The 68441-nt window shown below is 32.4% G+C and overlaps 2 protein-coding genes across 2 annotated transcripts; one reads left to right on the top strand and one right to left on the bottom strand.

The window, feature by feature from the left end:
• The first annotated feature begins 7954 nt into the window (after positions 1–7954).
• Positions 7955–35483, top strand: LOC143226882 (protein farnesyltransferase subunit beta-like). The gene is given in 14 exon segments (XM_076458413.1): positions 7955–8112; positions 11827–11894; positions 12670–12745; positions 14395–14486; positions 15287–15336; positions 15608–15704; positions 18319–18346; positions 18349–18407; positions 22013–22099; positions 23033–23162; positions 23561–23693; positions 25070–25181; positions 26012–26126; positions 35226–35483. Coding segments are annotated over 14 exon segments (1296 nt in total). The 5' UTR covers positions 7955–7959; the 3' UTR covers positions 35322–35483.
• Positions 35484–37806: 2323 nt separating this feature from the next.
• Positions 37807–62156, bottom strand: LOC143226881 (galactosylgalactosylxylosylprotein 3-beta-glucuronosyltransferase 3-like). The gene is made up of 6 exons (XM_076458412.1): positions 62081–62156; positions 56115–56212; positions 55441–55817; positions 54916–55033; positions 47340–47524; positions 37807–38114 (listed from the first exon to the last, which is right to left on the bottom strand). Exons 2-6 carry the CDS (start codon positions 56173–56175, stop codon positions 37989–37991), a joined length of 867 nt encoding a protein of 288 aa, XP_076314527.1. The 5' UTR covers positions 56176–56212; positions 62081–62156; the 3' UTR covers positions 37807–37988.
• Between the last annotated feature and the right edge of the window lie 6285 nt (positions 62157–68441).

The following is a 68441-nucleotide window of genomic DNA, read 5'->3' as shown; positions in this document are numbered from 1 at the left end:
CACTTTTGCTGCCAATGGGGTATTCACCTTGATCCTGAATTCTATTGGTGAAGTTGTCCTGCCTGTGGTCCTTGAGACAAAGTTCTTAGGGCTTATCTTTGACCTTTATACCACACATCAAGCAGCTATGGGTCAAATGTACAAAAGCACTGAACATCCTCAGTGTCCTCTCTTCCACCACTTGGAGAGTGGATCGATGCTAAAGATATATTGTGCTCTTCTTCAAACAAAACTTGACCATAGATCACTGGTCTGTGGCTCTACCAGAACATCGGCCTTAAGGATGCTGGACCCTTTTTCATCAGGACTTCAGCTCTGCACCGGGGCTCTGCACTTCCCCAGTTCATAGCTTGTACATAGAGTCTCATGAACCTTCTTTGCATCTCTGCCATTTTCAACTATCTTTACTATATGCTTTGAAACTTCGCTCCATACCAAAGCATCCCACCTGGGGTTGTGTTTTCATTCCTCAGTGGGCCATACTTTTTCAGAACAGATGACGTGCCATTGCTCCTTTTGGCCTTTGTATTCAGGCGCATTAGATAAATTGGGTCTGTCCTTGCTGTATCCTCTGGTCAGCCCATCCCACAATGGCTTCTTACAGTCCCCAAATGGGACTTAACTGTCATCTGAGAAAAGCAGACACTCCTGATTGGAAATACTGTCTATTATTTGATGAACATCTTTTAAACTGTCCTTCCATTTCTATTTATACAGATGGTTCAAAATCAGGTGACTGTGTGGGCTCTGCCAAGCCTTGTTGTGGTTTGGTGGTTGTGCGCAGAATCCCCATTACAGCTTCTGTCTTCACTGCTGAACTGTATATCATTTCTCTTGACGTGGATCACACAGAAGCTAAGCAGTATTTAAACTGCACAATTTATATTGATTCGCTCAGTTCTCAATTGGCCCCTGAATCGCTTCACGTTAGTTCACATCCTGTTCTCACCAATATTCAAAACTGATTGGCCAATTTCTCTTTAAAATCCACTTCTATCCAGTTTTTCTGGATACCAGGCCACTTTGGTATTTGCAGGAACGGGCTTGCCAACACTGCAGCTAAATCTGTCTGCTCTGGCATTATCACTGCTGGTCCTGTATTCAAGGCTAAGCTCCATGCCATTTAACAGTAGACTTGGATTCAACAATGTGATAACATGCTTTTCCAAATAAAACCCTCTACTGGACTTTGGCCATCTTGCTTCTGTAAGGATTGGAAAGAAGTTGTTCTAACTAGACTACGCATTGGTCACACTTTAACTCATCATTTTCTTTTATCTGGAACTGATGCACCAGTGTGTAGTCTGTGTAACATGCATTGGTCACAGTATTCCACATTTTACTGTCTTGCGGTCGTTACGAAAGTCAACGATGTCACCATTTTAATCATGTTCTGTCCCAAGGCTTATCCATAATGTTAGACAGTGTTATTGGTGATAGTGACACTATCCACCTTGGAAATATTTTTAGTTTTCAAAGGTCATTAATCTTTTTAATGTTATTTAAGGTTTTTAATCTATACATTAGACATTTTTAAAAAACGCAGTTTATCTAGTTCGATTTGAAATTAGAAAATGGCCGTGACGGCAAATAACTCAAAACCAGGATTGGAAAGGCCAACTTCAGGTGACTGATGATGGTTTTTGAACTTACCTGTTAGTCTTCCTGGCAAGTTATGATTATTACATTTATGCTACAGAAAGTCCTTTACAACTTGTATCATTGTAGTTTTTCTCGTAACATTGTAGTCAAGATGTAAACATTGGTTTTATGATATTTATGTTTTTTTAAACTTTGTTTTGTTTTACCTTAATTTCCTTTTATTAATTTTACTAAATTTAATTTTAACTTTTTCTGGATGTTTGGCAGAGATAAGCCTAGCTGATTTGTGCTATAAAACATCAAATCAACCAACCAACTTTTTATAGTTTTTGACAATGTTCTGGAATAAAATGTAGGCAGTAAAATCATCTTAAAATATTAAGTGTTTGCTTGAGTTTACGAAAAGTCTGCATGCGTATTTAGTTGTTACCGTAATACAGGGTTTACATGAATGGTAGTATTTTGTAAGCAGATTGGAACAAACAGATATTGAAACTCTAGTATAACACTTTCATTTGCTCTTGTGATGCTACATCACATGTGAGACAAACCAGCAGTCTTTTCTCTGTCCACAGTGTTCATCATGTGGCCCTTCAGAAAAACGTCTAGAGGTGTGAGATCAGGATTCCTTGGGGGACACACAATTGGCTCATTTCTTCCAATGCATTAGTCAGAGAACCTGGCATTCTTGAACCATCTTAGTATGTTGTTGTCATGTAGCAGATCTTTGTTGTACTTTCTTCTAAGCTGTCATTGGCCTGACTTCAGCTTAGCTAACCATAGAATACACACTGCCTTTTTTTTAACAGAACTCTGGACACAAAACAGTACTTTTAACAAAACTGTATGGGCATATAAATAAGTGGATATGAATCTAATGTTGGGTATTGTAGTAGGAACATATGGCAATGTTAGAAAACCCACCATTTATTTGCGTCCACATTGTACACTAAGTTATTCTAAGGATAAGTAACTATCTGGTTTGTTTAATCAACTGGCTTTAAAGAGCACCAATAAGGTATTAAATTATCCTAAAGACATGTTCTTGAAGAGAATGACCATCTGGTTTGTTTAATCAACTGGTTTTAAACAATAAGGTATTAAATTATCCTAAAGACATGTTCTTGAAGAGAATGACCATCTGGTTTGTTTAATCAACTGGCTTTAAACAATAAGGTATTAAATTATCCTAAAGACGTGAACTTGAAGAGAATGACAATCTGGTTTGTTTAATTAACTGGATTTAAAAAGCACCAATAAGATATTAAATTATCCTAAAGATAAGTTCTTGAAGTAACTAACCATCTGGTTTGTTTAATTAATTAGCTTTAAAGAGCACCGATAATGTATTAAATTAACCTACAGACAAGTACTTTCGGGTGTACGTTATTTCTAGTTTATATTGAACTTTATTCCTTGTTACTGTGGGTTGCATTTTGAGTTTTTTTTTTGTTTTTTTTTAACGGATCAGAATGCTTCCATAAAGTTATCAGGTTTTAAAAGCAGAAAAAGGTGTCATAAATAAACTGTGTAAATTCTCAAACTGCCTAGTAATAAGTCTCAAGTAGAACCGATATAGGCTTAACTTGAAGCGATATAGGCTTACCTACTTCTTAAGCCATGTCCAGCTCTACAAATTTGTCACGTGTTCTAATCAACTGAAAACAACTAACATATTCGTAAATAAACAATCACAACCAAAATTTTAGTAATATTGAATAATTTAACAGTGATATCATAGTTGGAAATTCTGAGAATGTTGTTCAAAATGGAAAAGAAACTCATCAGAATATAGTGCTGATCATAGTTAGTGGCAGGGTTCTCTGTTAACAAACATTACAGTTTTCCATAAATTCAAATAAACATAATTTCGATATTACTCTGATGTATGGGTAAATTATAATGGTGAAAAATTTTCTCATGAGATGGCTAATTTTTTTTCAGAAAGTGTCAACGAGAACTTATATTTAGGAACATTTTAATTAACGACTGGAAGCTTGATCACAAATACTTCCAATAATTCAGTACATTACCTGGAAAGTCATAAAATTAATTTGAGACAACTTTACAACTACAGACTATAGATAAGGAGATGAAGTAACAGGAGGAGTAAAGTATTGTAACATGATGAACGTAACTCTTTATATGGGTGAGATTATTGTAGTAAAGTATTGTAACGTGATGAACGTAACTCTTTATATGGGTGAGATTATTGTAGTAAAGTATTGTAACATGATGAACGTTACTCTTTATATGGGTGAGATTATTGTAGTAAAGTATTGTAACGTGATGAACGTAACTCTTTATATGGTTGAGATTATTGTAGTAAAGTATTGTAACGTGATGAACGTAACTCTTTATATGGGTGAGATTATTGTAGTAAAGTATTGTTACGTGATGAACGTAACTCTTTATAAGGATGAGATTATTGTAGTAAAGTATTGTAACGTGATGAACGTAACTCTTTATATGGGTGAGATTATTGTAGTAAAGTATTGTAACGTGATGAACGTAACTCTTTATATGGATGAAATTATTGTACAGAATGGACCGTAAGTCCCTACCCATCCATTTTTCTTATATATCCAGTGTATCTGTGTGCTGTCCCTCATTCTCGCTGCATAATATTATGCGACGCCATGTTCTTCAAGTGTAAATAGTCTTACTTCGGCCATATATCTCTGAAAAAAAAAAGAAACAAAATTATAATACATGCGTAATTGAATATAACGTAAAAACATATGGATGGATATGGACTTACGGGCCACCCTGTAGTAAAGTATTGTAACGTGATAAACGTAACTCTTTATATGGGTGAGATTATTGTAGTAAAGTATTGTAACGTGATGAACGTAACTCTTTATATGGTTGAGATTATTGTAGTAAAGTATTGTAACGTGATGAACGTAACTCTTTATATGGTTGAGATTATTGTAGTAAAGTATTGTAACGTGATGAACGTAACTCTATATCGATGAGATTATTGGAGTAAAGTATTGTAACGTGATGAACATAACTCTTTATATAGGTGAAATTATTGTAGAAAAATGTATTGTAACATGATGAACGTTACTCTTTATAAGGATGAGATTATTGTAGTAAAGTATTGTAACGTCTAATGAACGTAAATCTTTATTTGGATGAGATTATTGTACTAAAGTATTGTAACATGATAAACGTAACTCTTTATATGGATGATATTATTGTATTAAAGTACTGTAACGTGATGAACGTAACTCTTTATTTGGATGAAATTTTTGTAGTAAAGTATTGTAACGTGATGAACGTAACTCTTTATATGGATTAGATTATTGTAGTAAAGTATTGTAACGTGATGAACTTAACTCTGTATTTGGATGAGATTATTGTAATAAAGTATTGTAACGTCTAATGAACGTAACTTTTTATTTGGATGAAATTATTGTAGTAAAGTATTGTAACGTGTTGAACGTAACTCTTTATATGGATTAGATTATTGTAGTAAAGTATTGTAACGCGATGAACGTAACTCTTTATTTGGATGAGATTATTGTAGTAAAGTATTGTAACGTGATAAACGTAACTCCTTATATTGATGAGATTATTGTAATAAAATATTGTAACGTGATAAACTTAACTCTGTATTTGGATGAGATTATTGTAATAAAGTATTGTAACGTCTAATGAATGTAATTCTTTATTTGGATGAGATTATTGTAGTCAAGTATTGTAACGTGATGAACATAACTCTTTATGGATGAGATTATTGTAGTAAAGTATTATAATGTCTTGTGTACGTTATTCTTAATTTGGATTAGATCGTTGTAGAAAAGTATTATAACGTGATGAACGTAACTCTTTATGGATGAGATTATTGTAGTAAAGTATTATAATGTCTTGTGTACGTTATTCTTAATTTGGATTAGATCGTTGTAGAAAAGATTGTAATGCCTAATGAACGTTACTCTTTATTCAATTTATTATAATTCATCTTTTTGTGAAACTTCATGATGGTTATATGCACCAAACAATGGGAATTTTCTATATCTTGTTCAATAACTCTGATAATCTTATTTAACAGTAAATGAACATTCGCATCTGGTTGTGTTCCAAAAGATTCATATTCATTACCGTGTTAAAATATCCAGAATGAAATTATTACATTTTTGGGAAAATGCAGTTGAAGAAAATGTATTAAACAATTCTAAATAATTGAAATATTTCAGTTACGGTTTGTTTTGAATTTCGCGCAAAGCTACTTGAGGGCTATCTGCGCTAGCCGTCCCTAATTTAGCAGTGTAAGACTAGAGGGAAGGCAGCTAGTCATCACCACTCACCGCCAACTCTTGGGCTACTCTTTTACCAACGAATAGTGGGATTGATCGTCACATTATAAACCCCCACGGCTGAAAGGGCGAGCATGTTTGGTGCGATCGGGGTTCGAACCCGTGACACTCGGATTACGAGTCGAACGCCTTAACACGCTTGGCCATGCCGGGCCCTTCAGTTACGGAAGAAAGAAGTTGTGGTAAGCTAAAACTGATAAAGTCATAATTAAGGTCTTTCACTACACAAAAAATATTAAATTCTTTGATAATTTCGTCAACAGAAGATGGCATTGTAAGAAATATAATATGGAAAATGCTATAAAAATTACATGTTAAAGTAGAGGAAAGAATATTTTAGTTGGAATAATGTACAGTTTTGAAGGTCTATGGTTGCATTTGTTGTACTTGCAGCAAATTCTTTGTATCTATTTTAGTTACTCATAATTATGAAAAAATACCAAAAGCTTAAAAGTTTTGAGTTTCTTTTAAGATAACGTACAGATGTCGCGGTTAATTTTTTCCTGTATTTGCAGTAGATTCTTTATTCATCTATTTGTAGTTTTTTATCATTATGAAAAATGATTAAAATGATAAATTGTCTTAAGGGACACTGACAAACGTGGAATTGTCTCTGCCAAGGGACTAACTTAAACAGATATCGCGAAAACACTCACTTTAAAATTCCATTTTCAGTTTGTTGGTGTGACTAAAAAGACAGTACAAACTGTCAAATACAAAGGTTTGGAATCTGTAGCAAATACGCTGAAGTTGCACATGAGATAGAATCTTACAACATGCCTATAACTTATAAAATACTGTCAGAAACTTACTCATGCTTATAACTTATACAGTAGTGTGACATTTAGTACAAATTTTGTTTGAAATTTCTGCACATGCATGAAATATTGTAAACATGCAAGTCACATTAGTAATTATTAAGTTAACTTTGTAATTCACTTTAATTTGATTGTTTGAATCTCCACACTTTTATGAGATTGGTTTGAGGTGTTTTTTGGACCATTTTCACCTTACTCAAACCAGAACCTAAAACTGGTCAACTTTCAGAAAGTTTGATAATCTCTGGGCAAGTATATACTTGCTAAGTTTCTTAACGAAACTGATTGAGACACGCTCTTACTATATGCAATGACGATGTATCATGCAACTAAACAACAATTGAGTGGTTTTCTTCAAATATTCTATTGTTTTGACGAGAAGCACGATCCCCTGTGGTCATAATGTGTGTCCCTTCTGCAAATTTTTAAGTATCATAGTGTCTACAAGAATATATAGAATATCTGGATCCTATTAGAATTAGCACAATAATTTATATGATAACAAACGGTTAACTCATCCCATAAGTCAAGAAGGATGTTGTAACAAAACATTAATGGAATGATAGTTCAAGTCTGGTGTCTAGGTGTAAAAATACCTCGATTTCTGTTGGGCTGATTCTGTATGTCTTCAACTTCTCAGTAAAGTTACTAACGAGTTACATCAGTTGTACATCATCAGAAACTAATGAGTTACATCAGTTGTACACCATCAGAAACTAATTAGTTACATCATTAGTACACCATCAGAAATTATTAGTAACAAGATTAGCACACCATCAGAAACTAAGGAGTTACATCAGTCGTACAGCGTCAGAAATATTAACAAGCATATAAACTTTAAGTCACTGATGAGTCTTTGAAAAATTGTTTATTCCAGGTTATTGTTTATTCTCTAAAATATTGTTACAGTTGCTCGATATCTCTAGTTAATAGATGGCACACCTTTCGAAAGAAGAAAATGACATAAATTTCATAGAGGTAACTCACCGAATATAATATCACGTATACTAGTAGCGTAATTTAGATAATGAGTTATAATTAATATACGTGTAATTACTAGGCAATTGATATGTGAAAAAAATGATGTTTGATGTAATATATAATTATTTGCTTAATCACACCCACATGTAGAATAAACAAACAAATAAATAAAATGGATAGTTGTGGGATAAATGTGTTCCATTGAAATATTATTTTGTTAAATGTTATTGCAGATGACGCCACGAACTTTATTATTATTATTTATCTTAGTTAAGATGGGTGACAGCGAGAGACATATTGTGGTAAAACTCCGGTGTCTTGACTCTTCTATTTCTGAAGAACAGTTCGATGACGAAAACTTTAAAACAGCTACATCAGAAGATCAGGTAGTATTAGATATATATATACACATACATATATTTTATAAAAAATGCCTGATAAAGCTCGGTATCTTTCTTTGTTTTAAATTATTAAAAAACGTAATCATGGATGAAACTGGTGTCCTGACGCTGAAACTTTCAGTGAAAGGTAGATTGGACATTGGAAAATAAAATACTGTATTTGTTGCTTGTAAAGTAACTATAATTTTTAGGTAATGCTACAGAAATTATTTTTTCTATGATTTTGGATGATAGTTTGATTTGTTTGATGAAAAAATGGCTGAAGCCTGTGGAAGAAAGAGAGCTGGGAGTCATAAATGAGCTTAGTCGGGTGTGATGTATTCTGTGGGTGGGTGCATCAAGGCTTGTTGTTGTGAACCTTAATCTTGTTTTATACTTTAAGGACATATTTAAAGGAATAATCGATAAATTGGTTACATTTTATGATGATATTAATGTCATGGGTATTGCTGCTTTACAAAACATTTAGATCGTGTGAAAGTTGAATGAAGGGCAGATTGGTTTTAATTATAATAAATGGAAGGTAGTGCATGTGGGTTTTTTGTAATAATAGTTATAATTATGATTGGAATAACCCTGAAATTGTTTATCAGGAGGAGTTTGATGCTTTAGTTCAGTGCTTCTCAACTGGGTGATTGGTTCATGCTTGGATGAATGAGTGTTAGTGAAACAAGAAATACAAGAAAAAGTCATTAACTATTATTATTTATTTTAGTTGTAGTTTTATTTATTTATGTTGTATTTATTCTATTTGTAGTTTGATGTATATTTAAGTAATAATAAAAAATTTTGCATTTTTATTTAGTACTTTTCTCATCTTTTTGTCAAACTGGGGTGAATTTTTGTGGAAATCTTAAAGGGCTGAATGATACTGGGAAAGGTTGGGTTTAGTTCAAGTCTTTAGTCTAGCATCCAAGCAATGTGCTGTTTCACATAGCAGGGAAAATAAAAATTGGAAGTTCAGGTTGTATCTGCATAAATATTGCAAACAAGTCTGAATAATTTATTATGTTATTTGCTGAAGGGGTTCCTTGTTTTAATCAGTTGTACATTTTCTGTCAGACAGTAGACACTAGAATTACAATACATAAGGGACACTTAGTATTATAGTTTGAACTGATGTAATGTTGGTAAAACATGCACATTACATATGAACTTCAAAAGCAAGAAATGAAATATTTGTTACATTTAATTTTGGTTTTAGTTACTAATAAAACAGAAGACTTTTGGGAATCATGTGATAGTACATCTAGTTGTATTGGTTAGTGGTTAGTCCTCATTGTGTTTACTTTCAGAAGGATACTGAATTGTTGGAAACAATTTTGGGGAAGGCTAGTAGGAATGTATCTGGAATGGAAAGATTATCAGATAAGAATAGATTAAGATCTCTGAAATTGTTTTATCTTTAAAAAAAGATAAAAATTATAAAGGATTATAGATGTTTGAGATTGTTAATGGAATTGGTAGTGGTGATGCATCATCCTTGTTCATGCTTAATGGTGACAATGGAAGAGCAAGAGAATGTAAATATAAAGTTTGAAAGGGAAGACGTCATTTTCAACTAAGAAGACTTTTTTTTATCAGTCGGCCTTTAAAATGGGATAGTTGTGGATGCAGTAACTATAAGAGCTCAAATGTAGGTTTAATAAATACTTGAAAGTGTGAGATTCTAGTCTTTTGAATTAAATAGGATATTTTTATTGAACCAAAAGTTCTCTTGTTGACTTTAATTGTTAAGTATAATTGATGTAGGTCTATTTTGTAATTTTCATATACGTGTTCTGAAAGTGTTAAAATGGGAAGCAGTGATTTAATATCATAATTGATCTATTGCTTAAGGCTAACAACTCAATTAAATAAAGAAACTATGTAATGAAGATAATATAGTTATAATACACATTATGTGATAAATAGTAGTTTTGGTCAGATGGTGTTCTTATTAATGTAGCTATATATGTTACAGGATAAATAGTTTTGTTCAGATGGTGTTCATGTTAATGTAGTTATAATATACATTATGTGATAAATAGTAGTTTTGGTCAGATGATGTTCATGTTAATGTAGTTATAATATACATTATGTGATAAATAGTAGTTTTGGTCAGATGATGTTCTTATTAATGTAGCTATAATATATGTTATGGGATAAATAGTTTTGGTCAGATAGTGTTCATGTTAATGTAGTTATAATATACATTATGGGATAAATAGTTGTTTTGGTCAGATAGTGTTCATGTTAATGTAGTTATACATTGTGATAAATAGATGTTTTGGTCAGATTCTGGATATCTAATATGTGATCAGATTCAGACATTTGTGGACTGTATAGTAAATATGATATTATACATTGAAAATACACCACAGACATGAATTATTACTTCAGTATAGTTCAGTATTAAACTAGTTATTTTGTGATTGTTTTTGGTAACATTAGACTAATACTCTACAATCAATACCCTGTTGAGAATGTTGCTTGGATTGTGCTTCTTGACACCACAATCTGTAGCACACTGTGGCAACGTGATAGGTAGGCATTGTGTATATCATGGCAATGTAAGAGGTAGATGTTGTATGTGCAGTGGTGACGTGATAGGTAGACGTTGTGTGTGCAGTGGTGACGTGATAGGTAGAGCGTTGTGTGTGCAGTGGTGGCGTGATAGGTAGGCGTTATTATGTGCAGTGGTGGCGTGATAGGTAGATGTTGTGTGTGCAGTGGCGACGTGATAGGTAGACGTTGTGTTGCAGTGGCGGCGTGATAGGTAGGCGTTATTGTGTGCAGTGGCGGCGGCGATAGGTAGACATTATTAATGGTAATGCAGTGGTGGCGTGATAGGTAGGCGTTATTGTGTGCGCGCGGTTGTGGCGTGATAGGTAGACGTTGTGTGTGCAGTGGTGACGTGATAGGTAGACGTTGTGTGTGCGGTTGTGACGTGATAGGTAGACGTGTGTGTACTGTGTTAAGAACCTAGTGAGAAACACCAGAAGGTTTGGTAATGTAGTATTTATTACATATGATTCACAAGCATATAGTACCATAAGATAATCTTTTAATAGAAGTGCTATATAATTATTGTTGTTTTTACCCTATTGCTATGGGTCACAGTTCAACGGCTAGCAAACAGTTTTCAGTGTTGTTGATTTCATCATGATGATAATTGTGTTTACCTTAGTCATATTGCTGTTAACCTGAAGATGACCTGATAAGCTTGAAACGTTGTTCACTGTTCATGAGTGAAAGTGTTAATCAGCCATTCTGAGATACACTCAGTTTGTTTACCAAATGATAAAAGATAAATTCTAGCTAAGTGAACTGGGATGTTTCACTTTCCTTGCATTTTTATAAATTCAACAAAAGGTGAAATTTAAATAACTACTTTCTGGAGTACATTAAAAAAAAACAACTCATTTGCAGTAATTTATGTTAAAGCTGCCGTTATTATTATTATTATAAGAAAATCTCTATTAGTAATTTTAAAAATCATATCGTGGTGTTACATCTTTATTAAGGTGACCAAGGCACATTTCAAAATGGTAGAATTCTTTGTGTGATTTCTTTCTTTTCAGTGTCACAACACAAAATTTATGTAATGAAGTCTATAACTTGATATTTACTGTATGAAATTGGACTTAGTTTTCTGCAGTGAAGATTTGATAGTATTGTAGGTTCCATCAAGGTGATAACTGTGTTTGCCTTAATCAGGTTGCTGTTGAGGACACTGTGAAACAACAGTTTGAATATATTAAGAATGTGGCAGAACTGGATCCTGAGTAAGTAAAACTTTAAATAGTTTGTTTGAAACTGCTAGTTTTATATGAATGATCCTACAGGTAGATGTATTTTAAAGTATGGATGTTATGGCACAAAGGTGGATTTACCCCATGGAAAATTAAAGCAGAACTTATGTTCTTACTGTAGTCAAGCTACATGTGCCTGGAAAGACAAAGTGGTTCCTCATTTTATGTATCTTATAACGTTTCAGGTTTTAATGTTTTCTAACTTTTTTTATAGTTTAGGTTTATGACTTTCTATTATTTAAACTTTAAGTTCCAAAGGTGTTACTGTACATCTTTGGATATTTCCTAGATATATGTAGAAAACTAAGAGAAAATTGAACTTTAACCTTAGCTTAAGTTCATAGTTTGAAGAAGGTTTAACTTTTAAGAATTGAAAAGTGGAGGAAAGTTGATAAAGAGATATGGAATTATATTTTAAGTTGGTTTCTTAGAAAGGAAGTACGAAAGTGTATATTTTTCTGTATGGGTTCAGACTTGTGGTACACCATGTATAATAGTACGTTGGTTATATAGGAAGTACTGTATTAAACTACATTTGTTACTATGCTAGGTTTTTACAATATCATAATTCTGTTTTTAAACCAGTTACACAAACAAAATTTTAATGATGTCATTTTGAATAATACAAACAGAAAAATTATTATTTGAACTAAACTGGAAAGAGCATCTTCTAAAACAAAGTAATAAACCATTGTATGCACTGAGTTTTGAAATGTATGAAGTGATTCTGTTATGTTACATATTTCAGTTGTCCACAGCTACTACGTGAGCAACATATACACTTTTTGAAAAAAGGACTTTGTTCATTACCACAAGCATATGAGGTAGGACTTGAGTTAAACATACGGTATAAGAAGCATATGAGGTAGGACGTGATTTAAACATACAGTGTAAGAAGCACATGAGGTAGGACTTGAGTTAAACATACGGTTATAAGAAGCATATGAGGTAGGACTTGAGTTAAACATACGGTATAAGAAGCATATGAGGTAGGACTTGAGTTAAACATACGGTATAAGAAGCATATGAGGTAGGACTTGAGTTAAACATACGGTATAAGAAGCATATGAGGTAGGACTTGAGTTAAACATACGGTATAAGAAGCATATGAGGTAGGACATGAGTTAAACATACGGTATAAGAAGCATATGAGGTAGGACTTGAGTTAAACATATGGTATAAGAAGCATATGAGGTAGGACTTGAGTTAAACATCTGGTATAAGAAGCATATGAGGTAGGACTTGGAGTTAAACATATCTGTATATAAAAGCATATGAGGTAGGACTTGAGTTAAACATACGGTATAAAGCATATATGAGGTAGGGCGTGATTTAAACATACAGTGTAAGCTACACATGAGGTAGGACTTGGGTTAAACATCTGATATAAAAAGCATATGAGGTGGGACTTGAGTTAAACATCTGGTATAAGAAGCATATGAGTAGGACTTGAGTTAAACATACGGTATAAGAAGCATATGAGGTAGGACTTGAGTTAAACATACGGTATAAGAAGCATATGAGGTAGGACGTGATTTAAACATACAGTGTAAGAAGCACATGAGGTAGGACTTGAGTTAAACATACGATATAAGAAGCATATGAGGTAGGACTTGAGTTAAACATCACGGTATAAGAAGCATATGAGGTAGGACATGAGTTAAACATCACAGGTATAAGAGCATATGAGGTAGGACTTGAGTTAAACATCACAGTATAAGAAGCATATAGAGGTAGGACTTGAGTTAAACATCCGGTATAAGAAGCATATGAGGTAGGACATGAGTTAAACATACGGTATAAGAAGCATATGAGGTAGGACTTGAGTTAAACATACGGTATAAGAAGCATATGAGGTAGGACTTGAGTTAAACATCACGGTATAAGAAGCATATGAGGTAGGACTTGAGTTAAACATCTGGTATAAAAGCATATGAGGTAGGACTTGAGTTAAACATATGGTATAAGAAGCATATGAGGTAGGACTTGAGTTAAACATACAATATAAGAAGCATATGAGGTGGGACTTGAGTTAAACATCACGGTATAAAGCATATGAGGTAGGACTTGAGTTAAACATACGATATAAGAAGCATATGAGGTGGGACATATGGTATGCAAGCAATTTGTTTTAAAGATTTTCCACTGTTAATTATTCATGCTGTTCTCCATTTTGATACCTTTTGTTTATAGATTACACAAGACTTTGTTTTATTTTAAAGTTACCTTACTTGAGTTTTATAAAAATTATAATCATGACAATTGAAACAACTAATCATGGTCTGCTAACATTTTATACACACCTGTCTGTAATACAAAATAAACAGATATGAAGTCTGTGACGATTATGTAATGCGATTGCATGATTTCCCTATTTTTGGCTCATATTACAAAAAATAAAATCCCTAGATTTTAGTTAGTGCATTACATAGCTGGTTTTTAATTATATAGTTGACTTTTGTGTTTTTTTCAGTGTTTGGACGCTAGTCGACCATGGCTATGTTACTGGATCCTTCATAGTTTAGAACTTCTAGGCGAACCAATCAGTGATGAGACAAAGTCCAAGTAAGGTATTTTTTTCCGTAACATAAGAGATTATTTTGTATACAATTTCAAGACACATCTGAACTAAAAGTGAAATGTGTTAGAGATCAGATTATCATATATATCTGGGATGTAGGTAATGAGATATTGCTATAGTGCTGCATTTTGGTATTCCTAATAAACGCACGACACTTCAGTGTGATGGGCCTGTCTTACTTTTACTTCTCTGTCAGTTTCTATTAGTGCTGGGTTTTGGTATTCCTAATAAATGTATGACACTTCAGTGTGATGGGCCTGTCTTACTTTTACTTCTCTGTCAGTTTCTATTAGTGCTGGGTTTTGGTATTTCTAATAAACGCATGACACCTCAGTGTGATGGGCCTGTCTTACTTTTACTTCTCTGTCAGTTTCTATTAGTGCTGGGTTTTGGTATTCCTAATAAACGCATGACACTTCAGTGTGATGGGCCTGTCTTACTTTTACTTCTCTGTCAGTTTCTATATTTTTGATGCTTTGGATGAACATATGACACTTCAGTATCGTGGGTCTGTTGGACTAGCTCTAACTTATTTTAACTTTATATCATTAGTAATGTAGTTATTTCTAATATAATAATTACTTCTCAAGAATCCCCAAAACATTTTGGTTTGGAAAATATAAGACTTTGATTTCTCTGCTGTCAAAACTTTTACAGAATAATGTGTCTGTAGCTAGTAATTTATCTTACAGTTTATTTATTAGCTGAATGTACCTGTTGCAGGTTCTTGTTTGTTGATTTGGTTTTTGTTGTTACTTAATAAAACATACAATACATTTTGCAGGGTTGCTGCATTCCTTTCACAGTGTCAACATCCTGATGGTGGATTTGGAGGTACACTTTATAATTTACATATTTTATTGGTGGATTAATAATATCTATTCTTACAAATCAAGTTAAATTACTATTCTGGGTTAGAATACGAAGGATCTCAATTACATTAATAATGTTTGCATATTGACCAATGACTTAATGTGTAAATACATCAGAACTCGATCTATTACTTTTAAATGGTTCTTCCTAACAGTTGAGGTCTGTAATCATACATTATTTGTAGTCTGTATTAAATCTGCAAAGTTATAGTAAATGTGTTTGTTGTGCGAAGGTGGACCCCAACAACTACCCCATCTTGCCCCTACTTATGCTGCTGTTAATGCACTCTGTATAATAGGAACTGAAGAGGCCTACCAAGTCATAGACAGGTAGAAATATTATCACAGTATGTATCATAGTAAGGTTGTATGTAGAAATATTATCACAGTATGTATCATAGTAAGGTTGTATGTAGAAATATTATCACAGTATGTATCATAGTAAGGTTGTATGTAGAAATATTATCACAGTATGTATCATAGTAAGGTTGTATGTAGAAATATTATGACAGTTTTATTCAGAAATATAGGGACAGTTGTATGTATAGATATTATTACAGTTGTATACAGAAATATAGGGACAGTTGTATGTATAGATATTATTACAGTTGTATACAGAAATATAGGGACAGTTGTATGTATAGATATTATTACAGTTGTATACAGAAATATAGGGACAGTTGTATGTATAGATATTATTACAGTTGTATACAGAAATATAGGGACAGTTGTATGTATAAATATTATTACAGTTGTATACAGAAATATAGGGACAGTTGTATGTATAGATATTATTACAGTTGTATACAGAAATATAGGGACAGTTGTATGTATAGATATTATTACAGTTGTATACAGAAATATAGGGACAGTTGTATGTATAGATATTATTACAGTTGTATACAGAAATATAGGGACAGTTGTATGTATAAATATTATTACAGTTGTATACAGAAATATAGGGACAATTGTATGTATAAATATTAGTTGTATACAGAAATATAGGGACAGTTGTATGTATAAATATTATTACAGTTGTATACAGAAATATAGGGACAGTTGTATGTATAAATATTATTACAGTTGTATACAGAAATATAGGGACAGTTGTATGTATAAATATTATTACAGTTGTATACAGAAATATAGGGACAGTTGTATGTATAAATATTATTACAGTTGTATACAGAAATATAGGGACAGTTGTATGTATAGATATTATTACAGTTGTATACAGAAATATAGGGACAGTTGAATGTATAGATATTATTACAGTTGTATACAGAAATATAGGGACAGTTGTATGTATAGATATTATTACAGTTGTATACAGAAATATAGGAACAGTTGTATGTATAGATATTATTACAGTTGTATACAGAAATATAGGGACAGTTGTATGTATAGATATTATTACAGTTGTATACAGAAATATAGGGACAGTTGTATGTATAGATATTATTACAGTTGTATACAGAAATATAGGGACAGTTGTATGTATATATATTATTACAGTTGTATACAGAAATATAGGGACAGTTGTATGTATATATATTATTACAGTTGTATACAGAAATATAGGGACAGTTGTATGTATAGATATTATTACAGTTGTATACAGAAATATAGGGACAGTTGTATGTATAGATATTATTACAGTTGTATACAGAAATATAGGGACAATTGTATGTATAGATATTATTACAGTTGTATACAGAAATATAGGGACAGTTGTATGTATAGATATTATTACAGTTGTATACAGAAATATAGGGACAGTTGTATGTATAGATATTATTACAGTTGTATACAGAAATATAGGGACAGTTGTATGTATAGATATTATTACAGTTGTATACAGAAATATAGGGACAATTGTATGTATAGATATTATTACAGTTGTATACAGAAATATAGGGACAGTTGTATGTATAGATATTATTACAGTTGTATACAGAAATATAGGGACAGTTGTATGTATAGATATTATTACAGTTGTATACAGAAATATAGGGACAGTTGTATGTATAGATATTATTACAGTTGTATACAGAAATATAGGGACAGTTGTATGTATAGATATTATTACAGTTGTATACAGAAATATAGGGACAGTTGTATGTATAGATATTATTACAGTTGTATGTATAGATATTATTACAGTTGTATACAGAAATATAGGGACAGTTGTATGTATAGATATTATTACAGTTGTATGTATAAATATTATTACAGTTGTATACAGAAATATAGGGACAGTTGTATGTATAAATATTATTACAGTTGTATGTATAAATATTATTACAGTTGTATGTATAAATATTATTACAGTTGTATACAGAAATATAGGGACAGTTGTATGTATAAATATTATTACAGTTGTATGTATAAATATTATTACAGTTGTATACAGAAATATAGGGACAGTTGTATGTATAAATATTATTACAGTTGTATACAGAAATATAGGGACAGTTGTATGTATAAATATTATTACAGTTGTATACAGAAATATAGGGACAGTTGTATGTATAAATATTATTACAGTTGTATACAGAAATATAGGGACAATTTTATGTATAAATATTATTAGAGAAAGTTTATATGTAGAAATATGACTTTTATCTTGGAATATCACAGCACAAGTTTGTATACACAGATGTATGAACAGTACACGATCATATAGAAATATAGACCCAGTTAGGTGAAACATGACACAGTACTGTTCTGTATAGAAATGTTATCACAGTGTGGTTGTATTTATAAATATCTTAACAGGGCTGTATGAAAAAATATGAACACATGCACAGTGTGGTAAATTTTATTGGGTTGTTTGTTTAAAGAGATGATAATTGTTGTAATTATCTGTTGTCACACTTCTAGTTTTTCCTTCAACATTCTTTTATTTCTGTTCAGTAGTAAAAGTTTGGTTTTTCAATTTTAGAACAAAACTCCAGAAATTCTTGTACGCATACATAATCGACAAACAGGAGGTTCCTTTACAGTGCACGAATCTGGAGAAGTAGATGTTAGGTAAGAGTATCTAAAGTGATGTCATTACTGACAGTAGGAACATATGATGTTTATAATAGGTAAGAGTATCTAAAGTGATGTCATTACTGACAGTAGGAATGTATGATGTTTATAAGAGGTAAGAGTATCTAAAGTGATGTCCCTACTGACAGTAGGAATGTATGATGTTTATAATAGGTAAGAGTATCTAAAGTGATGTCCCTACTGACAGTAGGAATGTATGATGTTTATAAGAGGTAAGAGTATCTAAAGTGATGTTGTTACTGACAGTAGGAATGTATGATGTTTATAATAGGTAAGAGTATCTAAAGTGATGTCATTACTGACAGTAGGAATGTATGATGTTTATAAGAGGTAAGAGTATCTAAAGTGATGTCCCTACTGACAGTAGGAATGTATGATGTTTATAATAGGTAAGAGTATCTAAAGTGATGTTGTGACTGACAATAGGAATGTGTGATGTTTATAATAGGTAAGAGTATCTAAAGTGATGTTGTTACTGACAGTAGGAACGTGTGATGTTTATAATAGGTAAGAGTATATAAAGTGATGTTGTTACTGACAGTAGGAATGTATGATGTTTATAATAGGTAAGAGTATCTAAAGTGATGTCATTACTGACAGTAGGAACGTGTGATGTTTATAAGAGGTAAGAGTATCTAAAGTGATGTTGTTACTGAGAGTAGGAATGTATGATGTTTATAATAGGTAAGAGTATCTAAAGTGATGTTCCTACTGACAGTAGGAATGTATGATGTTTATAATAGGTAAGAGTATCTAAAGTGATGTCCCTACTGACAGTAGGAATGTATGATGTTTATAATAGGTAAGAGTATCTAAAGTGATGTCCCTACTGACAGTAGGAATGTATGATGTTTATAAGAGGTAAGAGTATCTAAAGTGATGTTGTTACTGACAGTAGGAATGTATGATGTTTATAATAGGTAAGAGTATCTAAAGTGATGTTGTTACTGACAGTAGGAATGTATGATGTTTATAAGAGGTAAGAGTATCTAAAGTGATGTTACTGACAGTAGGAATGTATGATGTTTATAATAGGTAAGAGTATCTAAAGTGATGTCATTACTGACAGTAGGAACTTGTGATGTTTATAATAGGTAAGAGTGTCTAAAGTGATGTTGTTACTGACAGTAGGAATGTGCAATGTTTATAATAGGTAAGAGTATCTAAAGTGATGTTGTTACTGACAGTAGGAATGTATGATGTTTATAATAGGTAAGAGTATCTAAAGTGATGTTGTTACTGACAGTAGGAATGTGCGATGTTTATAATAGGTAAGAGTATCTAAAGTGATGTTGTTACTGACAATAGGAATGTATGATGTTTATAATAGGTAAGAGTATCTAAAGTGATGTTGTTACTGACAGTAGGAATGTATGATGTTTATAAGAGGTAAGAGTATCTAAAGTGATGTTACTGACAGTAGGAATGTATGATGTTTATAATAGGTAAGAGTATCTAAAGTGATGTCATTACTGACAGTAGGAACTTGTGATGTTTATAATAGGTAAGAGTGTCTAAAGTGATGTTGTTACTGACAATAGGAATGTGTGATTGTAATAAATGTTCATTACTCAAACATCTGTTGAGTGAAATAATTACTTTAGTTTTGAGGAATATATTTTGCATGTCAACAACATTTAATTTGTGATATTTTAATGTACGTACAGTTTGCTATGGTTTTCTTGCTTGCTTCATGATGTATGATTATTTTAAACTATTTTTAACCCACCAAATGTTTGTATTAATTTTCGTGCCCTTTGAATTTAATTTTGTCTGTAATTTTCCTGCACACAGTTTAAGCTATGATTTCTTGTAGATATTAGGTGTTCAGTAGATAAATCTTTATCAATTTGAAACAATGTAGCACGGTCAGACAAACAAACTCGTGTGAACATAACTGTATTTAATAAAGTTGCACGTAATGGAAGCAGTGAAGTAAATATATTTATTACAGTGTTCAGTATATGGCACAGTTTTATATAAGTGTTCAGTTTATGGCACAGTTTTATGAGTTGAAACCAGGAAATTCACCAAAACCAGGAAACTCATGCTAAAGAAAGTAAAAGTTGTTAAAAATCAAGTCTATGAAAATAACCAAAGCTAATTTATTATAAAACAAAGTAAATGTGAAGCTTTAAACTCACCTGGTATACAGAATGTGTGTTCACAAAAGGATAAACATATGGTTTTGAATGAAATGCACGGGTGTATTTTATTACTCAGTCAGTCAGGAAATTCCATAAAATTGTATTTAGTGTATTGTTCATCTTATTTCTTATTGAAAGTTACATGGAGATTAATTATTGTTTGTGTGAAATACTTTACAAACATAAAGTTTAAATGGAGACTTGTTGTTTGTGTGAAATACTTTACAAACATAAAGTTGAAATGGAAGTTTGTTGTTTGTGTGAAATACTTTACAAACATAAAGTTGAAATGGAAGTTTGTTGTTTGTGTGAAATACTTTACAAACATAAAGTTGAAATGGAGACTTGTTGTTTGTGTGAAATACTTTACAAACATAAAGTTGAAATGGAGACTTGTTGTCAAATGATGAAAATCCCATTACACTATCATATAGTTTCTTCATTCCATTAAAAAGTTTCATTAAGTAAAGAATCAGTTAAGGTGATTTTGATTGAAAAAGCCAGTATGTAATTCCACCTCCTCAGACAAAGACCATTCTAATAGTATGAGATTTGTAGCAAATTACTGAGAAATTTCAAACAAAAGTTCTGGAGAGACAAATACAAGCATATTATTTATATAAATTATAGTAGTCTACCATGCTCTTACTACTGGTAAATGTTTTCCTGTTAAGATTATATTTTCCTTTCTGTTGGAGTAGTTTACCATACATTCTTGCTGTTAGTAGATTATATTTTCCTTTCTGTTGGAGTAGTTTACCATACATTCTTGCTGTTAGTAGATTATATTTTCCTTTCTGTTGGAGTAGTTTACCATACATTCTTGCTGTTAGTAGATTATATTTTCCTTTCTGTTGGAGTAGTTTACCATACATTCTTGCTGTTAGTAGATTATATTTTCCTTTCTGTTGGAGTAGTTTACCATACATTCTTGCTGTTAGTAGATTATATTTTCCTTTCTGTTGGAGTAGTTTACCATACATTCTTGCTGTTAGTAGATTATATTTTCCTTTCTGTTGGAGTAGTTTACCATACATTCTTGCTGTTAGTAGATTATATTTTCCTTTCTGTTGGAGTAGTTTACCATACATTCTTGCTGTTAGTAGATTATATTTTCCTTTCTGTTGGAGTAGTTTACCATACATTCTTGCTGTTAGTAGATTATATTTTCCTTTCTGTTGGAGTAGTTTACCATACATTCTTGCTGTTAGTAGTGTTTTTCCTTTCTGTTGGAGTAGTTTACCATACATTCTTGCTGTTAGTAGTGTTTTTTGGATGCCCTGGTGGGACAGCACTACATTCATGGACTTACAAGGCTAAAATTATTGGTGTGATTTCCCACAGTGGACATAGCAGATAGGCAGAAGTGACTTTGCTCTTAAAACAAACTGTGAACTATTTTTATGTTATGATAATGTTTTGTTTTTCCACCAGAGGAGTCTACTGTGCTCTGGCTGTTGCTAGATTAACAAATATTTTCACCCCAGACTTGTTTGATGGAACAGCAGAATGGGTAGTAAGGTAAATATCTTTTCATATTCTAAACTGTGTGTAACTGTACACTAATCAAGTGTTTTATATAGTTTAGTATTCAACCATGTAGTACAGCTGTTTCTTTAACTTATTAGGCACAGTTTCTTCAGCAGATGTAGTTTTGTGATCAGCCATTTTAAGTTTGTAGATCATTGAGCATTGTGTGTTCTGTAGAATTAGTATTATCAGCTCTATATTAACACAATATCACTCTCGCAACCATAAGCAAATGGGATAAATGTGAAATTCTGAATACTGTTTGTTGAGAGAATTACATAAACTATTGAAAAGTCCAGAATCTACTGTATCCAGATAAGAAATCCATATGATGGTAATCTATTCTGTTTGGGAGTTATGAGCAGTTGTTTCACACAAATTATCTCTTCTAATTCTTGAATCCAATTGTGAGACCTTCTTTCATTGTTTGTTAGAGGTTTTAGACTTTGTCCATGCTTATTACTGATGGACAGCAAATACTGTTGTACTTTGTTTTCAGTCCAGTAGTATTGTTTGTACTTTGTTTTCGGTCCTGTAGTATTGTTTGTACTTTGTTTTCAGTCCAGTAGTATTGTTTGTACTTTGTTTTTGGTCCTGTAGTATTGTTTGTACTTTGTTTTCAGTCCAGTAGTATTGTTTGTACTTTGTTTTCGGTCCTGTAGTATTGTTTGTACTTTGTTTTCAGTCCAGTAGTATTGTTTGTACTTTGTTTTTGGTCCAGTAGTATTGTTTGTACTTTGTTTTCAGTCCAGTAGTATTGTTTGTACTTTGTTTTCAGTCCAGTAGTATTGTTTGTATTTTGTTTTCGGTCCAGTAGTATTGTTTGTACTTTGTTTTATAATCAGTCATAAATGACTGTATGTTTAACTTTATAGCTCATTAAGTTACAATTTCCAACATTCTAAAGCTTGAGTTACTTTCTAGATGTCAGACGTATGAAGGGGGTTTCGGTGGGGTGCCTGGTATGGAAGCTCACGGAGGCTACACTTTCTGTGGTTTTGCAAGTCTCGTACTTCTAGGACGAGAGAAACTGTGCGATGTTCATAAATTACTGGTAGGTGAGATGTTGCTAGTGGTTTCTTTTATTCAGCTTGATAAAGCGATTGTTTATTTTGATTTTGTAGATTTCTTTAAAACAGTATTTTGATGTGATTAAGATGATGAAATTAAAATTCCATGTGAAAGTAGTTATAATCTGACATAAAATACTTCAATTTTATGACACCTTTATTATTATTTAGTGAAATAATGTTAGAGTAAAGTAATAGCAAACACTTCAGTTTTATATTGCTAAGACATCATCTATCTTCATTTTGATATTGTATTTAATTACATATACGCATGTTAGTTGTCTGATTTAGAATTAAATTTGGTAAGATAACATTTTAGTCCATAGTTTATTTTGTTTCTGGGTTGTTGATATGCCATGTTCAATAAATTTAACTTGTGTAGAGGTGGCTAGCTAGGAAACAGATGAAATATGAAGGTGGTTTCCAGGGACGAACCAACAAGTTGGTGGATGGATGTTATTCCTTTTGGCAAGGAGGGACTTTTCCTTTAATTCATAGACTGCTCTCTTCTACAGGTGAAAAAAACTCTTGAGATGTCTGGTAATATAGAGAATTGTAAAGTTGTCAGATGATGTATTATAGAAGAAAGGTAAAAACATCTTGGGGTATCTGGTAATGTAAAGTTGTCAGATGATGTATTATAGAAGGAAGGTAAAAACATCTTGAGGTATCTGGTAATGTAAAGTTGTCAGATGATGTATTATAGAAGGAAGGTAAAAACATCTTGAGGTATCTGGTAATGTAAAGTTGTCAGATGATGTATTATAGAAGAAAGGTAAAAACATCTTGGGGTATCTGGTAATGTAAAGTTGTCAGATGATGTATTATAGAAGAAAGGTAAAAACATCTTGGGGTATCTGGTAATGTAAAGTTGTCAGATGATGTATTATAGAAGGAAGGTAAAAACATCTTGAGGTATCTGGTAATGTAAAGTTGTCAGATGATGTATTATAGAAGGAAGGTAAAAACATCTTGAGGTATCTGGTAATGTAAAGTTGTCAGATGATGTATTATAGAAGAAAGGTAAAAACATCTTGGGGTATCTGGTAATGTAAAGTTGTCAGATTATGTATTATAGAAGGAAGGTAAAAACATCTTGAGGTATCTGGTAATGTAAAGTTGTCAGATGATGTATTATAGAAGAAAGGTAAAAACATCTTGAGGTATCTGGTAATGTAAAGTTGTCAGATGATGTATTATAGAAGAAAGTTAAAACATCTTGAGGTATCTGGTAATGTAAAGTTGTCAGATGATGTATTATAGAAGAAAGTTAAAACATCTTGAGGTATCTGGTAATGTAAAGTTGTCAGAAGATGGATAATAGAAGGAAGGTAAAACCATCTTGAGGTATCTGGTAATGTAAAGTTGTCAGATGATGGATAATAGAAGGAAGGTAAAACAGTCTTGAGGTATCTGGTAATGTAAAGTTGTCAGATGATGGATAATAGAAGGAAAGGTAAAACCATCTTGAGGTATCTGGTAATGTAAAGTTGTCAGATGATGGATAATAGAAGGAAGGTAAAACAGTCTTGAGGTATCTGGTAATGTAAAGTTGTCAGATGATGGATAATAGAAGGAAGGTAAAACCATCTTGAGGTATCTGGTAATGTAAAGTTGTCAGATGATGGATAATAGAAGGAAGTTAAAACAGTCTTGAGGTATCTGGTAATGTAAAGTTGTCAGATGATGGATAATAGAAGGAAGGTAAAACAGTCTTGAGGTATCTGGTAATGTAAAGTTGTCAGATGATGGATAATAGAAGGAAGGTAAAAACATCTTAGGTATCTGGTAATGTAAAGCATTGGAAAAGTTAATTCTTGAACTTAAAAGATTTGATTGTTTACAGAATGATTATATGTAAATGATACATAAAGTAATTTTATTTGTTCAGATAACTTGACAACAAGTATGGAACACTGGCTGTTTAACCAAACTGCTTTACAAGAATATTTGTTGATATGTTGTCAGAACACATCTGGAGGCTTGATTGACAAACCAGGAAAGTATGTATAGATTCAAAATGTAAATTGATACTTATACAAAATAATAGTTTTAAGGTCATTAATCTTAATAGAAGACTTCACAAATGCAGCCATTACTTTAGTAATGCAGGCAGACTGTGGCCTAATGGTTATCATGTTATATCTCCTAATGATACATTCCTGCTGTTACACTTACTGCTTAAATTGCTTTCTCTATAAGGTTTTACCTTAATTTAATAGACTAGTGGTAGGTATATCAAACAAAAAGTACTAGGAGACAGATAATGTTATTTTCTGTATAAATCAAACAAAAAGTACTAGGAGACAGATAATGTTATTTTCTGTATAAATCAAACAAACAAGTACTAGGAGACAGATAATGTTATTTTCTGTATAAATCAAACAAACTACTAGGAGACAGATAATGTTATTTTCTGTATAAATCAAACAAAAAGTACTAGGAGACAGATAATGTTATTTTCTGTATAAATCAAACAAACAAGTACTAGGAGACAGATAATGTTATTTTCTGTATAAATCAGGTATTAACATGCTTCTGATGTACCTACCACTAGTCTATTAAATTATTATGTATTCTCTCTATCCTAGTACTTTTTGTTTTGATCAGTTAACTTTCTCCCTATCTAGGTTGAACAGGTTTCATGAGAAACCCATTAAAGACTGACTAAATTTTCTCTTTTTGTGTTTCTTGTACATGAAGTTCTTATAATATTTTATATTTTATAATAATAGCTACTATCTAAAAGTCTTAGTTGTTTAATTTTTTCTTCATTTTGTTATTATATAAAAATGATCTTAGAACCGGTTACTTCCTGTTTTACAACAAACAGACCTAGAGACTTCTACCACACGTGTTACACCTTGAGTGGTTTATCTATAGCCCAGCATTTTGCTGGAGGCCGAATCGGTTCCATATGCATTGTTGGAGATAGAGACAATGAAGTGGTAAGTTTTTTTTATGGCCCAGTGTTTTGATGAAAATCGTATTTCTTCAGTGTGTGTTATTGGAGACAGAAACAATGAATTAATAAGTTCTATAACTGTGTATTTACTGGAGGCTGTGTCAAGTTTATGTCTGTTTTTATAAAAACATTGAAATTATAAGTTTCTAACTCATACATAACATCTGTTTTGTTATCTCTGTAGGTTCCTAATTATATTTAAAAGATATTTTTTGCCTGTATAGGTTTCTGCCTACATTAGAGATCTGTTCTGTTGCCTAATTAGATAGATTACTACCTATATTATGAATAGTTTTTGTCCTTGTAGACTATTATATATATATTATCATCTGTTTTGTTACCAGTGTAGGACACTTCATTTGTAGATGTAAATATAAAGTTTTATTCTTTTACTGTTTTTTGAAATTATGTCAGTAGGATTGGTATCAAACTGTAGATTATAATTTAAATTTTGGTATTATACATTAACTGTTTTCTTAGTTTAAAAATAAGTGTTAAAACAGAAGTAATAAATACCAACCTCTGTTTGTTAGTGGTATGTTGAATGCAGCATTCATTGAAATTAGATGCTTGTGATGTCCAAATACAAACTCTATAGTTTTTATGAATTCAAAACTCAAATAACTGATGTTGACAAGCTAAAATATAAGATAAGAACCTCCTATTGTTTATATATATATATATACTGAATGTACTGAGTCGAACACGGTGGCTCTGTCCTTTTTCTTGGAAAGTGAATGTATTGTCTCAAAAACAATACTTTTCTTAACTCAAATACCATTTAGTTAGTAAGTGTGGTAAATTACAGTGGAATTCTGAAATAATGATATAGTAGTTTATATTATTTGGTTATTTCAAAATAAATATATAAAACCTAAAAACATTATTGTGTTTTACATCTTCCATGTGCCAAATTTGACAAGGCTTAGCAACTTAAGAGAAGTGAGCAAATGGATACAAAGTTTATAAGCAGAAAAAGTTACTGCTTTTGTACCACTCTACATTTTAAGAAAAATAACTGAAACTTAAGAAAATATTTGTAAATAGTAATAACATATGTGCGTATGCAATGTATTATAACAGAAATGTGAGTGCATGTTACAAAATACTGGTTCACTAGAACAAAGCTAAGATGAGTCATTTTGTAAAGGCCAGTTTTATGTTACTGGATACAGCATCATGAGTACACATGCACTGCATCATTGTAACTTAAGTTATGTTATGTAGGTGTTATTATTAGAAGGTAATAAAGATTTCACATATGAAATTTGACAATTTTCTAGTGCCTAAAAGTATTTTTAATCTTAAAATCAGGATAACTTTGCATGTTGGATAGTCAACATTCAAAAATTAAAAATATAGGATTAAATCACAATTTGAAAAGTCTTAATAAAGAGATCTGACATTTAGTGTACTGGAAATATGTATTGAAAATCTGGTTGTGAAGATATACGCATACGTTCTTAAAGGTATTAAAAGTAGAATAAACATAAAATGAGACCAAGCCCCACAGTAAGAGAATTAAAGTTCTGATTTGTTTCCTGTGTAGGTTCTATGGAATCTGTTTGGTCACCTCTGTTGGTTCCTCGATATGTTTTGTTGCCTCTGTAGATTCATACCTATATATAAGATCTGTTTTTGTCTCTGTAGGTTCCTACCTCTTTCTCTCTCTCTCTTTATATATATATATATATATATGTATATATGTTTTGTTGCCTCTGTAAGTTCCTAACTATATATAAGGTATGTTTTGTTGCCCCTGTAGGTTCCTAACTATATATAAGGTATGTTTTGTTGCCCCTGTAGGTTCCTAACTATATATAAGGTATGTTTTGTTGCCCCTGTAGGTTCCTAACTATATATAAGGTATGTTTTGTTGCCCCTGTAGGTTCCTACATGTACATAAGATATCTTTTGCTGCCTCTGTAGGTTCTTACATATGGATATGTTTTGTTGTCTCTGTAGGTTCGTACCTATATATGAGATGTTTTGTTGTCTCTGTAGGTTCCTACATATACAGAAATGTTTTTTGTCTCTGTAGGTTCCTACCTATATAAGATATGTTTTGCTGCCTCTGTAGGTTCCTACCTATATATATATGTTTTATTGTCTCTATAGGTTCCTGTCTGTACATAAGATATGTTTGTTCACCTCTATAGGTTTCTGTCTGTACATAAGATGTTTTGTTGCCTCTGTAGATTCCTGTCTGTACATAAGATATGTTTTGTTGCCTCTGTAGGTTCCTGTCTGTATATAAGATATGTTTTGTTGCCTCTGTAGGTTCCTACCTATATAAGATATGTTTTGCTGCCTCTGTAGGTTCCTACCTATATATATATGTTTTATTGTCTCTATAGGTTCCTGTCTGTACATAAGATATGTTTGTTCACCTCTATAGGTTTCTGTCTGTACATAAGATGTTTTGTTGCCTCTATAGGTTCCTGTCTGTACATAAGATATGTTTTGTTGCCTCTGTAGGTTCCTGTCTGTACATAAGATATGTTTTGTTGCCTCTGTAGGTTCCTGTCTGTATATAAGATATGTTTGTTCACCTCTGTAGGTTCCTGTCTGTACATAAGATATGTTTTGTTGCCTCTATAGGTTCCTGTCTGTACATAAGATATGTTTTGTTGCCTCTGTAGGTTCCTGTCTGTACATAAGATATGTTTTGTTGCCTCTGTAGGTTCCTGTCTGTATATAAGATATGTTTGTTCACCTCTGTAGGTTCCTGTCTGTATATAAGATATGTTTGTTCACCTCTGTAGGTTCCTGTCTGTACATAAGATATGTTTTGTTGCCTCTGTAGGTTCCTCTCTGTATATAAGATATGTTTGTTCACCTCTGTAGGTTCCTGTCTGTACATAAGATATGTTTTGTTGCCTCTGTAGGTTCCTGTCTGTATATAAGATATGTTTGTTCACCTCTGTAGGTTCCTGTCTGTACATAAGATATGTTTGTTCACCTCTGTAGGTTCCTGTCTGTACATAAGATATGTTTTGTTGCCTCTGTAGGTTCCTGTCTGTACATAAGATATGTTTTGTTGCCTCTATAGGTTCCTCTCTGTACATAAGATATGTTTTGTTGCCTCTGTAGGTTCCTGTCTGTACATAAGATATGTTTTGTTCACCTCTATAGGTTCCTGTCTGTACATAAGATATGTTTGTTCACCTCTGTAGGTTCCTGTCTGTATATAAGATATGTTTGTTCACCTCTGTAGGTTCCTGTCTGTATATAAGATATGTTTGTTCACCTCTGTAGGTTCCTGTCTGTATATAAGATATGTTTGTTCACCTCTGTAGGTTCCTGTCTGTATATAAGATATGTTTTGTTCACCTCTGTAGGTTCCTGTCTGTACATAAGATATGTTTGTTCACCTCTGTAGGTTCCTGTCTGTATATAAGATATGTTTGTTCACCTCTGTAGGTTCCTGTCTGTATATAAGATATGTTTGTTCACCTCTGTAGGTTCCTGTCTGTATATAAGATATGTTTGTTCACCTCTGTAGGTTCCTGTCTGTATATAAGATATGTTTGTTCACCTCTGTAGGTTCCTGTCTGTATATAAGATATGTTTGTTCACCTCTGTAGGTTCCTCTCTGTATATAAGATATGTTTTGTTGCCTCTGTAGGTTCCTCTCTGTATATAAGATATGTTTGTTCACCTCTGTAGGTTCCTGTCTGTATATAAGATATGTTTGTTCACCTCTGTAGGTTCCTGTCTGTACATAAGATATGTTTGTTCACCTCTGTAGGTTCCTGTCTGTACATAAGATATGTTTGTTCACCTCTGTAGGTTCCTGTCTGTATATAAGATATGTTTTGTTGCCTCTGTAGGTTCCTGTCTGTATATAAGATATGTTTGTTCACCTCTGTAGGTTCCTGTCTGTACATAAGATATGTTTGTTCACCTCTGTAGGTTCCTGTCTGTACATAAGATATGTTTGTTCACCTCTGTAGGTTCCTGTCTGTACATAAGATATGTTTGTTCACCTCTGTAGGTTCCCTGTCTGTATATAAGATATGTTTGTTCACCTCTGTAGGTTGCTGTCTGTATATAAGATATGTTTGTTCACCTCTGTAGGTTCCTGTCTGTACATAAGATATGTTTGTTCACCTCTGTAGGTTCCTGTCTGTACATAAGATATGTTTGTTCACCTCTGTAGGTTCCTGTCTGTACATAAGATATGTTTGTTCACCTCTGTAGGTTCCTGTCTGTACATAAGATATGTTTGTTCACCTCTGTAGGTTCCTGTCTGTATATAAGATATGTTTGTTCACCTCTGTAGGTTCCTGTCTGTACATAAGATATGTTTGTTCACCTCTGTAGGTTCCTGTCTGTACATAAGATATGTTTGTTCACCTCTGTAGGTTCCTGTCTGTACATAAGATATGTTTGTTCACCTCTGTAGGTTCCTGTCTGTATATAAGATATGTTTGTTCACCTCTGTAGGTTCCTGTCTGTATATAAGATATGTTTGTTCACCTCTGTAGGTTCCTGTCTGTATATAAGATATGTTTGTTCACCTCTGTAGGTTCCTGTCTGTACATAAGATATGTTTGTTCACCTCTGTAGGTTCCTGTCTGTACATAAGATATGTTTGTTCACCTCTGTAGGTTCCTGTCTGTATATAAGATATGTTTGTTCACCTCTGTAGGTTCCTGTCTGTACATAAGATATGTTTGTTCACCTCTGTAGGTTCCTGTCTGTACATAAGATATGTTTGTTCACCTCTGTAGGTTCCTGTCTGTATATAAGATATGTTTGTTCACCTCTGTAGGTTCCTGTCTGTACATAAGATATGTTTGTTCACCTCTGTAGGTTCCTGTCTGTACATAAGATATGTTTGTTCACCTCTGTAGGTTCCTGTCTGTACATAAGATATGTTTGTTCACCTCTGTAGGTTCCTGTCTGTACATAAGATATGTTTGTTCACCTCTGTAGGTTCCTGTCTGTATATAAGATATGTTTGTTCACCTCTGTAGGTTCCTGTCTGTACATAAGATATGTTTGTTCACCTCTGTAGGTTCCTCTCTGTACATAAGATATGTTTGTTCACCTCTGTAGGTTCCTCTCTGTACATAAGATATGTTTGTTCACCTCTGTAGGTTCCTGTCTGTATATAAGATATGTTTGTTCACCTCTGTAGGTTCCTGTCTGTATATAAGATATGTTTGTTCACCTCTGTAGGTTCCTGTCTGTATATAAGATATGTTTGTTCACCTCTGTAGGTTCCTGTCTGTATATAAGATATGTTTGTTCACCTCTGTAGGTTCCTGTCTGTATATAAGATATGTTTGTTCACCTCTGTAGGTTCCTGTCTGTATATAAGATATGTTTGTTCACCTCTGTAGGTTCCTGTCTGTACATAAGATATGTTTGTTCACCTCTGTAGGTTCCTGTCTGTACATAAGATATGTTTGTTCACCTCTGTAGGTTCCTGTCTGTACATAAGATATGTTTGTTCACCTCTGTAGGTTCCTGTCTGTACATAAGATATGTTTGTTCACCTCTGTAGGTTCCTGTCTGTATATAAGATATGTTTGTTCACCTCTGTAGGTTCCTGTCTGTACATAAGATATGTTTGTTCACCTCTGTAGGTTCCTGTCTGTATATAAGATATGTTTGTTCACCTCTGTAGGTTCCTGTCTGTATATAAGATATGTTTGTTCACCTCTGTAGGTTCCTGTCTGTACATAAGATATGTTTGTTCACCTCTGTAGGTTCCTGTCTGTACATAAGATATGTTTGTTCACCTCTGTAGGTTCCTGTCTGTATATAAGATATGTTTGTTCACCTCTGTAGGTTCCTGTCTGTACATAAGATATGTTTGTTCACCTCTGTAGGTTCCTGTCTGTATATAAGATATGTTTGTTCACCTCTGTAGGTTCCTGTCTGTATATAAGATATGTTTGTTCACCTCTGTAGGTTCCTGTCTGTATATAAGATATGTTTGTTCACCTCTGTAGGTTCCTGTCTGTACATAAGATATGTTTGTTCACCTCTGTAGGTTCCTGTCTGTACATAAGATATGTTTGTTCACCTCTGTAGGTTCCTGTCTGTACATAAGATATGTTTGTTCACCTCTGTAGGTTCCTGTCTGTACATAAGATATGTTTTGTTGCCTCTGTAGGTTCCTGTCTGTATATAAGATATGTTTGTTCACCTCTGTAGGTTCCTGTCTGTACATAAGATATGTTTGTTCACCTCTGTAGGTTCCTGTCTGTACATAAGATATGTTTGTTCACCTCTGTAGGTTCCTGTCTGTACATAAGATATGTTTGTTCACCTCTGTAGGTTCCTGTCTGTACATAAGATATGTTTGTTCACCTCTGTAGGTTCCTGTCTGTATATAAGATATGTTTGTTCACCTCTGTAGGTTCCTGTCTGTATATAAGATATGTTTGTTCACCTCTGTAGGTTCCTGTCTGTACATAAGATATGTTTGTTCACCTCTGTAGGTTCCTGTCTGTACATAAGATATGTTTGTTCACCTCTGTAGGTTCCTGTCTGTATATAAGATATGTTTGTTCACCTCTGTAGGTTCCTGTCTGTATATAAGATATGTTTGTTCACCTCTGTAGGTTCCTGTCTGTATATAAGATATGTTTGTTCACCTCTGTAGGTTCCTGTCTGTACATAAGATATGTTTGTTCACCTCTGTAGGTTCCTGTCTGTATATAAGATATGTTTGTTCACCTCTGTAGGTTCCTGTCTGTATATAAGATATGTTTGTTCACCTCTGTAGGTTCCTGTCTGTACATAAGATATGTTTGTTCACCTCTGTAGGTTCCTGTCTGTATATAAGATATGTTTGTTCACCTCTGTAGGTTCCTGTCTGTATATAAGATATGTTTGTTCACCTCTGTAGGTTCCTGTCTGTATATAAGATATGTTTGTTCACCTCTGTAGGTTCCTGTCTGTATATAAGATATGTTTGTTCACCTCTGTAGGTTCCTGTCTGTACATAAGATATGTTTGTTCACCTCTGTAGGTTCCTGTCTGTATATAAGATATGTTTGTTCACCTCTGTAGGTTCCTGTCTGTACATAAGATATGTTTGTTCACCTCTGTAGGTTCCTGTCTGTACATAAGATATGTTTGTTCACCTCTGTAGGTTCCTGTCTGTACATAAGATATGTTTGTTCACCTCTGTAGGTTCCTGTCTGTACATAAGATATGTTTGTTCACCTCTGTAGGTTCCTGTCTGTACATAAGATATGTTTGTTCACCTCTGTAGGTTCCTGTCTGTACATAAGATATGTTTGTTCACCTCTGTAGGTTCCTGTCTGTATATAAGATATGTTTGTTCACCTCTGTAGGTTCCTCTCTGTATATAAGATATGTTTGTTCACCTCTGTAGGTTCCTGTCTGTATATAAGATATGTTTGTTCACCTCTGTAGGTTCCTGTCTGTATATAAGATATGTTTGTTCACCTCTGTAGGTTCCTGTCTGTATATAAGATATGTTTGTTCACCTCTGTAGGTTCCTGTCTGTATATAAGATATGTTTGTTCACCTCTGTAGGTTCCTGTCTGTATATAAGATATGTTTGTTCACCTCTGTAGGTTCCTGTCTGTATATAAGATATGTTTGTTCACCTCTGTAGGTTCCTCTCTGTATATAAGATGTTTGTTCACCTCTGTAGGTTCCTGTCTGTATATAAGATATGTTTGTTCACCTCTGTAGGTTCCTGTCTGTACATAAGATATGTTTTGTTCACCTCTGTAGGTTCCTGTCTGTACATAAGATATGTTTGTTCACCTCTGTAGGTTCCTGTCTGTACATAAGATATGTTTGTTCACCTCTGTAGGTTCCTGTCTGTACATAAGATATGTTTGTTCACCTCTGTAGGTTCCTGTCTGTATATAAGATATGTTTGTTCACCTCTGTAGGTTCCTGTCTGTATATAAGATATGTTTTGTTGCCTCTGTAGGTTCCTGTCTGTATATAAGATATGTTTGTTCACCTCTGTAGGTTCCTGTCTGTATATAAGATATGTTTGTTCACCTCTGTAGGTTCCTGTCTGTATATAAGATATGTTTGTTCACCTCTGTAGGTTCCTGTCTGTATATAAGATATGTTTGTTCACCTCTGTAGGTTCCTGTCTGTATATAAGATATGTTTGTTCACCTCTGTAGGTTCCTGTCTGTATATAAGATATGTTTGTTCACCTCTGTAGGTTCCTGTCTGTATATAAGATATGTTTGTTCACCTCTGTAGGTTCCTGTCTGTATATAAGATATGTTTGTTCACCTCTGTAGGTTCCTGTCTGTATATAAGATATGTTTGTTCACCTCTGTAGGTTCCTGTCTGTATATAAGATATGTTTGTTCACCTCTGTAGGTTCCTGTCTGTATATAAGATATGTTTGTTCACCTCTGTAGGTTCCTGTCTGTATATAAGATATGTTTGTTCACCTCTGTAGGTTCCTGTCTGTATATAAGATATGTTTGTTCACCTCTGTAGGTTCCTGTCTGTATATAAGATATGTTTGTTCACCTCTGTAGGTTCCTGTCTGTATATAAGATATGTTTGTTCACCTCTGTAGGTTCCTGTCTGTATATAAGATATGTTTGTTCACCTCTGTAGGTTCCTCTCTGTATATAAGATATGTTTGTTCACCTCTGTAGGTTCCTGTCTGTATATAAGATATGTTTGTTCACCTCTGTAGGTTCCTGTCTGTACATAAGATATGTTTGTTCACCTCTGTAGGTTCCTGTCTGTATATAAGATATGTTTTGTTCACCTCTGTAGGTTCCTCTCTGTATATAAGATATGTTTTGTTGCCTCTGTAGGTTCCTGTCTGTATATAAGATATGTTTGTTCACCTCTGTAGGTTCCTCTCTGTATATAAGATATGTTTGTTCACCTCTGTAGGTTCCTCTCTGTATATAAGATATGTTTGTTCACCTCTGTAGGTTCCTGTCTGTATATAAGATATGTTTGTTCACCTCTGTAGGTTCCTGTCTGTATATAAGATATGTTTGTTCACCTCTGTAGGTTCCTGTCTGTATATAAGATATGTTTGTTCACCTCTGTAGGTTCCTGTCTGTATATAAGATATGTTTGTTCACCTCTGTAGGTTCCTACTCACCCGGTTTACAACATTACAGTTGAAGTAGCTGTTAATGCCAGTGAGTACTTTAATCAACTTCCTGTACCAACGACACAACATTAAAGACTAGAAAGTAACAATTTTCCTGCCAGTTTATTTATGTCTTGTGTAGTCTACTTTTGTATTAAACTGTATATGTTTTCTTTAATAAGAATTAGAAAGCATAGTATAACTTCTGGGTAAATAACATTGCCATTAAATAAAAATAAATTCACTGTTTCATCAGGTTTTTGTATTTCTTTGTTATTCAAGCATCAAAGTAACATTTGGAAATATGTGAACATTGAAAGTCCCAGTCACATCATTAATTTATTAAAGTTTGAAACGTACAACAACAAAACTATTTACATCTCCTTCTGGACACTTTCAGTAAATAATTAACACAAAAATTCATAAAGAAGGCCCAATGAACTATTCTATTAACTCTGAAAGAAAGTGATCATATAATTTAGGTAGGTTAGTACTATTAACATTATTAATTAATATTTTAGTGTATATTAAAAAAGTGATCATATAATTTAGGTAGGTTAGTACTATTAACATTATTAATTAATATTTTAGTGTATATTAAAAAAGTAATCATATAATTTAGGTAGGTTAGGACTATTAACATTATTAATTAATATTTTAGTGTATATTAAAAAAGTAATCATATAATTTAGGTAGGTTAGGACTATTAACATTATTAATTAATATTTCAGTGTATGTTAAAAAGTGATCATATAATTTAGGTAGGTTAGTACTATTAACATTATTAATTAATATTTTAGTGTATATTAAAAAAGTGATCATATAATTTAGGTAGGTTAGTACTATTAACATTATTAATTAATATTTCAGTGTATATTAAAAAGTGATCATATAATTTAGGTAGGTTAGTACTATTAACATTATTAATTAATATTTTAGTGTATATTAAAAAAGTGATCATATAATTTAGGTAGGTTAGTACTATTAACATTATTAATTAATATTTTAGTGTATATTAAAAAAGTGATCATATAATTTAGGTAGGTTAGTACTATTAACATTATTAATTAATATTTTAGTGTATATTAAAAAAGTGATCATATAATTTAGGTAGGTTAGTACTATTAACATTATTAATTAATATTTCAGTGTATATTAAAAAAAGTGATCATATAATTTAGGTAGGTTAGTAGTATTAACATTATTAATTAATATTTTAGTGTATATTAAAAAAAGTGATCATATAATTTAGGTAGGTTAGTACTATTAACATTATTAATTAATATTTCAGTGTATATTAAAAAAAGTGATCATATAATTTAGGTAGGTTAGGACTATTAACATTATTAATTAATATTTCAGTGTATATTAAAAAAGTGATCATATAATTTAGGTAGGTTAGTACTATTAACATTATTAATTAATATTTTAGTGTATATTAAAAAAGTGATCATATAATTTAGGTAGGTTAGTACTATTAACATTATTAATTAATATTTTAGTGTATATTAAAAAAGTAATCATATAATTTAGGTAGGTTAGGACTATTAACATTATTAATTAATATTTCAGTGTATATTAAAAAAGTGATCATATAATTTAGGTAGGTTAGTACTATTAACATTATTAATTAATATTTTAGTGTATATTAAAAAAGTGATCATATAATTTAGGTAGGTTAGTACTATTAACATTATTAATTAATATTTCAGTGTATATTAAAAAAGTGATCATATAATTTAGGTAGGTTAGTACTATTAACATTATTAATTAATATTTTAGTGTATATTAAAAAAAGTGATCATATAATTTAGGTAGGTTAGTACTATTAACATTATTAATTAATATTTCAGTGTATATTAAAAAGTGATCATATAATTTAGGTAGGTTAGTACTATTAACATTATCAATTAATATTTTAGTGTATATTAAAAAAGTGATCATATAATTTAGGTAGGTTAGTACTATTAACATTATTAATTAATATTTTAGTGTATATTAAAAAAGTGATCATATAATTTAGGTAGGTTAGTACTATTAACATTATTAATTAATATTTTAGTGTATATTAAAAAAGTGATCATATAATTTAGGTAGGTTAGTACTATTAACATTATTAATTAATATTTAAGTGTATATTAAAAAAAGTGATCATATAATTTAGGTAGGTTAGTACTATTAACATTATTAATTAATATTTAAGTGTATATTAAAAAAAAGTGATCATATAATTTAGGTAGGTTAGTACTATTAACATTATTAATTAATATTTTAGTGTATATTAAAAAAAGTGATCATATAATTTAGGTAGGTTAGTACTATTAACATTATTAATTAATATTTTAGTGTATATTAAAAAGTGATCATATAATTTAGGTAGGTTAGTACTATTAAAATTATTAATTAATATTTTAGTGTATATTAAAAAGTGATCATATAATTTAGGTAGGTTAGTAGTATTAACATTATTAATTAATATTTTAGTGTATATTAAAAAGTGATCATATAATTTAGGTAGGTTAGTACTATTAACATTATTAATTAATATTTAAGTGTATATTAAAAAAAGTGATCATATAATTTAGGTAGGTTAGTACTATTAACATTATTAATTAATATTTTAGTGTATATTAAAAAAGTGATCATATAATTTAGGTAGGTTAGTACTATTAACATTATTAATTAATATTTTAGTGTATATTAAAAAAGTGATCATATAATTTAGGTAGGTTAGTACTATTAACATTATTAATTAATATTTCAGTGTATATTAAAAAAGTGATCATATAATTTAGGTAGGTTAGTACTATTAACATTATTAACTAGTTCTAAATTAGATATCTGTGGAATCTCTGTCTTTCCTGATTTCAAATGCCAGGCAAGAACCTGTGGAGAAACAAATTTAGTTTTTCAGTGAAACTGATGTACATTTTTATTTCTTTAAACATTGGTGGACATATCTGCATACTTCCATATTTATTGCAGTGTTTACCATTTGTTTAGTATTCCTCAGTTGTTAATGTTTATTTTGGTTTTCAAGAAATTGCTAATAAAATACTTTTTACATGATTTATAACTTTGTAGTAAAAGTATTTTTAGCCCTTACATTAATATTTTTTAAAAATATTTTATTATTTACAATATGCGGACTGTGAATTTTTAATGTGCTTCTGTTTTTCTATTTTATTAACATCAACTCTTAAATCAAAAGCAAATTTTATCATATATTGTTTAGTGCAACATCTAGATGTAGAATGAAGCATATTATATGCAAAACATTGAACTATTAACACAACATTAAATGACAGAAAGGTACATTTTGATTCATTTAGACCATTTTCTCTGCTAAATTAAGGCAGCCTTTATTCAAATATTTATTAAGCTTTCTCTAATTCTTTTAATGTTCAACCAGTCTGTTAACAGGACCAAATTAAGGTGGAGACTGGTAGAGATGCAGCTCCTTGCCCACTGAAGAAACAACAATGAAATAAACAGATGTGAATTAGAAAAATATATGCATTATGCATGAAAAATAGGTTTGGTATTTAAAGAAAATTCTGAAAACACATGCAGCTTTAATTGTTTGTGATAAGCCTAGATTTATTACAGAAAAAAACCTTACTGAGACATATACACAACTTCAGATGATCCCTTAAATAGAACATTAATGAGCCACTAGAACTGCATATAACACAAAAAAATTAAATTTCTCTGTCAAGTGAGAGTTTCCTCACTTGTCTGTCAGTACTGGATATTGGAGTGGGATTCTGGGAATTCAAATTCTGCACTTTTCAGTACATCGTGTTCTTAATATGAAATACTTTCAGTACATCGTGTTCTTAATATGAAATACTTTCAGTACATCGTGTTCTTAATATGAAATACTTTCAGTACATCGTGTTCTTAACATGAAATATTTTCAGTACATCGTGTTCTTAATATGAAACATTTTCAGTACATCGTGTTCTTAATATGAAATACTTTCAGTACATCATGTTCTTAATATGAAACATTTTCAGTACATCGTGTTCTTTATATGAAACATTTTCATTACATCGTGTTCTTAATATGAAACATTTTCAGTACATCGTGTTCTTAATATGAAACATTTTCAGTACATCGTGTTCTTAATATGAAACATTTTCAGTACATCGTGTTCTTAATATGAAACATTTTCAGTACATCGTGTTCTTAATATGAAACATTTTCAGTACATCGTGTTCTTAATATGAAACATTTTCAGTACATCGTGTTCTTAATATGAAACATTTTCAGTACATCGTGTTCTTAATATGAAACATTTTCAGTACATCGTGTTCTTAATATGAAACATTTTCAGTACATCGTGTTCTTAATATGAAACATTTTCAGTACATCGTGTTCTTAATATGAAACATATTTTCAGTACATCGTGTTCTTAATATGAAACATATTTTCAGTACATCGTGTTCTTAATATGAAACATATTTTCAGTGCATCGTGTTCTTAATATGAAACATTTTCTATTTTTGGATTTTATAATGATTTGAGAAAATAAACATTACTAAAATTTAAAAAATCAATATATAAATTTCATTACATGATTTTCCTTTTGTTAGCTCCCCCCAGAGGCACAGCAGTATTTCTGAGGACTTACAGCATTAGAAATTGGGTTTCAGTACCTGTAGTACACTGAGCACAAATAGATCTTTGTGTACTTTGTGCCTGCCTATAAACAAACCCTTTGTGAGGAGTATTACACCTAAAGGAGACTTAAATTGACTCCATGGAGGAACTGCGAGCTACCATCTCAGTTTCCCAAAAGTGTCAAGAAAATCATTTGTATTACTCATGCTTTCTGTATCACATTTATCAGTGTTTAATACATTTGTGAACAGACTTGAGATCGTCAACTGTCCATTTGAATTAACAGATTCCTCAAAACTATTTTGAAAAATGTCATAATTGTTTTGTTTGTCCATTAATATTATACAAACAACCCATTTACTGCTAGCAGGTAAACTTGTCACTGTATACAGTAAAATTTAGTATGGTAATGCATTACATACATGGGTATGGCTTTAGAAGGGGTCAGATGTGGGGCACTAGCTACTACCTTCATATAGTAATAAAACATAGTATTCTCCCATACTACTATATCAACAGTCATACAGGAAGAATGGTAAAGTCATAAGCATACATGATTATTTCTGGTGCATGAAAGAATAGACTTAAATATCAATATAAATAACTCAAGATTTTAAAGATTCAAAATGTACAAAGATAATAATCCGTGATGACGAGAAAACCCACCTGTAGAGAAAAATATACATGTAAAAACAGCTGGTATAGGTTGAGAAAATTCTATGTAGAGGAACGAACAATGTTTTGAAGGTTGAAACAGTGTTTGCTCCTCTACATAGAATTTTCTCAACTCATACCAGCTGTTTTTACATATATAAAATGTACAAAGGATAAACAAAATTTTTTCATAAACAGGTACCTTCAGAATATACAAATATTACATTAAAGAATAAATAAATGTTCTTTCATGTTAATTTGAAGCCATTCTAAAGAGACAAAAAGGAGTAATTTTGAGTTATTTAGGCTTTTTTTTTGGTGGTTACAAGGTCTGTCAATTTGACCAGATAAAATGTAAGATTTTACTGAGATAAATATTTTTAGGAGGGTTTACAGATTACATGTGACATTTGAGATTTTTTAGATGAATAAACATATTTTTAATCTTAACATGAAATCACTTTGAACATGAACTGGTCATAAAAGAACTTGATATATTCAGGGATCCATCTTCAGTAAAATATCATTAAAAACTTAATTTTTTTGTGTACAGATGACAGATTTTGTGAGGAGACAGAACATTACATGTTATAGTATTAAAACTATATGCAAGTAAAAATGTTCGTGTAGTCAGTCCTTGGGACTGAGTCTATATATTGAGAGAGTTAACCCTTTTGATATGAATAGCTAAAAATTCATATGCCACAGCCTTTATAGTTACATTCAAAATTTAACTAAACTAACTTATTATTATTGTAAAACTATTTCATTGTTTTAGAGTCTACATTGAACTGTTTCACTTCAAACCAAAATGGTGCAGAGCATGAATTATACTCATTGTTGACCTAATTGTATGTTATTTTATGAAACAAAGTACACAACTAGTATAAATGTAGCATATCTGTGCAAACAGTTTTCATGAAAAAATATACATTTCGCAAACTTGTATGCACTCGTGTATGTGTAATTTGTATATGATGAATTTAATTAAGTCTACCAATGTTATTTAACAGTTTCTCTGTAATATTTAATGAAATCTATAAATGTAGTTTACCACTTTGGCTGTAATATTTAATCAAGTCTATAAATGTATTTTACCAGTTTGACTGTAATGTTTACAATTTTGACAATATTGACAATGAATAATATCCATTCACCTGTATAATTTATTTGAGAACTAGTGGTAGAAATTGCTAGTCTAGTTTGCTTGACCTAACCAGTACTTGCTTTCACTGTATAGTTTTACTGCTCTAAATGAGCCATCTTTAATCCAAAGGAAAACAAATGGTTTATTTTTACTTTTAGGTAAGCTGTAGTAAACGTTTTAGACTGATAGCTCATGTGACTTTCTGTATAGACGTGTGCAAACATTTGTTCAAAATTGAGTAGTTTTTGTTCAGTAACTTTGTATGTGTGGCTTATATTTAGGCCAGATTTGCTGTAGATTATGAAGATCTCTCTGTACATGTGCCAAATGTAAGAAAAATATCCATTAAAGGTAAAGTATATTTTTCTATCCAATAAAGTTTCAGTGCAAAGACAAGGAGAAAGAAGTTGGAACAAAAGTGAAAATATAATTTCTTGTGTATGAGAATGTGAAATGAGGATAGAATAGACCTTGTCCACTGAAAGTATGTGATACTCTGGATTACCACAGTATGAGCATAGAATAGACCTTGTCTATTGAAAATATGTGATACTCTGGATTACCACAGTATGAGCATAGAATAGACCTTGTCTACTGAAAATATGTGATACTCTGGAGTACCACAGTCTGAGCATAGAATAGACCTTGTCCACTGAAAGTATGTGATACTCTGGATTACCACAGTATGAGCATAGAATAGACCTTGTCTACTGAAAATATGTGATACTCTGGAGTACCACAGTCTGAGCATAGAATAGACCTTGTCCACTGAAAATATGTGATACTCTGGAGTACCACAGTCTGAGCATAGAATAGACCTTGTCCACTGAAAATATGTGATACTCTGGATTACCACAGTATGAGCATAGAATAGACCTTGCCCACTGAAAATATGTGATACTCTGGAGTACCACAGTCTGAGCATAGAATAGACCTTATCCACTGAAAATATGATACTATGGATTACCACAGTCTGAGCATAGAATAGACCTTGTCCACTGAAAATATGTGATACTCTGGAGTACCACAGTCTGAGCATAGAATAGACCTTGTCCACTGAAAATATGTGATACTCTGGATTACCACAGTCTGAGCATAGAATAGACCTTGTCCACTGAAAATATGAGATACTCTGGAGTACCACAGTCTGAGCACAGAATAGACATTGTCCACTGAAATTATGCGATACTCTGTATTACCACAGTCTGAGCATAGAATAGACCTTGTCCATTGAAAATATGTGATACTCTGGAGTACCACAGTCTGAGGATAGAATAGACCTTGTCCACTGCAAATATGTGATACTCTGGATTACCACAGTTTGAGCATAGAATAGACCTTATCCACTGAAAATATGTGATACCCTGGAGTACCACAGTCTGAGCATAGCATAGACCTTATCTACTGAAAATATATGATACTCTGGGTCTGAGCATAGCATAGACCTTATCCACTGAAAATATGTGATACTTTGGAGTACTACAGTCTGAGCATAGAATAAACCTTGTCCACTGAAAATATGTGATACTCTGGATTACCACAGTCTGAGCATAGAATAGCCCTTGTCCACTGAAAATATGTGATACTCTGGAGTACCACAGTCTGAGTTACGGAAAGTGGAAAACTGATAAACTATCACTCTGGTTAGTAACACACAGTGTGTCGTGTAGGCTGATTTTGTTGCATGACGCAATAATGTGTGTCTTGATATCAAAATACCAATATACATTGTTTCAAATTATTCTTATGCACACATCAAATTGGCCTAATAATAATAATAATTTTGTTACATCGACCAAGCACAACCTAAAAAATTAAAGCATTTAATCGGACAATAATAATTAGAAACTTAACAGAAATATGTTATGAAAATGTATATTTTAAAAATTGACAGTCGAATAAACCATCAAATTTCCTCTGAAACTTTCCTTGATCTGTTTCAGATTGTCAAACCACAAATATACATTTAAAAACACAAAAATGTTATTGTTCTTATATGTGTGCCTCTTTTACAAACTGAACCCTATCTTAAAAAATTCTATATCTGTGCTGTCTGAGTGTGAAGAAATCTTGAAATTCTAGTTAGCTTTTATATCAGATTACTTGTTGTTAATAATTATTACCATTTCCTAACTAATACTAATTTGATGGTAGGTCTAAAGCCTGAATGGCTGTTTTATTTTCCTTAATCTGGCCCTGTTTCTTAGAAACATGAAGCTGTCTTACCTGAAGATAAATTCTTTCCATATAAAAATTAATTTATATTTGTGTCTTACAATTCTCTTGGCCCACCATGACCAGGTGGTTAGGGTACTTGGCTTGCAATCTAGGAGATGCAGGTTTGAATCCCTGCCCCACCAGACATGCTCACCCTTTCAGCAATGAAGGTGTTATAATGTGATGGTCGTAGCCCAACCCTTTCTGACAGTTCAGTGTTCTTTCTAAAGTAAGAAGCCAAAGACTGAACACCATACTTTAAATATGATCTAACAAATCACCTATACAATGACATTATAATCTCCATAGACTTGTATTCAATATTTCTTTAGATATAGCTTTTAATCTTATTTGTCTAGGCTCTAGTAACTGCAAACTGCTTGGATAATATAAGAGATTGACCAACCAGAACAGAGATTTTCTTTCTCTGTAATACTGTTAAGATTATTCCCATCCAAATTGTAATTGAAATTGTGATACATGTATTAAACTTGCATTTATTATAATTGTAAACCATTTATTCACCCAGTACATCAAATTATTCCAATCTTCTTGTGAAATTACAATACCCAAAATTTTAATGTCATCAGCAAATTTAAATAATCTGTTCATATTTTTCATTGGTGTAAATCAAACACATTGAAGGTCTGAGGTACCCCACTTGTGGCATTAATCTACTTTGACTTGAGAAAACCATCTGCATTCTTCCATCCAAAATATTATGTATTCAGTGAGCCAACCCATCTCTCGCCCTTACAGTAACAACGTTTTTAACAAGTGTTGCATGTGGCTCATCAGGTTATTTCTGAAAATCTAGGTACACCAAATCCACATCTGTACTCTCATATAAATATGCAGAAACCTCTTGAACGAATGACCCAACAACAGATTAAATTTTATTAAATGAATTTACATTTCTTTTATCTGGTATTCAAACACGTTTCTTACAACTGATGTGAGGCTAACTGGCCTCTAATTACTGAGAACATTTTTATCTCTTTCCTTGAAGGTAGGAGTGACACTAAGCAACTTTCAATATTTTGGAACTGTTTAAGTAGTAGCAGGTGTCTCTCACACCCATTCCTTAACTTCCTTCAAACCCTGGAGTAAATATTACCTGACCCAGGATATTTATCATTGTTTAAACTTACCAATTCTTTCTTGACAAGTTCAGAATTAATGCTATATTCTTGTTCAACCATCCAACAACCACTGAAGATTATATCTTATATCTTCATTAGTACAATATAATAACCCAGCTATCCCATAATCATTGCATCTGGTATCATACCTTAATGATACTACACCTATCCCAACATTATGGTTACCCTTAATGTATTTAAAGAAATACCATATAGTTTTTATTTTCTAATTTCCCTCTGACCTGCTGTTTTGATCTTGTATAGACCTGAATATCTTCCATCAGTGTATCCAGCTAATTCAGATACCCATTTCACATTGTTCACGAATATCTTCCATCAGTGTATCCAGCTAATTCAGATACCCATTTCACATTGTTCACGAATATCTTCCATCAGTGTATCCAGCTAATTCAGATACCCATTTCACATTGTTCACGAATATCTTCCATCAGTGTATCCAGCTAATTCAGATACCCATTTCACATTGTTCACGAATATCTTCCATCAGTGTATCCAGCTAATTCAGATACCCATTTCACATTGTTCACGAATATCTTCCATCAGTGTATCCAGCTAATTCAGATACCCATTTCACATTGTTCACGAATATCTTCCATCAGTGTATCCAGCTAATTCAGATACCCATTTCACATTGTTCACGAATATCTTCCATCAGTGTATCCAGCTAATTCAGATACCCATTTCACATGAATATCTTCCATCAGTGTATCCAGCTAATTCAGATACCCATTTCACATGAATATCTTCCATCAGTGTATCCAGCTAATTCAGATACCCATTTCACATGAATATCTTCCATCAGTGTATCCAGCTAATTCAGATACCCATTTCACCTGAATATCTTCCATCAGTGTATCCAGCTAATTCAGATACCCATTTCACATGAATATCTTCCATCAGTGTATCCAGCTAATTCAGATACCCATTTCACATGAATATCTTCCATCAGTGTATCCAGCTAATTCAGATACCCATTTCACCTGAATATCTTCCATCAGTGTATCCAGCTAATTCAGATACCCATTTCACATGAATATCTTCCATCAGTGTATCCAGCTAATTCAGATACCCATTTCACATGAATATCTTCCATCAGTGTATCCAGCTAATTCAGATACCCATTTCACATGAATATCTTCCATCAGTGTATCCAGCTAATTCAGATACCCATTTCACATGAATATCTTCCATCAGTGTATCCAGCTAATTCAGATACCCATTTCACATGAATATCTTCCATCAGTGTATCCAGCTAATTCAGATACCCATTTCACATGAATAGCTTCCATCAGTGTATCCAGCTAATTCAGATACCCATTTCACATGAATAGCTTCCATCAGTGTATCCAGCTAATTCAGATACCCATTTCACATGAATATCTTCCATCAGTGTATCCAGCTAATTCAGATACCCATTTCACATGAATATCTTCCATCAGTGTATCCAGCTAATTCAGATACCCATTTCACATGAATATCTTCCATCAGTGTATCCAGCTAATTCAGATACCCATTTCACATGAATATCTTCCATCAGTGTATCCAGCTAATTCAGATACCCATTTCACATGAATATCTTCCATCAGTGTATCCAGCTAATTCAGATACCCATTTCACATGAATATCTTCCATCAGTGTATCCAGCTAATTCAGATACCCATTTCACATGAATATCTTCCATCAGTGTATCCAGCTAATTCAGATACCCATTTCACATGAATATCTTCCATCAGTGTATCCAGCTAATTCAGATACCCATTTCACATGAATATCTTCCATCAGTGTATCCAGCTAATTCAGATACCCATTTCACATGAATATCTTCCATCAGTGTATCCAGCTAATTCAGATATCCATTTCACGTTCGAAACTTTGAGACCAGTAGCTTATTATTCCTTATTTTTATATGCAGAAAAACATCAAATCTAATTAGAAATGATCATCTGGACCCATATGTTCTCCAGTCTCCATCCTATCAATAATTTCTTTGTTAATAGTTAACAATAAATGTAAAATAATATTGTTCTTTGTAGCTTCTGTAAACAATTATTGAAGAAAACCATCCTGACCAGTTTTTAAAAATATGCCTCCCTTGAGACTTCACTCTAACAATTCCTAATCATTGTGCTTCATATTATTTCATAATTATAATCTTGCTAACATTTGAATGTTGTTAATAAATCTAGTATCTTATTTGTTACTGTTGGCAGCTGTTATAATGTTTCCTTACCTTCATATACTGGTCAGCTGTGGAGTACTTTTATATTTGTTTTTTTTTCTGTTACATTTTAATTTTTCAAATACCTGTACACAGTTCTCAGCCTTGGGCTCCAGTTCATCTATACTAACTTCCAGACTCTGTAAGAATTGATCTTCTAAGTACCCTTCATCACAGCCCATGGTGGCATTTGGTCTTCTGAAAAGGAATGGAATGGAGACAGCAAAACCTGCCATGTCTACAGCAAACTTTCTAGCCCGATCTTTGTTACCTGATACATAATAATATCACTTATTTAGAAAGTTTTATTATCACTCATTTAGAAAGTTTTATTATTTTTATCCTTGCTTTGGTTGAAGCTGTTAGAAAGTTTATAAAAACAATTTCCTATAATGATGGCTATATTAATTCAGATGACCACAGTTGAATGCTATTGTCAAATACCATAACTTTCTTTGTAAAAAACACTTTTGTGAAGGACAGTAGGGTCAGTCTCAGATTACACTTTCCATAAGCTCTTCACTTTAAACAGAATTTGGTGTCAAAGACCATGTTTAAGCAAATTAAATGCACAAATGTTTATGTAATATAGAGGTGTAACCTCTTGGGTATGACAGAGAAGAGGATAACATGAACATTCATTTCATTCTTTATTGATTCTAGAAATACTGCTGTATAGTAAGGTATTCATTCTCTTATATCTACATTTTCTGGGATTCTGGCCGTACATTTCAATCTTTTCATCTTTTGTATTACTGTCACTACATTTAACTAACCCTAACTTGATCTTACTTTGTTTCACTGTTCATTTTGTGACGATCACAAAGCTCGAGAAATAGCGTTATTAACATAATGTGTACAATATCGTAACTTTAATACAAGCTTCTGTTCGGGAACATATCGGGTCTGGTTCAGTGCTGTAACAAATTCCATTCTTAATAAGCAGCCTCCTTCGTGAATTCTCCAATTGCGTTTTCTCTCACCCTGTATTCTGTAATTTAGTTTTCTCTCACCTTGTATTCTCTAACTTAGTTTTCACTCACCTTGTATTCTCTTAGTTTTCTCTCACCCTGTATTCTGTAACTTAGTTTTCTCTCTCCTTTTATTCTGTAACTTAATTTTCTCTCAACATGATTTCTGTGATTTAGTTTTCTCTCACCCTGTATTCTGCAATTTAGTTTTCTCTCACCCTGTATTCTGTAATTTAGTTTTGTCTCACCCTGTATTCTGTAATTTAGTTTTCTCTCACCCTGTATTCTGTAATTTAGTTTTGTCTCACCCTGTATTCTGTAATTTAGTTTTTTCTCACCCTGTATTCTGTAACTTAGTTTTCTCTCACCCTGTATTCTGTAATTTAGTTTTCTCTCACCTTGTATTCTGTAATTTAGTTTTCTCTCACCCTGTATTCTGTAATTTAGTTTTCTCTCACCCTGTATTCTGTAATTTAGTTTTCTCTCACCTTGTATTCTGTAATTTAGTTTTCTCTCACCCTGTATTCTGTAACTTAGTTTTCTCTCACCTTTTATTCTGTAACTTAATTTTCTCTCACCATGATTTCTGTGATTTAGTTTTCTCTCACCATGATTTCTGTAATTTACTTTTCTCTCACCATGATTTCTGTAATTTAGTTTTCTCTCACCTTGTGTTCTGTAATTTAGTTTTCTCTCACTCTGTATTCTGTAATTTAGTTTTCTCTCACCCTGTATTCTGTAATTTAGTTTTCTCTCACCCTGTATTCTGTAACTTAGTTTTCTCTCACCTTGTAATCTGTAATTTAGTTTTCTCTCACCATTCATTTTCTAACTTAATTTTTTCTCACCTTGTATTCTCTTAGTTTTCTCTCACCTTGTATTCTCTAACTTAGTTTCTTTCACCCTGTATTCTGTAATTTAGTTTTCTCTCACCCTGTTTTCTGTAATTTAGTTTTCTCTCACCTTGTATTCTCTAACTTAGTTTCTCTCACCCTGTATTCTGTAATTTAGTTTTCTCTCACCTTGTATTCTGTAACTTAATTTTCTCTCACAATGATTTCTGTAATTTAGTTTTCTCTCACCTTGTATTCTCTAACTTAGTTTTCACTCACCTTGTATTCTGTAATTTAGTTTTCTCTCACCTGGTTATCTCTTAGTTTTCTCTCACAATGATTTCTGTGATTTTAGTTTTCTCTCACCATGATTTCTGTAATTTAGTTTTCTCTCACCTTGTATTCTGTAATTTAGTTTTCTCTTACCTGGTTATCTCTTAGTTTTCTCTCACCATAATTTCTGTGATTTAGTTTTCTCTCACCTTGTATTCTGTAATTTAGTTTTCTCTCACCCTGTATTCTGTAATTTAGTTTTCTCTCACCTTGTATTCTGTAATTTAGTTTTCTCTCACCCTGTATTCTGTAATTTAGTTTTCTCTCACCCTGTATTCTGTAACTTAGTTTTCTCTCACCTTTTATTCTGTAACTTAATTTTCTCTCACCACGATTTCTGTGATTTAGTTTTCTCTCACCATGATTTCTGTAATTTAGTTTTCTCTCACCATGATTTCTGTAATTTAGTTTTCTCTCACCTTGTATTCTGTAATTTAGTTTTCTCTCACCCTGTATTCTGTAACTTAGTTTTCTCTCACCATGATTTCTGTGATTTAGTTTTCTCTCAACATGATTTCTGTGATTTAGTTTTCTCTCACCTTGTATTCTGTAATTTAGTTTTCTCTCACCTTGTATTCTGTAATTTAGTTTTCTCTCACTCTGTATTCTGTAATTTAGTTTTCTCTCACCCTCTATTCTGTAATTTAGTTTTCTCTCACCCTCTATTCTGTAATTTAGTTTTCTCTCACCTTGTATTCTGTAATTTAGTTTTCTCTCACCCTGTATTCTGTAACTTAGTTTTCTCTCACCTTGTAATCTGTAATTTAGTTTTCTCTCACCATTTATTTTGTAACTTAATTTTTTCTCACCTTGTATTCTCTTAGTTTTCTCTCACCTTGTATTCTCTAACTTAGTTTCTTTCACCCTGTATTCTGTAATTTAGTTTTCTCTCACCCTGTTTTCTGTAATTTAGTTTTCTCTTACCTTGTATTCTGTAATTCAGTTTTCTCTCACCTTGTATTCTCTAACTTAGTTTCTCTCACCCTCTATTCTGTAATTTAGTTTTCTCTCACCCTCTATTCTGTAATTTAGTTTTCTCTCACCTTGTATTCTGTAATTTAGTTTTCTCTCACCTTGTATTCTGTAATTTAGTTTTCTCTCACTCTGTATTCTGTAATTTAGTTTTCTCTCACCCTCTATTCTGTAATTTAGTTTTCTCTCACCCTCTATTCTGTAATTTAGTTTTCTCTCACCCTCTATTCTGTAATTTAGTTTTCTCTCACCTTGTATTCTGTAATTTAGTTTTCTCTCACCCTGTATTCTGTAATTTAGTTTTCTCTCACCCTGTATTCTGTAATTTAGTTTTCTCTCACCTTGTATTCTGTAATTTAGTTTTCTCTCACCCTGTATTCTGTAATTTAGTTTTCTCTCACCCTGTATTCTGTAACTTAGTTTTCTCTCACCTTTTATTCTGTAACTTAATTTTCTCTCACCACGATTTCTGTGATTTAGTTTTCTCTCACCATGATTTCTGTAATTTAGTTTTCTCTCACCATGATTTCTGTAATTTAGTTTTCTCTCACCTTGTATTCTGTAATTTAGTTTTCTCTCACCCTGTATTCTGTAACTTAGTTTTCTCTCACCATGATTTCTGTGATTTAGTTTTCTCTCAACATGATTTCTGTGATTTAGTTTTCTCTCACCTTGTATTCTGTAATTTAGTTTTCTCTCACCTTGTATTCTGTAATTTAGTTTTCTCTCACTCTGTATTCTGTAATTTAGTTTTCTCTCACCCTCTATTCTGTAATTTAGTTTTCTCTCACCCTCTATTCTGTAATTTAGTTTTCTCTCACCTTGTATTCTGTAATTTAGTTTTCTCTCACCCTGTATTCTGTAACTTAGTTTTCTCTCACCTTGTAATCTGTAATTTAGTTTTCTCTCACCATTTATTTTGTAACTTAATTTTTTCTCACCTTGTATTCTCTTAGTTTTCTCTCACCTTGTATTCTCTAACTTAGTTTCTTTCACCCTGTATTCTGTAATTTAGTTTTCTCTCACCCTGTTTTCTGTAATTTAGTTTTCTCTTACCTTGTATTCTGTAATTCAGTTTTCTCTCACCTTGTATTCTCTAACTTAGTTTCTCTCACCCTGTATTCTGTAATTTAGTTTTCTCTCACCATAATTTCTGTGATTTAGTTTTCTCTCACCCTGTATTCTGTAATTTAGTTTTATCTCACCTAGTAATCTGTAATTTAGTTTTCTCTCACCATTTATTTTGTAACATAATTTTCTCTCACCTTGTATTCTCTAACTTAGTTTTCTCTCACCCTGTATTCTGTAATTTAGTTTTCTTTCACCCTGTATTCTGTAATTTAGTTTTCTCTCACCTTGTATTCTGTAACTTAATTTTCTCTCACAATGATTTCTGTAATTTAGTTTTCTCTCACCTTGTATTCTCTAACTTAGTTTTCACTCACCTTGTATTCTGTAATTTAGTTTTCTCTCACCTGGTTATCTCTTAGTTTTCTCTCACAATGATTTCTGTGATTTTAGTTTTCTCTCACCATGATTTCTGTAATTTAGTTTTCTCTCACCTTGTATTCTGTAATTTAGTTTTCTCTTACCTGGTTATCTCTTAGTTTTCTCTCACCATAATTTCTGTGATTTAGTTTTCTCTCACCTTGTATTCTGTAATTTAGTTTTCTCTCACCCTGTATTCTGTAATTTAGTTTTCTCTCACCTTGTATTCTGTAATTTAGTTTTCTCTCACCCTGTATTCTGTAATTTAGTTTTCTCTCACCCTGTATTCTGTAACTTAGTTTTCTCTCACCTTTTATTCTGTAACTTAATTTTTCTCTCACCACGATTTCTGTGATTTAGTTTTCTCTCACCATGATTTCTGTAATTTAGTTTTCTCTCACCATGATTTCTGTAATTTAGTTTTCTCTCACCTTGTATTCTGTAATTTAGTTTTCTCTCACCCTGTATTCTGTAACTTAGTTTTCTCTCACCATGATTTCTGTGATTTAGTTTTCTCTCAACATGATTTCTGTGATTTAGTTTTCTCTCACCTTGTATTCTGTAATTTAGTTTTCTCTCACCTTGTATTCTGTAATTTAGTTTTCTCTCACTCTGTATTCTGTAATTTAGTTTTCTCTCACCCTCTATTCTGTAATTTAGTTTTCTCTCACCCTCTATTCTGTAATTTAGTTTTCTCTCACCTTGTATTCTGTAATTTAGTTTTCTCTCACCCTGTATTCTGTAACTTAGTTTTCTCTCACCTTGTAATCTGTAATTTAGTTTTCTCTCACCATTTATTTTGTAACTTAATTTTTTCTCACCTTGTATTCTCTTAGTTTTCTCTCACCTTGTATTCTCTAACTTAGTTTCTTTCACCCTGTATTCTGTAATTTAGTTTTCTCTCACCCTGTTTTCTGTAATTTAGTTTTCTCTTACCTTGTATTCTGTAATTCAGTTTTCTCTCACCTTGTATTCTCTAACTTAGTTTCTCTCACCCTGTATTCTGTAATTTAGTTTTCTCTCACCATAATTTCTGTGATTTAGTTTTCTCTCACCCTGTATTCTGTAATTTAGTTTTATCTCACCTAGTAATCTGTAATTTAGTTTTCTCTCACCATTTATTTTGTAACATAATTTTCTCTCACCTTGTATTCTCTAACTTAGTTTTCTCTCACCCTGTATTCTGTAATTTAGTTTTCTTTCACCCTGTATTCTGTAATTTAGTTTTCTTTCACCCTGTATTCTGTAATTTAGTTTTCTTTCACCCTGTATTTTGTAATTTAGTTTTCTCTCACCCTATATTCTGTAATTTAGTTTTCTCTCACCTTGTATTCTGTAATTTAGTTTTCTCTCACCCTGTATTCTGTAACTTAGTTTTCTCTCACCTTTTATTCTGTAATTTAATTTTCTCTCACCATGATTTCTGTGATTTAGTTTTCTCTCACCATGATTTCTGTAATTTAGTTTTCTCTCACCTTGTATTCTGTAATTTAGTTTTCTCTCACCTGGTATTCTCTTAGTTTTCTCTCACCATGATTTCTGTGATTTAGTTTTCTCTCACCATGATTTCTGTGATTTAGTTTTCTCTCACCTGGTATTCTTATAGTTTTCTCTCACAATGATTTCTATGATTTTAGTTTTCTCTCACCATGATTTCTGTGATTTAGTTTTATCTCACCTAGTAATCTGTAATTTAGTTTTCTCTCACCATTTATTTTGTAACTTAATTTTCTCTCACCTTGTATTCTCTAACTTAGTTTTCTCTCACCCTGTATTCTGTAATTTAGTTTTCTTTCACCCTATATTCTGTAATTTAGTTTTCTTTCACCCTGTATTTTGTAATTTAGTTTTCTCTCAACCTATATTCTGTAATTTAGTTTTCTTTCACCTTGTATTCTGTAATTTAGTTTTCTCTCACCCTGTATTCTGTAACTTAGTTTTCTCTCACCTTTTATTCTGTAACTTAATTTTCTCTCACCATGATTTCTGTAATTTAGTTTTCTCTCACCTTGTATTCTGTAATTTAGTTTTCTCTCACCTTGTATTCTGTAATTTAGTTTTCTCTCACCTGGTATTCTCTTAGTTTTCTCTCACAATGATTTCTCTGATTTTAGTTTTCTCTCACCCTGTATTCTGTAACTTAGTTTTCTCTCACCATGATTTCTGTGATTTAGTTTTCTCTCACCATGATTTCTGTGATTTAGTTTTCTTTCACCTTGTATTCTCTAATTTAGTTTTCTCTCACCCTTTATTCTGTAATTTAGTTTTTTCTCACCCTGTATTCTGTAACTTAGTTTTCTCTCACCTTGTAATCTGTAATTCAGTTTTCTCTCACCAATTATTTTGTAACTTAATTTTTTCTCACCTTGTATTCTCTTAGTTTTCTCTCACCTGGTATTCTCTTAGTTTTCTCTCACCATGATTTCTGTGATTTAGTTTTCTCTCACCATGATTTCTGTGATTTAGTTTTCTCTCACCTTGTATTCTTGCTTCCCTGGATTAGGTATGTTAGTAATCTCTTTTAACTTCTGGGTGGATTTGTAGAGTTCTTGGACAACATGACCTGACTGTGTCAGTGGTAGCAGTAGTTATGTGTGTTCTGGTGCTGTTTACATAGCTTTACACCATCTTTTTGAGGTTGGTGGTTCTTCTCTTTTGATACTGTAACTGGTGTGTTTAGGCTTTGCTATTTACTGATACAAATATCATTGCTCAGAAATGGCTCTGTGTTCCACCATAAATATCGTTGGTGTCATGCACTGTGAACTAGTTGTGTGTTCTCAGAGAAACAGATGTGTAGATGTTACAGGTGGTGCTTATGAGACTGCAATCCCTTCCTCAGCAACATTCCTCTGTAATGCTATTTGCATATTATTATCAAAAGCAGTTAATTTCTGTAATAGCTTTTAGTATGTAACATTTAAAATATCTGTAAAAAAAAATCATAAACTAGAGGGCTTGATAATTTTACAGAGAACTGTATTTCAGTCTATATTACTCTGTCTTCTTATGGGAACTCTTGACATCTAAAACAGTAGATTGAACTATGATTGGAGAATACTTACCTTTAAAACCATCATGAAAGCCAGTTACAATTCCATTCTGTACGATTGGAGACCCAATGGCATATGTTCTTGAGGCAAAGCCAACAGGCCAAACTGACACTTTCTTGGTCCACCTTATCTAGAAGTAAAATAGTATCACAGTTTTTTGATTGGTTTCAACAATAATTAGGTTGTTGGTTTGGTATTTATTATAAACTAGAGTTGGAAGTTTGTTTATGATTTTTAAATGCCAGAAGACAGAAAAGTGGTTGAAATTTCAGGATAGGTTTAGCCTAATTGATAATATAGCTGGATGTGGTTTGAAGAATATGTGTGGCTGAATAAACTACACTTTTGAACATGTTATATAACCATAGTCTAGTTTATTATTATTGTAGGTAGTCTGGTATAACTGTGGTCATGGTGACTTCACATGTGGAATGTGGTAGAAGAAAATTTTAATCAAAATCAGAACACCTGTTTATTACAAAGTTATGACTAGCTAACCTCACACCTGTTGTTATTACAAAACTGTCAGCTGCTAACCTCATCAAAAAGCCGAAGGTCATAAGCATTATCGTCATCCGCAAAGAACACTACCCCTTCTTTTGTGTTCTCCCGCAGCCACTTGAGGGCGACTTTACGATTTGTGATGCCTCTGCCAGGCCTTCCAGTACCGCTACACTCAACTTGTTTGTCTCCCGTTGCAAGCTGCGTGTAGGCAATGCCAGTTCTTGTCAAAAGATGGCGCAGTCGTTCGGTCGGTTTCGGAGCATCTTCCACCACAATCCAGTGTATGTTGGAAACCAGCTTTAGAGTTTGTGACAGCCGGATTAACTCTGGCTGCTGCACAGGCCGATTGTAAGTAGGTGTTATAACAAATATCGTTGGGAGCTTCGGTCCTTGTTCCAGTACCAGTAGAGCTGGGAAAGAATAGTTGAGTATAATAGGAGAGTTATTGTAGGTCGAAACTATTACTGTCGTGTGAAAAATATATAATTATCTAGTTTTTATGTTATGAGATGAGTCATGGAGAAGCAATCACTTCACCGTATCTTTGTTTCCTTAGAAACTTTATTTTTACAGTAGGGTGATTTACATCCCAAAGTTAAATATACAGTGAAAAATAAACGATATAATTGTCTCTTATCTTTATGTATAAGCTCTTATTCTTGTTAATTAAACACACATTAGTTTGAAAATGAGTATCTGGACCTCACCTTTATAAGAGATGAAAAAGAATATTATTAGAGGCGAACACAAAACAAGTGTTTTTAACATTAGTCTGACATGTTCTTCTCTCTCACACTGCTGCCCTCTACAGTGAAGAAAATAAAACGTTGAAGGTTGATAATTAATGAAAGCAAGATTTCAAAAAATCAAAACTTTCTCACAAAATTGTTTTGTATTTATTAAATCTACACTTGTTCCAAACAAAATTGTTTTGTATTTATTAAATCTACACTTGTTCCAAATAAAATTGTTTTGTATTTATTAAATCTACACTTGTTCCAAAATCTACTAATAAATTTTTCATCAAACACAAAACACAACAAAGCTGCAACATTGTACATTTTTCACAACTAGCGCAGTTAGTGAAGGAATCAAAGCCGAAACCTTACGTGGTCAAGTCAAAGTACATTAATCGTCCATCTCCTAACAAACCAAAAATGAGACATCAACACTAGTTGCTACAAGGAAATGTATGTAATGATTACTAACACTAATTTAAACTGTATAAAACCAGAAGTCAGAGTCACTAGTCGAGACCTGGCATGGCCAGGTGGTTAAGATGCTCGACCTGTAATTCTGAGGTTCGCGAGTTCAAATCCCAATCACACCAAACATGCTCGCCCTTTCAGCCATGGGGCATTATAATGTAATGGACACTCCCACTATTCCTTGGTAAAAAGAGTAGCCCAAGAGTAGACGATGGGTGGTGATGATTAGTTGCCTTTCCTCTAGAATTACACTGTTAAATTGGGGAGCGATAGCGCAGACAGCCCTTGTGTAGCTTTGCGCGAAATTCAAAAACTAACCTGTAGACTACTTGAGTACAATTTCCAGTTAATAACAGTTACTATGTACTAAAGAAGTACAACTTCCAGTTAATCACAGTTACTATGTATTACACGTGCACAACTTCCAGTTAACAACAGTTACTATGTACTATACAAGCACAACTTCCAGTTAACAACAGTTACTATGTACTATACAAGCACAACTTCCAGTTAATAACAGTTACTGTGTATTACACGTGTGCAACTTCCAGTTAATAACAGTTACAATGTACTATACAAGTACAACTTCCAGTTAATAACAGTTACTGTGTATTACACGTGTGCAACTTCCAGTTAATAACAGTTACTATGTACTATACAAGTACAACTTCCAGTTAATAACAGTTACTGTGTATTACACGTGCACAACTTCCAATTAATAACAGTTACTATGTACTATACAAGTACAACTTCCAGTTACAGTTACTATGTACTATACAACTTCCAGTTAATAACAGTTACTATGTGCTATACAAGTACAACTTCCAGTTAATCACAGTTACTATGTACTATACAAGTACAACTTCCAGTTAATAACAGTTACTATGCACTATACCAGTACAACTTCCAGTTAATAACAGTTACTGTGTATTACACGTGCACAACTTCCAATTAATAACAGTTACTATGTACTATACAAGTACAACTTCCAGTTAATAACAGTTACTATGTACTATACAACTTCCAGTTAATAACAGTTACTATGTACTATACAAGTACAACTTCCAGTTAATAACAGTTACTATGTACTATACCAGTACAACTTCCAGTTAATAACAGTTACAATGTAATACACATGCACAACTTCCAGTTAATAACAGTTACTATGTACTATACCAGTACAACTTCCAGTTAATCACAGTTACTATGCACTATACAAGTACAACTTCCAGTTAATCACAGTTACTATGCACTATACAAGTACAACTTCCAGTTAATAACAGTTACTATGTACTATACAACTTCCAGTTAATAACAGTTACTATGTACTATACAAGTACAACTTCCAGTTAATCACAGTTACTATGCACTATACAAGTACAACTTCCAGTTAATAACAGTTACTATGTACTATACCAGTACAACTTCCAGTTAATAACAGTTACAATGTAATACACATGCACAACTTCCAGTTAATAACAGTTACTATGTACTATACCAGTACAACTTCCAGTTAATCACAGTTACTATGCACTATACAAGTACAACTTCCAGTTAATCACAGTTACTATGCACTATACAAGTACAACTTCCAGTTAATAACAGTTACTATGTACTATACCAGTACAACTTCCAGTTAATAACAGTTACAATGTAATACACATGCACAACTTCCAGTTAATAACAGTTACTATGTACTATACCAGTACAACTTCCAGTTAATCACGGTTACTATGTACTATACAAGTACAACTTGTGGCTTACCACGATTATTAGTTGTGTGCGTGTAAGACTAATTACCTTCAAGTAAATTGTGTAGTAAAACAAAAAATGATGGTTCACTAGTCATTTAGGTATAAGTGGACACTGGCAATCTTGCATAATTAATCACGTTACCCTCGAATAACCTTGATGTTACTCTAACTGACCCTATTGTCAAAACGTTTACATTTCAAGACTTTCCACCACAATTTCTATTTCGTGACTATAAAATCTCGGCATTTTACATAAAAGAACAAATGTATTGCTAAACTGTATTGATGACAGGCTACCAGTCGCTCACTGAAAGTACTGATCAACCAACTAATACATCCATAACTGTTAAGAAAGAACCTCCCTGTTTCCTCTGGTATGTAGTGACTTGTAGTTTTTGTAGGAAGCGTCGCAGTCAGAATTAAACCTAAGAAAGGGATATAGTGACTTGTAGTTTTTGAAGGAACTGTCGCAGGTAGAATTAAACCTAAGAAAGGTATATAGTGACTTGTACTTTTTGAAGGAAGTGTCGTAGGCATAATTAAACCTAAAAATTGGAATTAGTGACTTGTAGTTTTTGTAGGAAGCGTCGCAGTCAGAATTAAACCTAAGAAAGGGATATAGTGACTTGTAGTTTTTGTAGGAAGCGTCGCAGTCAGAATTAAACCTAAGAAAGGGATATAGTGACTTGTAGTTTTTGAAGGAACTGTCACAGGTAGAATTAAACCTAAGAAAGGTATATAGTGACTTGTACTTTTTGAAGGAAGTGTCGTAGGCATAATTAAACCTAAAAATTGGAATTAGTGACTTGTAGTTTTTGTAGGAAGTGTTGCAGGCAGAATTAAACCTAATAAAGGGATATAGTGACTTGTAGTTTTTGAAGGAACTGCGCAAGTAGAACTAAACCTAAGAAAGGTATATAGTGACATGTACTTTTTGAAGGAAGTGTCGTAGGCATAATTAAACCTAAAAATTGGAATTAGTGACTTGTAGTTTTTGTAGGAAGCGTTGCAGGCAGAATTAAACCTAATAAAGGGATATAGAGGTATTTTTCTGAGCGAAATGGGCTAAGACAAACTGCCCAGTCACCTTTGTCCCAATTTTGACTTTGTGTGAATCTTCCATATATCTCCAGAAAGGCATCCATCTCGTCTTCTCGTTATCAAATTTAACCATTTAAGGTCAGCTGGCCCTGACTGACTCAATGTCTTTCTATCAGTTGAACTTTGCACTTTGGTTCTTGTCTTCTCTGTTTCCAGTCTTTTTTCCTCTCTCTACTTTTAGTATTTCTTCTCTTTATTGGCCTTGTTGTTGTTTAACAAACTCTCGTATGTTGTTATCTTTCAGCCAAGGTTGCTCATTTCTGTCGCTATATCCACTTATCAAAGTCACTCGACATGATTATATAATATTTATGTGTGTCTTACCACCACTACGACTGTATCTACACATAGATCTGTTCATCGCTTGTTTACGTCTCTTCCAGCACTGTTTACCTCTTTATAACTATAATCGTTGCTATTTCTTCATTATTAGAATTTTGTAGGTATGAATGTGCGAGGTTCTTTACAGCACGTGCCTGTGACGATAAATTTAACAAACAGCACACAGTACAATTGTCTTAAAATAATATATATTAAAACAAGTGTCCGTTATACAGTAAATCACCACAGTTGTATCCAGAGCTTTCAAAAATCGTCTCTTCTTATCAAAAGTTTACACAAGTTTGTTCAGTTACTTCGAGACACAACCGTAATCTGAGGGTGGCGGGTTCGAATCCCCGTCACACCAAACATGCTCGCTCTTTCAGCCGTGGGGGCGTTATAATGTTACGGTCAATCCCACTATTCGTTGGTAAAAGAGTAGCCCAAGAGTTGGCGGTGGGTGGTGATGACTAGCTGCTTTCCATCTAGTCTTACAGTGCTAAATTAGGGACGGCTAATGCAGATAGCCCTTGTGTTGCTTTGCGCGAACTTCAAAACAAACCAAACCAATCAGGACACAACTAACAAGACAATTTATTTTTCTCAACTCTGATGCTATAATACAATTTCCAATAATTTCACTCAAAAAAGTGTGCTACTTATACACTCCTTACGGTCAAAACTCACGTACAATCCTGCTCTGTCAAAAAGTGTGCTACTTGTACACTCCTTACGGTCAAAACTCACGTACAATCCTGCTCTGTCTAAGTAACTGACTATTTTTGTCTTACTTAAATTAAATTTTGTACGCATATTGATAGCCTGACCGAGGCCTAGAACTTTATAAACACTACGTGATATTATGATGTAATATCATTATGCAAGCACCAAATCAAAATAATGAAATTCCACAACGCATGATTCGTACATAGTTAGGTAAACACCTGTCATAAACTACCCTTTTCAAACATCATTAAACATAACACTCGTGTATATGTGACACTACAGAAGAGATACAATTAATTGTTTCATCTAAGAAAGATATACAGTAACTTGTACATATTTTATGGTGTAAGTATCTCTCGTAACAAGATACGACATTTTTTGATAGATTGTTTGGGCAAACAATTCATGGTGAAACTTTGTAGAATGGACGGCAACTCCCTCTTATGGATACGGTGACTTATATTTTTTAGAAAAGGTCACAAAGATAAGTTTTCTATATAAAGCTTATAAAGAGAAAAAGGTTTTTATTACCTTAATTCGTGATTTGTCCCACATACAAAGATAAGTTTTCTATATAAAGCTTATAAAGATGAAAAGGTTTTCATTACCTTAATTCGTGATTTGTCCCACATACAAAGATAAGTTTTCTATATAAAGCTTATAAAGATGAAAAGGTTTTCATTACCTTAATTCGTGATTTGTCCCACATACAAAGATAAGTTTTCTATATAAAGCTTATAAAGATGAAAAGGTTTTCATTACCTTTATTCGTGATTTGTCCCACTTACAAAGATAAGTTTTCTATATAAAGCTTATAAAGATAAAAAGGTTTTCATTACCTTGATTCGTGATTTGTCCCACTTATAAAGATAAAAAGGTTTTTATTACCTTGATTTGTGATTTGTCCCACTTATAAAGATAAAAAGGTTTTCATTACCTTGATTCGTAATTTGTCCCACTTACAAAGATAAGTTTTCTATATAAAGCTTATAAAGATAAAGATAAAAAGGTTTTCATTACCTTGATTCGTGATTTGTGCCACTTATAAAGATAAAAAGGTTTTTATTACCTTGATTTCTGATTTGTCCCACTTATAAAGATAAAAAGGTTTTTATTACCTTGATTTGTGATTTGTGCCACTTATAAAGATAAAAAGGTTTTTATTACCTTGATTTCTGATTTGTCCCACTTATAAAGATAAAAAGGTTTTTATTACCTTGATTTGTGATTTGTCCCACATACAAAGATAAGTTTTCTATATAAAGCTTATAAAGATTAAAAGGTTTTCATTACGTTGATTCGTGATTTGTCCCACTTATAAAGATAAAAAGGTTTTTATTATCTTGATTCGTGATTTGTCCCACTTACAAAGATAAGTTTTCTATATAAAGCTTATAAAGATAAAAAGGTTTTCATAATCTTGATTCGTGATTTGTTCCACTTACAAAGATAAGTTTTCTATATAAAGCTTATAAAGATTAAAAGGTTTTCATAATCTCGATTTGTGATTTGTTCCACTTACAAAGATAAGTTTTCTATATAAAGATAAAAAGTTTTCATTACCTTGATTCGTGATTTGTCCCACTTACATTTTTTTTTTCACAAACACTGTGAGGTTCCTCGTGCGACACGTGGCACTCGAGCTTTAGTTGGATATGTAAGTGCGTCAGGGTGTTATTATACATCTGTTACTAGACTGAACAGCTGCAGTAACTTGCTCCAACAGAAATAGCTAGTTTTGTCTTGTTATTGGTGAACCTCTTCCATCTGGGAAATCATCACCAGTCACTAAATGTGAGATGTTGTAACATACTTCCTGAAGATGTAACTTCTGACTATCAGTTAGAAACTGTGTTTTCTAAAGACATTTACTCAACTAACTCAAATTAGCTACTGTGTTTCTCATTTTTTTAGTTTCTTTCTTCTGATCAGCTGTGTGTTCATCCTTTAGGCCTCATTCTAGTATACATCAATATTATCAGTTATATGTATTATCTGTAGGCGTAACTGTAGTGTACATTTTATAAAGGTGAATTTTCAACAAATTTAATAATTGCCTTAGAAACTGTACTTTGGTTAGATATAATTCCTGTGTGGTTGCCATATTTTTAAACACTTTAGTTTTTGAGTAACAATGAAACAAAATATGCGGGTCCTCGAACTGAAGTTCCTCTCGGTCGTTCGGCTGTTTCCGTGATGTTTTACAACTATGACGTAATAGTTGCCAAACATGCTTTGTTGCGTGCCGACCATTTTATTTCTTTCAGTGCTGGTGTTTTATGTAAATCTATCGGTGCTTTTTTCGGATTACATACTTTGTAAGATTATTTTTTGTCTTTATATTTCCACTTTATGTTTGTTTTATGATAACATGGTTTACTGCGTCGCTAATGGTTGTAAGAACGGTTCGGCATCGGGCAAAAGTTTCTTTTCGCTTCCGTGCAAGGAGAATGAACCGGCAAGGTGGCGACAGTGGGTGCAGATGGTCAATAGGAAGAACTGGACTTTTCCACACCATGCAAAGCTTTGTCAAGATCACTTTGAAAGCTCATGTTTTGTGTCGGATCCCACTGTTTTGGATTCCGTGGATTTCAAGCCAGGCAGGTTGAGACTGAAAAACCATCGGCAGTAGACAGGATCGTTCCCACCATCTTTCCTCGTGTAGAACTGAGGTCTGATCTCAGCCTGCAGCGTACAGGTTCCACCCCTCTGAAGCCATCCCTTGTCATTATGAAAAGAACAAATTTAAAGGTATGTGTGCAGTACATAGCGATAAACAATAACTAGTATAATATAATAATTTAAAAAGTACACATTTTTAAAGAATGTAACTAGACATACACATTTCATATTAATGAGTGTGTTTTGTATTTGTGACACCTGAAAGTCAGTAAAAACCTTGATTTCCTAGTCTAGACAGTGGACAAATCTATCCCAAATAGAGTATATTCCAAGTTTAAAGCTGGTAGATCATTCTGTAGATGTTTTTGTATCATTTTTACATTTGGAAACATTTGAAGAATACCATTTTTCAAATTTAACATTTCAAGATAAATTGAAATAAGACTATGTCTTGAACATGTTGAAGTAATCAAGTACATGTTATGTATTTAAAAAAAAAAAAAACATTGTAGACTTGCAAACAATCACATATAAACTCCATAACATATTTTCATAACTCATCATAATAAAATTAATCTTAACACAGTACTTTGACATTGTCATATTAAATGTAAATCTCATAAACCTCATAAAGCACGTTGTTTTAATATGTAATCTTATTTCTTCAGTATCACTCACAGTTCCGCTACTCTCGCTCGTGGAACTGTCCTCATCACTAAAACTTGTCAGATCTGTGTCAAAAGTAACTGTTATAGGTTCGTTCAGAGTAGGTTCGAATTGATATGGTGCTACTCAACACTGTTCAGAACACAAAGTCAAAACAGATTCCGCCTCTGTTTCTCTGTATGTACTGACCATGTTTATTTACATTCAACGCACTGGCGTTGGCGATTTGTTTGGCAACTATTACGTCATAGTACTTTTCCTAACGGCAAACGTAAAAACTAAAACGTTCGGATTGCCACAAGGAAAGGGCTCTTTCTTCACCAAGTTCTGTTTCATTTATTAACACATGTTTTATAAAAAATGTGAACCTGCAAAATTAATCAGTATGAGTTGTTCCTTTGACTGCAAAGTTTTCTTTTTTCTGTAAAAATTCACCTTTAAGTCAGTTGGTTGTATATTCTGTATGTATAACTGTAATGTACATATTCTTCTGATAAGTTCATATTATATTGGCCCAACTGCAGTATATACTCTTCTTACCAGTTATATTCACGTTATTTCGGCCCAACAGTAGGGTATATCAGTTTGACCCGTTGTATGATCAATACCGAAGACTGACTATAGTATACACCTGTGTCACCAGTTGTTTGTACATTTTCTACTGTAAATCAGTTTCATAAGTTATATTCATTCTTTAGGCCTGGTTGTAGTGTATATCGTTTTGACCCATTCTGTGGAGTCGCCAATTACTTTCTTCAGTGAATAGTTTAAATAAAGGAGAAACACGGAGATCAATCCTAGGTTTCTAGGTGCTGCAGATATCCTGGTGATTAAAGTCTAGAGTATGCTTGTAAAGTTAACGTATCTGTAATTTTTCGATGTATAAGTAAAACCTACTAATCACAAAAACCCATCCGACATATTTATGAAACAGGAAATATGCATATCCACAATGCGTTGTTGCAAATCTTTCAAAAATGAGAGACAGAATTCCGTACGGAAGAACATGATTTATGATTTTATATCTTAGAACGGCTTGTACGGGTATTAACACTTTAAGTAATAAAGCAGAAAACAAGGTTTGCAACTCTCTCTTTGTGAACCTGAAGATGACCTAGTAAGGTCGAAACGTTGTTCTCTGCTTCATAAGTAAGTGGCCCGGCAAGATCAGGTGGTTAAGGCACTCGACTCGTAATTCGCGGGTTCGAATCACCAGCGCACCAAACATGCTCGCCTTTTCAGCCGTGGGAGCGTTATAATATGCACTCAATCCCATTATTCGTTGGTAAAAGAGTAGCCCAAGAGTTGGCGGTTGATGGTGATGACTAGCTGCCTTCCCACTGCTAAATTAGGGACCGCCAGTGCAGCTTTGCGCGAAATTCAAAAACAATCATTAGTAAGTGTTAATACGCAAACCAGCCGTCCTGAGATACATTTTTATTTCTGGTGGGTTTCTTGTCATCACAGACTTATAATTTTATTGTCAGAAAAACATTTTAGTAATAAAATACCTTATGAGCAAATTTCTTATAAAAAACAGTCAACGTGAAAACTTTCAAAAAATCGAAAAATGGCTCATTGTCCAGTTTATTGTAGCCTTTGTTTACAGTGGTTACAGTACAATGGCTCATTGTCCAGTTTATTGTAGCTTAACTTTGTTTACAGTGGTTACAGTACAATGGCTCATTGTCCAGTTTATTGTAGCTTAACTTTGTTTACAGTGGTTACAGTTTTGTATTTTTTTGCTAAGTGTCCCACACATCTACTCCTAGGATATTCAGATAAAATAATCAGTAGTACAAAAATTACTTTTTATAAAAGTGTGGTAGGACATTACAAGTATAAACTATGGTAACATTAGAATTATAAGTGTGGTAAGACAGTACAAGTATAAACTATGGTAACATTAGAATTATAAGTGTAGTAGGACAGTACAAGTATAAACTATGGTAACATTAGAATTATAAGTGTAGTAGGACAGTACAAGTATAAACTGTGATAACATTAGAATTATAAGTGTAGTAAGACAGTACAAGTGTAAACTGTGATAACATTAGAATTATAAGAGTGGTAGGACAGTACAAGTATAAATTTTGATAACATTAGAATTATAAGTGTAGTAAGACAGTACAAGTGTAAACTGTGATAACATTAGAATTATAAGTGTAGTAGGACAGTACAAGTATAAATTTTGATAACATTAGAATTATAAGTGTAGTAAGACAGTACAAGTGTAAACTGTGATAACATTAGAATTATAAGAGTGGTAGGACAGTACAAGTATAAATTTTGATAACATTAGAATTATAAGTGTAGTAAGACAGTACAAGTGTAAACTGTGATAACATTAGAATTATAAGTGTAGTAGGACAGTACAAGTATAAACTATGGTAACATTAGAATTATAAGTGTGGTAAGACAGTACAAGTATAAACTATGGTAACATTAGAATTATAAGTGTGGTAAGACAGTACAAGTATAAACTATGGTAACATTAGAATTATAAGTGTGGTAAGACAGTACAAGTATAAACTATGGTAACATTAGAATTATAAGTGTAGTAGGACAGTACAAGTATAAACTGTGATAACATTAGAATTATAAGTGTAGTAAGACAGTACAAGTGTAAACTGTGATAACATTAGAATTATAAGAGTGGTAGGACAGTACAAGTATAAATTTTGATAACATTAGAATTATAAGTGTAGTAAGACAGTACAAGTGTAAACTGTGATAACATTAGAATTATAAGAGTGGTAGGACAGTACAAGTATAAATTTTGATAACATTAGAATTATAAGTGTAGTAAGACAGTACAAGTGTAAACTGTGATAACATTAGAATTATAAGTGTAGTAGGACAGTACAAGTATAAACTATGGTAACATTAGAATTATAAGTGTAGTAAGACAGTACAAGTATAAACTGTGATAACATTAGAATTATAAGTGTGGTAAGACAGTACAAGTATAAACTATGGTAACATTAGAATTATAAGTGTGGTAAGACAGTACAAGTATAAACTATGGTAACATTAGAATTATAAGTGTAGTAGGACAGTACAAGTATAAACTGTGATAACATTAGAATTATAAGTGTAGTAAGACAGTACAAGTGTAAACTGTGATAACATTAGAATTATAAGAGTGGTAGGACAGTACAAGTATAAATTTTGATAACATTAGAATTATAAGTGTAGTAAGACAGTACAAGTATAAACTATGGTAACATTAGAATTATAAGTGTAGTAGGACAGTACAAGTATAAACTGTGATAACATTAGAATTATAAGTGTAGTAAGACAGTACAAGTGTAAACTGTGATAACATTAGAATTATAAGAGTGGTAGGACAGTACAAGTATAAATTTTGATAACATTAGAATTATAAGTGTAGTAAGACAGTACAAGTGTAAACTGTGATAACATTAGAATTATAAGTGTAGTAGGACAGTACAAGTATAAACTATGGTAACATTAGAATTATAAGTGTAGTAAGACAGTACAAGTATAAACTGTGATAACATTAGAATTATAAGTGTGGTAAGACAGTACAAGTATAAACTGTGATAACATTAGAATTATAAGTGTAGTAAGACAGTACAAGTGTAAACTGTGATAACATTAGAATCATAAGAGTGGTAGGACAGTACAAGTGTAAACTGTGATAACATTAAAATTATAAGTGTGGTAGGACAGTACAAGTATAAATTTTGATAACATTAGAATTATAATAGTGTGGTAGGACAGTACAAGTGTAAACTGTGATAACATTAGAATTATAAAAGGGTGGTAGGACAGTACAAGTGTAAACTGTGATAACATTAGAATTATAAAAGTGTGGTAGGACAGTACAAGTGTAAACTGTGATAACATTAGAATTATAAAAGGGTGGTAGGACAGTACAAGTGTAAACTGTGATAACATTAAAATTATAAGTGTGGTAGGACAGTACAAGTATAAATTTTGATAACAATAGAATTGTAGAAGTGTAGTAGGACAGTACAAGTGTAAACTGTGATAACATTAAAATTGTACAAGTGTAGTGGGACAGTACAAGTATAAACTGTGATAACATTAGAATTATACAAGTGTAGTAAGACAGTACAAGTGTAAACTGTGATAACATTAGAATTATAAAAGGGTGGTAGGACAGTACAAGTGTAAACTGTGACAACATTAGAATTGTACAAGTGTAGTGGGACAGTACAAGTATAAACTATGGTTAGTTTTAAAATTATAATGTGTATTGAATGAGCTGCTTCATCGTTGGGAAATGTAATCAGTGAGATATTACAGATGCATTCTGTTAACAAGTTAATACGTTAACAACTTGTGTAGAATAATATATTACAGATACATTCTGTTAACAAGTTAATACGTTAACAACTTGTGTAGAATAATATATTACAGATGCATTCTGTTAACAAGTTAATACGTTAACAACTTGTGTAGAATAATATATTACAGATGCATTCTGTTAACAAGTTAATACGTTAACAACTTGTGTAGAATAATATATTACAGATGCATTCTGTTAACAAGTTAATACGTTAACAACTTGTGTAGAATAATATATTACAGATGCATTCTGTTAACAAGTTAATACGTTAACAACTTGTGTAGAATAATATATTAC

The sequence above is a fragment of the Tachypleus tridentatus genome, chromosome 9, assembly GCF_004210375.1.
Source record: "Tachypleus tridentatus isolate NWPU-2018 chromosome 9, ASM421037v1, whole genome shotgun sequence".
NCBI classification, from domain to species: Eukaryota; Metazoa; Arthropoda; class Merostomata; order Xiphosura; family Limulidae; genus Tachypleus; species Tachypleus tridentatus.
The sequence above is the reverse complement of the archived record's forward strand: the minus strand, read 5'-3'. Positions and strand labels throughout refer to the sequence as shown.

What these genes read in the sequence shown, in the direction of transcription:
- LOC143226881 (XM_076458412.1), bottom strand. Translation starts at nt 56,175, where the DNA reads ATGTTAAAAACACTTGTTTTGTGTTCGCCTCTAATAATATTCTTTTTC. An exon ending in CTTTCATGATGGTTTTAAAG is followed by an intron (nt 47,525 to 54,915) that starts GTAAGTATTCTC and finishes ATTATGTATCAG; the next exon opens with GTAACAAAGATCGGGCTAGA. An exon ending in AGGCTGAGAACTGTGTACAG is followed by an intron (nt 38,115 to 47,339) that starts GTATTTGAAAAA and finishes GTTTCTCCACAG; the next exon opens with GTTCTTGCCTGGCATTTGAA.